General features: G+C 46.2%; 3 protein-coding genes, 1 long non-coding RNA gene and 1 pseudogene across 8 annotated transcripts in view; 2 read left to right on the top strand and 3 right to left on the bottom strand.

The window, feature by feature from the left end:
• Window positions 1-10229: 10229 nt before the first annotated feature.
• Window positions 10230-14404, bottom strand: HMGN2 (high mobility group nucleosomal binding domain 2). The gene is made up of 6 exons (XM_030942003.1): window positions 13579-14404; window positions 12671-12715; window positions 12471-12500; window positions 12064-12114; window positions 11533-11628; window positions 10230-11093 (listed from the first exon to the last, which is right to left on the bottom strand). The coding sequence occupies exons 1-6, from the start codon at window positions 13591-13593 to the stop codon at window positions 11058-11060; spliced, it is 273 nt and encodes a 90-aa protein (XP_030797863.1). The 5' UTR covers window positions 13594-14404; the 3' UTR covers window positions 10230-11057.
• A 495-nt stretch (window positions 14405-14899) lies between these two features.
• Window positions 14900-58060, bottom strand: DHDDS (dehydrodolichyl diphosphate synthase subunit). 5 transcript variants are annotated; one of them, XM_010380409.2, is made up of 9 exons: window positions 57849-58060; window positions 57358-57475; window positions 50801-50917; window positions 45577-45719; window positions 42015-42131; window positions 40798-40899; window positions 28545-28659; window positions 26299-26406; window positions 14900-17302 (listed from the first exon to the last, which is right to left on the bottom strand). In XM_010380409.2, exons 2-9 carry the CDS (start codon window positions 57418-57420, stop codon window positions 17063-17065), a joined length of 1005 nt encoding a protein of 334 aa, XP_010378711.1. In that variant the 5' UTR covers window positions 57421-57475; window positions 57849-58060; the 3' UTR covers window positions 14900-17062. The 5 variants fall into 5 exon arrangements, with proteins under 5 accessions (XP_010378711.1, XP_030797861.1, XP_030797862.1 ...); XM_030942001.1 differs by having other exon boundaries at window positions 57866-58060; XM_010380410.2 differs by having other exon boundaries at window positions 14909-17299; window positions 57849-58059.
• Window positions 18650-23656, top strand: LOC104675751. Its single transcript, XR_749824.1, has 3 exons — window positions 18650-19137; window positions 22981-23038; window positions 23541-23656. It is a non-coding gene; the product is annotated as an uncharacterized LOC104675751 (long non-coding RNA).
• On the top strand, window positions 31334-35686 carry LOC115892358 (annotated as a pseudogene).
• Window positions 58061-60795: 2735 nt separating the features above from the next.
• The window catches only part of LIN28A (lin-28 homolog A), a 19477-nt gene continuing 19324 nt past the window's right edge, over window positions 60796-60948 (bottom strand). The window contains exon 4 of the mRNA XM_010380413.2: window positions 60796-60948. This exon is cut by the window's right edge and continues 3273 nt beyond it. The gene's annotated coding sequence lies outside the window, so the exon portion shown is untranslated.

Raw genomic sequence — 60948 nt, 5'->3', positions numbered from 1 at the left:
ACTTATTAACTTCTTGCGGTTCTTGTTTATACCATTGTCCACATTAATTTCTTAATATTACGAAATACTCAAATTTTAAAATTTCTCTTTTTTTTTTTTTTGAGACGGAGTCTCGCTCTGTCGCCCAGGCTGGAGTGCAGTGGCTGGATCTCAGCTCACTGCAAGCTCCGCCTCCCGGGTTTACGCCATTCTCCCGTCTCAGCCTCCTGAGTAGCTGGGACTACAGGCGCCCGCCACCTCGCCCGGCTAGTTTTTTGTATTTTTTTTTTTTAGTAGAGACGGGGTTTCACCGGGTTAGCCAGGATGGTCTCGATCTCCTGACCTTGTGATCCGCCCGTCTCAGCCTCCCAAAGTGCTGGGATTACAGGCTTGAGCCACCGCACCCGGCCCAAATTTTAAAATTTCTAACTGTCCAAGTATCTTCTTTTGAAAATGCATTTGTTTGCCGGGCGCGGTGGCTCATGCCTATAATCCCAGCACTTTGGGAGGCCGAGGCAGGTGGATCACAAGGACAAGTTCAGGAGTTTGAGACCAGCCTGGCTAACATGGTGAAACCCCGTCTCTACTAAAAATACAAAAAAAAAATTAGCCGGGCGTGGTGGCCTGTAGTCCCAGCTACTCAGGAGGCTGAGGCAGGAGAATGGCATGAACCTGGGAGGCGGAGCTTGCAGTGAGCTGAGATCGTGCCACTGCACTCCAGCCTGGGTGACAGAGCGAGACTCTGTCTCAAAAAAATAATAATAAAATAAAATAAGAATGCACTTGTTTGAATTAGAATCCAATCCAGGTCCTTGGCTGGGCACAGTGGCTTACAGCTATAATCCCAGCACTTCTGGAGTTCAAGGTGGGAGGATCATTTGAGGTCAGGAGTTCGAGACCAGCCTGGCCAATATGGTGAAACCGTCTCTACTAAAACTACAAAAATGGTCTGGGCATGGTAGTGCCCGCCTGGAGTCCCAGCTACCTGGGAGACTGAGGCAGAGAATTGCTTGGACCCAGGAGGTGGAGGTTGCAGTGAGCCAGAATGCACCATTGCAATCCAGCCTGGGTGACAAAGAGAGTCTCCGTCTCAAAAAAGAAAAAACAAACAAGAAAGTCCAATCCGGGTCCATACGTTGCATTTGGTTGGCATATCTCCTACATCTCTTTGAGCCTGTAGATTCTGTCTCCATCCCTGTTTCTCCCACTCTGGGCTTTACTGATTATATCTCTATATGTAATTTCTAACCATTTTCTCTATTGTTTGTATATCCTGTTAATTAGGAATGGATCTGGAGGTGTGATTGGATTCAGATTTTGTGGCAAGAAAACCTCACAAAAAGTGTGTGTTGTCATGATGTCTGGTTGGCTTTCTTTTTGTATGTTACAGCCATTAAAAACATCTGCCTTCATTAATTCATCAAGGGTTGTAAAATGGTGATGTTCTAATTATTCCTTATTTATGATACCTGAAATACTTACAAAGATAAATGTTCACTCATCTGTTGTTTGGTTACCCAGAGTTACAGTTTGTATTGGAAAAAGAAAATAAATATCCAGATGTTCTCTTTCTGCCATTTCCAAAATAAGAGTTGGTTTACTAGTATCCTCCTTAGGTGACTAGTAAGTTGTCTAGTATTTTTAGTATCATGATCACTAAATTGAATATATTTCATGTGTTTCAGTTCACTGCAATTATTAAACTTACTGATGCTCAAATTGTCCTTATTTTTGGCCAGTGGGATCCGTGTAAGTTGGCTCCTGAGTCCTTTTGATACAACCTTAGTAGTATTTGACAACGTTCTTGCTATCTAATATGATAGAAGTTCCAGACTTATCTTGTATATTTCTTGCTCCAAACCTGGAATCAGCTATTTCTAGGAACAAACAAACCCTGGTTCCTTTTAGTGGTGATTGGCATTACAAGACCAAAATCTAACTTCTAGAATGCCTTGTTGCCACTGTGTTTTGGGGGACAGAGCATAAGGCACATGTTTTGTTTTTTTGTTTTGCTTTTTTGAGACCGAGTTTCACTCTTGTTGCCCAGGCTGGAGTGCCCAGGCGCGATCTCAGCTCACTGCAACCTCCGCCTCCCAGGTTTAAGCGATTCTCCTGCCTCAGCCTCCTGAGTGGCTGGGATTATAGGCATGCGCCACCATGCCTGGCTAATTTTGTATTTTTAGAAGAGACAGGGTTTCTTCACGTTGGTCAGGCTGGTCTCGAACTCCTGACCTCAGGTGATCTGCCTACCTCAGCTTCCCAAAGTGCTGGGATTACAGGCATGAGCTATCGTGCCCTGCCAAAGCCCCTTTTTTTTGAGATGGAGTCTTGCTCTGTCGCCCAGGCTGGAGTGCAGTGGCGTGATCTCAGCTCACTACCAGCTCTGCCTCCTGGGTTCATGCCATTCTCCTGCCTCAGTCTCCCAAGTAGCTGGGACTACAGGTGCCCACCACCGTGCCTGGGTAATTTTTTGTATTTTTAGTAGAGATGGGGTTTCACCATGGTCTCGATCTCCTGACCTCATGATCTGCCCGCCTCGGCCTCCCAAAGTGCTGGAATTATAGGCATGAGCCACCGTGCCCGGCCAAGGCAAGTTTTAAGATAAAATACATCTTTTCCTCTACAGATATTTCCAATTCAAATCAAGACCTAAGAATTTATCTCACATCTGTATACCTTTTTTCAACACTCTGAGAATCCGTTTTCAGTGATACCCTGAATTATAAAATTAAGAGTATCATAATTCCTCAGTTCTTTTATCCCATATTACACAAGAGTATTAGAATAACAAAAGGCAGGCTGGCACAGTGGCTCACACCTGTAATCCTAGCACTTTGGGAAGCTGAGGTGGGCAGATCACCTGAGGCTGGGAGTTCAAGACCAGCCTGACCAACCTGGAGAAACCCCATCTCTACTAAAAATACAAAATTAGCCGGGTGTAGTGGCACATGCCTGTAATTCCAGCTACTCAGGAGGCTGAGGCAGGAGAATTGCTTGAACCCGGGAGGCAGAGGTTGCAGTGAGCCAAGATTGCGCCACTGCACTCCAGCCTGGGTGACAGAGCAAGACTCCGTCTCAAAAAAAAAAGTTTTATTTGTTTACTTTTTTTTTTTTTTGAGAAGGAGTCTTGCTCTGTCGCCCAGGCTGGAGTGCAGTGGCGCGATCTCCGCTCACTGCAAGCTCTGCCTTCCGGGTTCACGCCATTGTCCTGGCTCAGCCTCCGGAGTAGCTGGGACTACAGGCGCCTGCCACCACGCCCGGCTAATTTTTTGTATTTTTTTTAGTAGAGATGGGGTTTCACTGTGTTAGCCAGGATGGTCTCGATCTCCTGACCTCATGATCTGCCCGTCTTGGCCTCCCAAAGTGCTGGGATTACAGACTTGAGCCACCGCACCCGGCCTGTTTACTTATTTTTTGAGACAAGGTCTCTCTCAGTCACCTAGTCTGAATTGCAGTGGCACAATCTTGGCTCACTTCAATCTCTGCCTCCCAGGCTCAAGCGATCCTCCCACCTCAGCCTCTCGAGTAGCTGGGACTACAGGCACACACCACCATGCCCAGCTAATTTTTTTTTTTTTTTTTTTTTTGAGATCGAGTCTTGCTCTATTGCCCAGGTTGGAGTGCAGTGGCACCATCTCAGCTCACTGCAAGCTCCGCCTCCTGGGTTCATGCCATTCTCCTGCCTCAGTCTCCCAAGTAGCTGCGACTACAGGCGCCCGCCACCACACCTGGCTAATTTTTTATATTTTTAGTAGAGATGGGGTTTCACCGTGTTAGCCAGGATGGTCTTGATCTCCTGACCTTGTGATCCGCCCGCCTTGGTCTCCTAAAGTGCTGGGATTACAGGCGTGAGCCACCATGCCCAGCCATGCCCTGCTAATTTTTAAAACAACTTTTGGTAGAGATGGGTTTTCGCCATGTTGTCCAAGCTGGTGTTGAACTCCTGGGCTCAGAAGATCCACTGGCCTTGGCCTCCCAAAGTGCTTGGATTACAAGCATGAGCCTTCGTGTTCAGCCCACTTAAAATATAGTTCTTTTCTTTTTTTAAAAAAATAGAGCCTGGGTGCGATGGCTCACGCCTGTAATCCCAGCACTTTGGGAGGCCGAGGCGGGCGGATCACAAGGTCAGGAGATCGAGACCACGGTAAAACCCCGTCTCTACTAAAAAAAAAAATACAGGCCGGGCGCGGTGGCTCAAGCCTGTAATCCCAGCACTTTGGGAGGCCGAGACGGGCGGATCACGAGGTCAGGAGATCGAGACCATCCTGGCTAACACGGTGAAACCCCGTCTCTACTAAAAAATACAAAAAACTAGCCGGGCGAGGTGGCGGGCGCCTGTAGTCCCAGCTACTCGGGAGGCTGAGGCAGGAGAATGGCGTAAACCTGGGAGGCGGAGTTTGCAGTGAGCTGAGATCCGGCCACTGCACTCCAGCCTGGGCGACAGAGCGAGACTCCGTCTCAAAAAAAAAAAAAAAAAAAAAAAAAAAAAAAAAAAAAAAAAAAAAAAAAAAAAAAAATACAAAAAATTAGCCGGGCGCGGTGGCCGGCGCCTGTAGTCCCAGCTACTGGGGAGGCTGAGGCAGGAGAGTGGCGGGAACTCGGGAGGCGGAGCTTGCAGTGAGCCGAGATCGCGCCACTGCACTCCAGCCTGGGCGACAGAGCGAGACTCCGTCTCAAAATAAATAAATAAATAAATAAATAGAGACAGGACCGGGTGTGGTGGCTCACAGGGCAGATCACATGAGGTCAGGAGTTCGAGACCAGCCTGGCCAAGGTGGCAAAACCTCCTCTCTACTGAAAATACAAAAATTCGCCAGGAGTGGTGCTGCGTGCCTGTAGTCCCAGCTACTCAGGAGTCTGAAGCAGGAGAATCACTTGAACCCAGGAGGCAGAGGTTGCAGTGAGCCGAGATCGTGCCACTGCACTCCAGCCTGGGTGACAGAGTGACATTCCGTCTCAAATAAATAAATAAGTAGAGACGGGGTCTCACTATCTTGCCCAGCCTGGTCTCTCACTTCTGTGCTTAATCAATTCTGCCTCAGTTTCCAAAGTGCTGGAATTATAAGTGTGAACCACCACGCCTGGCCTATAGTTCTTCGTATGTAGTCTTTTTCTTACTTTTTAAAAATTTTTTTTGTTATTTAGGAATGTTTATGTTTTTAGGAAAGTTTTTGTTATTTAGGAAAGTTTAATAAGATTATTAATATAAATATGTAATAATCTTAGTCTTTTCCAGCCTGAGACTTCTAATCCATTGACACATTTTTTTTTTTTTTTTAATAGAGACAGGGTCTCACTATGTTGGCCATACTGGTCTCGAACTCCTGGCTTCGGTGACCCTCTTGCCTTTGTTGATCCTCTTGCCTATGTTGGCCAGGCTGGTCTTGAACTCCTAGCCTCAGTCATCCTCTTGCCTTGGCCTCCTGAAGTCCAAGGATTACAGGCGTAAGCCACCACACCCAGCCCATTAACCTCTCACCTTTTCTCCACCAGTCACCTCCTGTCTTTACATACCTTGTCAGCTTAGATTCTATGGTACAGCAGGGAGTTAGACACTGAATTCCCTTCTCTATCACACTTAACCCAGTACTTAGCTGGCACCTGTACCCAAACAGCTGGATGTTGCATAAGAGTACTACAACATCGTGCGAACTAGACGCACCTCAGTTACAACCGCAGATTTCAAATGGGCCCTCAACACTGCAAAACTCTCTAATTACACTTCCCTAATATAGGCACCTTTCCTGTGGATAGACTATTTCACACCTTCACCTCATCTCCCATCTCCAACCTCCTGCTTTCTTCACCCTCATCAGCAATTTCCCTTCATACTTCATGGTGATAGAAGATGTGGTGAGAAAAGAGCTACCTCATCTTCCCACCATCTCCTCCACTACCTACCTGCAGCACAGTGCACACGCCCCTTGGGTCCCCTCCTATTATGGGGGAAATCTCTAAAGCCAAACTTTCAACTTGTGATCAGGACCTATCCCTCTGCTCCTGTAAGATTAAGCCCATACAGGTACCTCCTCACTTGCCTTATCCATTTCTTCTATTGGATCATTCTTGCATCTCCCAAATAAAGTATCAGCTTTTAAATTTATTAAATATATTTTTAGGGGGCATACATGAAGTTGCATTATGTGGATACTTTGGTTAGTGTTGAAGTCTGGTCTTTTAGTGCAACCATCACCTGAAGAGTGTGCATGTGTGCACTGTATCCATCAGGTAATTTTTTTTTCCCCCCTGAGATGGAGTTTTACTCCTGTTGCCCAGGCTAGAGTGCCCAGGCATAATCTCGGCTCCCTGCAACCTCTGCCTCGCAGGTTCAAGCGATTCTCCTGCCTCAGCCTCCTGAGTAGCTGGGATTAGAGGCATGCACCACCACACTCGGCTAATTTTTTAATTTTAGTAGAGATGGGATTTCTCCATGTTGGTCAGGCTGGTCTCAAACTGCTGACCTCAGGTGATGCACCCACCTTGGCCTCCCAAAGTGCTGGGATTACAGGCATGAGCCACCACGCCCAGCCTCCATCAGGTAATTTCTCATCCCTCACCACCCTCCCACCTTTCCAAGTCTAGTATTGGCATTTTAATCTTTTCCTCAGTCACCTCTTTCCCAACGGCCAAGGTTAACACCAGGATGAGACACAACCTAGTCCACGCCACCATTCTCTTGGGGACCAGTGCATCAGCATACCTGTGAACTTAGCGATGCAGTTTTTGGGCCCTGCTTCAGAACCAGAGTCAGAATCCCTGGAGATGCGGCCTAGGACCATGGCTTTAAAAACTGTTTAGGGCCAGGCACGGCGGCTCACGCCTGTAATCCTAGCACTTTGGAGGCTGAGGCAGGTGGATCACAAGGTCAGGAGTTTGAGCCCAACCAGTTCGAGACCAGCCTGGCCAACATGGTGAAACCCCATCTCTACTAAAAATACAAAAATTAGCTGGGCATGGTGGCACACGTCTGTAATCTCAGCTACTTGGGAGGCTGAGGCAGAAGAATTGCTTGAACCCAGGAGCAGAGGTTGCAGTGAGCCGAGATCGCACTACTCTACTCCAGCCTGGGCAACAGAGTGAGACTCCGTCTCAGAAAACAAAAAACAAACAAAAACTGTTTATGTGACTGGGCATGGTGGCTCATGCGTATAATCCCAGCTCTTTGGGAGGCGGAGGCAGGAGGATCACTTGAGCTCAGGAGTTTTAGACCAGCCTGGGCAACATAGTGGGACCTTGTCTCTACGAAATTTTTATTTTTATTTATTTTTTTGAGACGGAGTCTCCCACAATGGAATGTTATTTAGCAGTACAAGTTATCAAATGCATACAACATGGAAGAACCTCGAAAACATGCTAAGTGAAAGAAGTCAGTCGAGAAAAACCACAGACTGATTCCATTTAGATGAAATATCCAGAAAAAGTCTAGAGAGACAGAAATTTGTGATTGTCTAGGGATAGGGGGAGGAAGAAATGGGGAGTTAACTGCTAATGGGCATGGAGCTTTTTTAGGGTGATGAAAACATTCAGAGGCTGGGTAGGGTGGCTCATGCCTATAATCCCAGCACTTTGGGAGGCGAAGGCAGGCAGATTACTTGAGGTCAGGAGTTCAAAACTTGCCTGGGCAACACGGTGAAAGCCTGTCTCCACCAAAAACAGAAAAAATTAGCCAGGCATGGTTTGTGCCTGTGGTCCTAGCTATTTGGGAGGCTGAGGTAGGAGCTTGAGCCTGGGAGGCAGATGCTGCAGTGAGCAATGAGCTGAGATCATACCACTGCAATTCACCCTGGGTGACACAGTGAGACCTCATCTCAAAAAAAAAAAAAAAAAAATATATATATATGTATATATATAAAATATATGTACGTATATGTGTGTATATATACACGTGTATATATACACACACGTATATATTCCAGAATTAGTGGCAATAGTTATATACACACACACACACATATATATTCCAGAATTAGATAGTGGCAATAGTTGCACAATGTTGTGAATGTACTAAAACCACTGTAGTATATGCTTTAAAATGGCGAATTTTGGCTGGGTGTGGTGGCCAGCACTTTGGGAGGCCAGGGTGGGAGGACTGCTTTGTGCCCAGGAGTTGAATACCAGCCCGGGCAACACATCAAGACTCCATCTCTTGAAATAATAATAAAGTGGTGACTTTTAATGGTATATGATTATTTCTCAATTTCAAGAAGGGGAAGAGTAATTCTCAGCAGTGTTAAGTGTTGCAATCAATCAGGCCAGGCCTGAAGAGACCATGCAGCAGGCTGTTCACACAACAGCCATTTTCCTCTATCATGATCCCTCCTCTATTGAATTCCAACAATCCTGACTGGTCTAAGCAGATTCTGTGGTTTCACTCCTCTTGCTATGATTGGTTTAGGAGTGGAGAGGTAATCCAGATCTGCCCAATGAAACACAGGCTGCTGTGGTACTTGAAGGAAATATTTCATTATTCTTAAATACAGAGAAAAAAGCAGCAGTCCTCTAGCCTCTTGCCATTGGTATGGCAAGCTACGATGCCTGGAACAGCTGCCTTGAAGGCGAGGTGGCTGGAGAACATGTTGAGGGCAGCAGAGCAGAAAAATGGGAAGCCCACCTGGGTCCTCACAACTGCCTAACCTCGGGACTTGTATCAGGAGATGAATCCTCTTGTTTGTGCCACTTATTTTACCTTTTTTTTTTTTTATACTTAGAGCCCAAGCATCTGGTGACTTTTCCTGAGATCATAAGAATGGGCCTGGAGACAGGGCTGGCACTGAGCATGCTACTATGCCTATCTTAGTGAATGGTCCTTACCACGTTTTGATGTCTGGTTTGGTTTTAGGCCCAGCTACTTTCATGGTCCAGAGCCAGTCAAATCAGTATTTTCCAGGAAGGGAAAAAAAAAAAACTCCAAAAAGTTCAAGCTCACCTTACTCATCGTAATTATTTGGCAACAAGAAGAGGGCCAGAAAATAAGTAAAAACAGACTACCAAGTTTAACCTCAGCCAGTTGCTTCACATCTGAGCCTCACTCTCAACTACAAAATGGGGCTACACCTGTATCTCACAGGACTGACTCAAAGATTAAAGCCCATGAGGCAGAGATGCTAGCATAGCCCAGGGCTCAGCAGACTTGCTACCAACGAAGAACCCCAGCTATAGCTTTCTCAAATTCTGCAACCTCTGCTCAAATAGCAGCTTACTACCCCTGACCACTCTAAGACGTCTCTAAGTTTCCTATGGAAGAGGATACCACTTTTAGAAAGAAAATTACCTATCTACAACCTAGAATGACTTCAGCAACAATGAAAATAAACGGCTAGTAATTGGCTACATGGACAAATGGTATTTTAACCTGAATGTGTCAGAGATGACTTTTTCTAGTTGAGGGTCTGAATCCTGATTCTGCTGCTCATGAGATGTACACATAACCTTCAACAAGTTTCTTCATCTGTGCCTGCTTCCTCATCTATGAGTGTGGTACTTACATTACACAAACATCTCAACACTTGAGAGATGATACACAAAAAACCTCGTGAGCTTAACCGATACTTTTTTGACCAAGAGAGTGGACAAGGCAATTGTAGTCTCCAACTTTCTTTATTCCTGTCCAATACAGCCAGGAGGTCTGTGAAAGCAAATTTAAGGTGCAAACATCAATTTGTTACAAGTTCCATATTCTAACAAATAACTTTTTGCCATTTCACTTAGAGAAACATGGGGTTCTCTGCATCTCCACACTCAATCAGGCAAGACCCCATTCTGTCTTTGCCTGCAGGTCTACTTAGAGCAAAGTGTCATCTACCTTACAAATGAACAATTGTGTACACATTCACAGGGGCACAGGCCCTCTCTGACATGAGTCTATTAATTTACTAATTTTATAGAGGTTGCAAATGCAGACGGAAGTAGAGAGGCTCCTGTCAGCTACCAAGGCAAAACCTCAGATCTACCAAAAATCTGCATTTAGTACACTTCATGTATTCGGAGTCATGCAAAAAACAAACACTGCAGGGAATGCTGCATAACCAAGTACAGAAATCACTCCATACTCCCAGCCTTTCACCACTAGCTAAATCTACTTCTGGAATCCTTCCTAACTCCACCTAGCACTGTGTGTTTTGGAAACTGACACTGTATCAGTGAAAGATCATTAGACTGTACACGGAATACCTCAAAGCAGAATGCACCCTGTTCCAAGAGACTTGGATAAACCAGGTTACCCTACTTGTGGGAAAAGATCAGAGGCAGCATTCCAAGCCAAACTGTATCCAGCTTTATTAAAGATACTTTCCATAAACAATCATGGTATTTCAGGCAGGACATGGGCAGACAATCGTTAACAGTATACAACAACTTTCAAACTCCCTTCTTCAATGGACTACCAAAAATCAGAAAGCCACTATAAAACCCAATGAAGTCTTCATCTGATGCTCTGAACAGGGAAAGTTTAGAGTGAGGGTTGACATTTCACATTTAGCATGTTGTTTAACAACTTTTCACAAGCCGACCCTGACTTTCAGGAAGTGAAATGAAAATGGCAGAATTTATCTGAAGATCCACAATCTAGAAATGGAACCATGCTGTTTTGACAGGTGCCATCTCAGTGGCATCACTGGAAAGTCCAGATTGCCTGACACACTGGTAACCACTGACTAGGGGTCAGGTCCCAACAGATGTCTGGGCTTAAGGGAGTTAAGTCTATGCTGAAAGATGGAAAGGGAGAAGAGAACATAAAAACAAATTTGTTTTTCCATACCACAAGGCTTTTGTGCCAAGGTGGCCATGTGTGTCAAAGTAGGGAATCCCTCCTCCTGGGAACCAAGAGGAAGTCTCTCAAAACTAGAAGGGAAAGGTGTTTTCCCCACATCAATCCAGCTTTGGAGACATTCTATTAGTGACATATGCCCCTTCCCCCAAAAACAACAATGAAGTGTTCTGTGTGCTAACAACATAGCTTTAAAAAAAAAAAAAAAAAAAAAAGTAAAACAAAATTCTGCATTTTTATAAAACTTGATAAAAAATAGTATTTCAAACTGTACAGTCACCAGAAGTACACAGTTATCAAAAATGCACACACTTCACTTGGCATCTCCAGCACCTTCAGCTTTCTGTGCCTAAAAGAAAACAGACAAATTAATGAATGTGTAGATTTCAAAACTATCTTTGTTCACATTCCACCTACAGCATCATTTTGCTCCCAGGCCAAAGTTCAGGTTTCAGGTTATGAGACTCAGTATTTCTTCTGAGAATGACTTACTAGGTAACTGTGCTAAGTCACCTCTCCTCTGGGCCTTATATAACTGAAGTAGGAGGAACACCAGAATTAGAGACCTGAGGTTACTCCTAGCTTGAAAACTTTATGTAGTATAAAACACAATGCCCTTCAGCTGACAGGAGAGATTTCAAGAATCCAGGACTTAACAGGAAAGCCACAAGCAGATTCTGGACCAAATGGTACATTTGGAGTGATATAAAAAAAAGGGCAATTAAGTTTTTGAGATCAGCAACTAACCGAATGAGCAAACCCAACAAAGGGTGAAACAGCAGTTATACCTGGTCTGTTTTGGCATCTCCGTTTTCTGCAGGGTTATTCCCCTCCTTGCCAGCATCAGCTTTTCCCTTTTTCCCTTTGGGTACCTTCTCTCCCTTCTGAAAAAGGGGGGAAAAAAAAGTATTTCTCCCCATTTCATATTCCCAAGGTATGGTCTGCAAAGTTCTGCACAAGGTAGGATTGTTTACTGAAGATAAAACACAAACCCTTGATCAGTTAACAAGAACAACTGATCAAAACTAGGTTAAATTATATGTAATTTGCTATAATCTTTACTACTAAAAACTTCCTATCTAAGTAACAGAAGAATAAATCAGTTTAAACCCTGGAGTATTTAATATTTAAATACATATTTTCCTACAAACTAACAAAACAACTCTTGATCAAGAAACCAACGGTATGAATGACAGGGATGAGGCAAACTATCCAGTTTATAACCTCCATTAATGGAGGCACCATTATGCTAATTAAGCTAAGGCACTAAGAACAGTCCTCATTCTGTGAAAATGATCAGTTCCAATGTTAGCACTTACCTTTGCAGGGGCCTTTTTAGGCTTGGGCTCTGGCTTTGGAGGAGCAGGTTTCTTTTTTTGGCAGGAAGAGAGGAAAAATGGAACATCAGTACAATGGACTGAAGAAAACCACCCACGACCGACCAACCAACCAACCAAAAGTACCAAAGGCAGAGAAGTTTCTCCTCCTCCTCAGAAAAGTTTTTGTGGCTGGTTTTCTTCTAGAATGCTGGATCTCCAGAAGCCCACTCAAATGTCCCACTTTGGCTACAGGCATCAGAATTTCAGAACCAGCAAAACCCAAAGGGGCAAGAGTCCCAAGTGGAGGCAATCATTCAAAACCAGGCACTAACCATAACTCATGGGAAGCAAAGGGAATTGTTTTTTGGTTCAGGGACAAATACGAAAATTCAAAAGCATACACTTACAGCAGACAACCTCGCGGATCTTCTCTGTGGCTATTAAAGACAACGAGAAAGTTAGAAATAGGACAGGTAAGTCGCTTTAAAAAGTTTCTTATCAATTGGCTCTAGATTATAGGAGTGTAAATTCAGGACACAGGTTAATCACCGAGTCCGGTGGCCTCTGCTAGTCCAAAGCTTTGACCCTTGAAGAGAGAATGACTTACTTCGTCCTTCACCTTGGCTTTATCTCCTTTAGCATCCCCTTCAGCCTATAAGAAACAAGAACAAAAAACTGCAGCTTCTGAGGTAGTTCTTAGTTCTTTCCTAAACTTTAGAGTGCTAACAAAGAAAATTAAAGCAGTTGTCCACACAACTTTTTTAGGACATAAACAAATGAGTGAGCCCGACGTCCGTATAAGAACGAAGCGCGCGCAGGAGCCCCAACTCGCCGACCCAGAGAAGCCAGGGCTGAGCCGGAGCGCAGCCGGGGAGGGCAGCCGAGCCCGCACCACCGCGCCAGGCAGGAGCAACAGCTGCAGATGGCGCAAACAAACCCCCTCCGGAGGCGGAGCCCAGCGCCGTTACCATGGCAGCTGTCGAGGGCGGGAGAGGGAGGCGCGCGCAGCCCGGGGAACTCGTGGGCGGCGGCAGCGCGCGTCTCGTGCGCGGGGAACGTGGGCGAGGGGGCGGGGCCATACCACACAAGCCCCGCCCCCTCACGGCGGCGGTTTTTTGGCGGCAGCGCGTTCCCCCGCCCGCCAACCCCGAGCGCCGCCTTCCCGCCCTTTCGGGTTTGAATTGCCCGCCCGCAGGGAGGGGAGGGAAGGGGCCCTGGCGTTGGGGGAGGGGGCACGAGGCGGGGGCGGCGAGCCCGAGGAGAGCGGGATAAACAGCCGCCAACATGGCTCCTCCCGCCGCGGCCGCCGCTCCTCCAATATGGCCTCTGGCGCCCGCGGGCAGCCAAGCCACTCAGGGTTAGCCCCGAGACGCCCGAAACCGCCTCGAGCCCCCGCGCGGGGAGGCCACGCTAGCTCCTGCCCGGCGCCGATTCTCGCGCCCTGCACCAGGGAGGCGGCGGCGGCGGTGGTGGCGGCAGTGGCGGCCCAGCGCCTGCGGCCCTCGCGCCACGTACCTTTCTCTTGGGCATGGTGGCGACGGCGGCGGGACGTAGGTGCTGGACGCGGGATGCAGCGCGCGCGGGCTTTGGTCGGTCCGGGGGTCGTTCTCGCCTCTTCTTCTTCACACTGCTCGGGCTCCGGGGGGGTTTATAAAGTTTTTATAGCGCTGGGAGCCCCGGACCGGTTAGAACCGGATTTCACCTCCCGCCGCCGTTCATTGGCCCAGCTGGGGTCACGTGGGCGGGGTTTAAACTCACCTCCTCTGGAGGGAGTGAGGAGGGGGGTGTGGGGGGGGGGTAGTGCGCGCGAGACGGCGGCGCGCCGAGGGGGTGGGGGCGCAGTCGGGGAGGCGCGCGTCGAAGGCAGTAAATGAGGAGGGGTGCGCGAGTCGGCGGGCTCGGGGTTCCGGCTCCCGCCAAGAGCTGTCTTTTGCAAACTAGCAAGTTCCTTCCACCTTATGCAACCCAGCCACCCACTTCTCCAAGCCAAGCGACACTCAGGGCGCATCTCAGCCGCTTTCCTTCCTGCTCCCGCTGGGGGCCCCAGAAGAGGGGTTTGCGAGGCCTGGCTGCACTGCCCTGCTCCACTGGAGGCAGAAGGAAGCGCGCAGCTGGAGGCACAGGCTGCAGTTCCCAGGGCCCAGGCTGACGCCGAAGTGGGAAAAAGGCGGGGAAGTCAGCTTGGCGCAGCCGGACGTTCATCCTTCCGAGCTGCCACTTCGGGAAAGCCTTTCGTGCACCTCACCTGAAAGACGGTCCCACTCGAGGTGGGCTAGGGGTTTAAGGGGAGACTTTCCATGCAGAGGTGCCTTTTGGGTGCCGTGGGGCAGGTAGGAGCTGTCCTTTCAGCACCCGTTGCGCAGCCGCCTCCCCAAATACTATCGAAGCCCCCACCCCCAACGCCTGTCGGGTGGCTCCCTTAAGGCCGCTATATTCCCAAACCTCCAGACCCTGTCACAGTATGGTGGAGAGCGGCCGCCGAGGTCTACCAGCACTCCCCTCCCCCTACAACTCTACCCCCCTTGGAGACATCTAGCCCAGCTGCCCCCACCCGACGCGGCCACCAAGCCTGGGCACTGCAGCCGCAGCTGGCGAAATCCTTCCTTCCACACTGTCAAGCTGGCTGCCTTTCACTTGCGCGAGGAAAAGGAGGGTGGAGGAAAGCGCCCGGGAATTAGGAAACAAGTAGAGGAACAGGTGGTGTGATGGCAAAAGGGCTCTTCCAGTGCCTCCTAGTCCAAAGCCAGGGTCTTGGAGCTAGCTAAGTGCACCTGAGGGAGGGTAGGCAATTGCAGCAGCAAAACAAGGTGTTCTTCCGTTGCAGTTAGCAAACAAGTTTTACATCTAAGAATCTTTAAAAATTCTATTTGAAACCCAGAACACAATACGATAGATGTCCTCAAATGGGGGCTTGGCTTACAGGTGGAAGGACACTAAATTGGTCCCATCTGATTTCTTGAGGCAACGGTTGAACCTGGCTTGTACAAATCATATATGTCCAAAGCAACCAGGAGTTCAACTGTTTTGCAGCCCTTGCTGCTGGGCGACGACGACAACCTCTCTGCCTCTTCTTTCCAGCCCTACCACCGCCTCCTGGGGCGGCTTCTCCCTACTCCACCCTCTGTACCTTTCCCAGAATAGAGAACCTCAGGCCAAAGAGAGATGCCAGCCCCATTAATCACCTCTACTGTACCCCAATCATATTACGGAAAGTCAGACCCAGGAGACAGGATTCAACAGCCACGCTCATAGGGCAGATTCCGTTTGCTGCCTCCAGCTCCTCATTCCCGCCTTAATTGTAGGGCTCTGCATTATAGCCGCATAATTCATGCCTTCCTAATTATGGCTGTCAACAGCCCCATTGTAAAGCTGGAAAATGTACAGCACCTGCTCTCCAGGAACCCTGTGCCAGGGATTGGTAGAGGGGAGTGCCAGGTGTGGATGGGGGCTTGCCAAAGGGTGCATTGATTGACTTCTCAATCGCCTTGTCTGGCATTTATGCTTGATTCTGGGAGCAAGGACAATAGCCAAGAGGTCTCTTGCCGCCAGGTATTCGGGGACAGAAAGGGGAAGAGAGGGTTGGGGTATAGGAAAGTTAGAGGTTTCCTGTGTGCTCTTGCTACTGCTTGCAAGATCTCACCTCTCCCCTAGAGGGAGCTGCTAGGGAAACAGCTTGCAGAAAGTAAAATGGGAAGTCTGGCACAGTGGCTCATGCCTGTAATTCCAGCACTTTGGGAGGGTGAGGCCAGCGGATCACCTGAGGTCATGAGTTCGAGACCAGGCAGGATAGGGTGAGGCTCTGTCTCAAAAAAAAAAAAAAAGTAAAAGTAAAATGGACTTTACTAAAGAGAGTAGCATTTGGTTGGTGTTGCTGGCTGGTACTTGCCCGTGTGGGGCACCTGAAATGGAGTTGCTCAGGCAGACAGCTCTTCAAAGGCACTAATCCTCTCAGCAGCTCTGCAGCAAGTCCTGGCAGAGGGAGGTAAGGAAAAGGACACAGCTTTGACCCTCACAAGCAGAGGACCTAGAACAAGCTTTGCCATGCCAAGAATAAATTGGGAGCCAGATCAAAAAGCTGAGAGAAACCTCGAAGAGTGGAGTGGGAATCAGAGTTTGAGATGGTGAGGGCAGGGAGCAGAGTCAGTTGGCAGAAGTGTTTGGTTCTGCTCAGTCCTGTCGTCTTACAGGGGAGAAGGCCTGTGCTGGATTCGATTCACCAGGGCCTACAGGCCCTTCTGTTACCCTATACCATGGAAGGGGCCAGTCTCACTTGGGAGTGGAGCCTGGCCCCATGCCCTGCAAGAGGAGGAGAAAAGCTTGTGTGGGCTGAGTCCACAATAGGTAATTGGATTGTAATCGCCCGCCTGGCTTCCGCACACCATTGGGGGTGCTGAGTCTTTCAGTGAGCAATCAGTACTGCATGGTGGGAGGGGGGTAGAGATTCAATAGCAAATCCCAGGTGGAGAGCCAAGGGGGAGGAGCAGCAGATGGGCAAATTTTCTTTCTGTCTCTCCCGCCCCCTTTTTCCTTACCCAAATAACTGGCTGCCTATTAGTTATTTACTAGCAGATCCAAGGTAGAGCCAAATCTTTTGTGGAAGCTGGGTGGAAGGCTAAAATGGATGGGTAAAGAGCTAGGGTTTTGGGGAGAACTCTTCCCTGAAATTCTGTGTTGAAGGATGTGCTGGTGGAAAAAGAAAGTGCGTCTAAGAGACAGGCAGCTGATGAGTTGGGGTCCTTTGTCTCCAAACCCTATTGGTGACCAGACCTGGGTTTAGTGTACTCATGGGAGACTTTCACCCTCAATCCTCCCCAGGAGCCTGTCCCAGGCATCCCAAAGGTATCTATGGCCAGCAGACCTGGCCTAGGGGGCGCTCCCCAGCCAAGCAAAGGGAACACAATTCATTATCAGGAAAGGAGATGCCTTTCACCAAGAAAAGGAAGGGCAGTGGGGCCCTGGAGGCAGAGGGCAGGGCAAAGTGGCAGGTGACCAGCCCCACTCAGGCTGATGCAGTGCCCAGACGGGCCAGCCAGTCAGCTCGCTTGAGTTCCAAGGCCTGCAGGAAGCCTTGGACTCGCTCTTCCCGTCTGGCCGAGAGTTTGTGCAAGCGTGTCCTTCGGAGCTGGGCGTCCCCACTGGCTTGGAGCCCCTCTCGCAGCAGCTGCTCTGTCACTGTAGCCTGGTCCCTCTCCAGCTGCTGCCTCTTCCGCTCCTCTGCATACATGTCTCGGGCCTTCTGCTAGAGAAAAGTGGGGATTGGGGTGGGGAGATCATTTTTAGGAGTGGGTGAAACTGGGATGGAGGAGGTAGGGGGTGGGGCATAGGGTGGGCCAAGTGAAGTGGAACAGTAGAAAGTAGGTACCAGATTTGAAAAGGCTTGGGAGTAGGTATGCAGTGGGTGGTGCTCATGTTGTATAGGCAGGGCAGTGGTAGTTCTGAGTCCATCTTGGTTTGTTTTGTATGGAAGCATCTGTACTTCTTGAAGTTTTTTTCATGCACTTGGAAGGGAACCAAGCAAATGTGGGTCTGACTTCTGATTCCCCCATCAACTGGCTTGGTGGCTTTGGGCAAATCCTGTCCTAACCTCATTTCTTCATCTGTAAAGTGGGGGTTGTGCCTACCTTGAAGAGTGGTTTTAAGGATTAGAGATAATATATGCAAAATCCTCTCTAGGATATTAGCAGGCTCTTAGAAACAGCGTTTTTACAAGTTGTTATTGCCTATTCTCTGCTGCAAGAAAGGTCCTATTCTTGTTGGGGACATGTCCATTGGGTCACTTCCTTTGATCTCCCCAGGTTTTCCTCTGAGGGCACCATCCTCCCAACTCCCTAGGCTATTTTTCAGAGCTCCACACTTGCCTCCTGTATGAAGACCAGCCTGATCCTTCCAGCAAATTACCCTCCTATGAACATTCTGAGAAGCAGGTTCAACTCTCTTAAGCCACTTATTGCATTCTGCATAGTAGAATAAGTGTTAGTGTTCATAGTCTACTCTTTCTCTTAGAAAATAAGCCCTTGGAGGTTTGAGAGCCTCCAGGCCTCTTGGAACCAGCTCTGACACCAGGTGATGATCATAATCCCTGGCAGTAGTTATCATCCCAAGTACTAGAGGGCAGAGACTGGGCTTCTTCCTCTCCAGCACTTGGGGTGCCCTGTACATGTGAAACACTCAACTAACCACGTGATCCCAGGAGAGCAGTGAGGATGCTCCTGATACAGGAGAGCGGAAAATCCCTTTGGAGCAGAACCAAGGCTTTCCTGTGCCTCACTGATCTTCTCTGTTCCTGCCAGTCTAACTGACCTGCAAAGCCTTTGCACCAGAGCTCCTCCTGCCAAACATATTCCATGTGTGAGAAACTCTTATTTTCCTATGGTATCCTATACCCTGATGACCCTTCCCACATTCTACCTTGTATTACGGTAAACTTGTATACATGTTTTTGTCCTAATCAGCCTGTAAGCACCTTGACTGCTCTGTCTTCATAAAGAATATCTTACATGTGCACAACCACTTCATCTGTTGCCTCACTTGACCCTCACAATGGAGCTGTGAGGGAGGTACTTTCTGCTGGAGACAGACATGGAGCAGGGAACTGATTTGCTGTCTCTCAGCAATAAAGGTTTACTGCATGGATAAGGATGACAAATGAGAATTCTGGACTATCCCCCTCGGCTCCTGAATAATTCCAGGCATTCAAGGGTACTTCTCTTCTGCTATTATAATGAATTACATGTGAAGCTATGAAGACTTCGGGCTTGAACAGCTGCCGCTAGAGCTCTCCATCTTGCTGGAAGGGCTTCTTGCAGGCCTGGGTCAGGAGGCTCCCTGGGTGCTACATACAGGATTTTTTTTGAGGATATGGAGATGCGCAGGACACAATCCCAGCAATCCAGGTGCTTACAGGCTGATTATACACCCATGCACACAGAGTGCCATAATACAAAATAGGATGTGGTAAGGTTCATGCAAGTTCAGAGGAGAAAGCAAGTGTGGCTGATGAACATCAAGGAGCAGTGACCTTCATGGACAGAATTTGAGCTGGCCCTTTAACCAATGAGGAGGATTCAAACAGAGGTGAGGTGTATGGGGGTCAGGGAGAATATTCCGGCAGTGGGAGTAATGAGCAAAGATGCATGGAACTGAAGAGCCTGTTCAGGCCAGAGTAAGTCCACCTGGAGCAGTGGGGTTTGAGAATTTCCTGTCTAAGGCCTCCCTTACCTCTCTAAGGCTATTTCTTATTCTGCAAAACTGGGATAAGAGTACCCACCTCACTGGGTTGTTTGAGGAAAAATGAGATAATGAATTTCCAGCCTATTGCTTGGCTATTAACTGTTAGCTGTTCTATCACCACCACTTGTGCACTGGGTTAAGTAGTCTAAGTTCTGGCAGAACAGAAAGGATGGGGGGCACTCAGCAACAGAGGGAGGAAATACAGAGCTAGCTAAAGCCACTTCATGAGGCGCAAGCTTCTTCCAGATGGCGTCAGAGTGTGTGCCAGCAATGGGGGCTGTAGCCCAGGGGGCTGTAGCTAATTCCTGTCTGAGAGGAATTAGCAGTTCATTGTTCAGATAGCAGAGTTGGGAGGGTGCCTGCTCGTCATTTTACAGAAAATGACAGCAAGGCTGAGATGGCTGAAGTTCCCTTGGCTTCTCCACTAAGGTAACTTCTTGAGAGTACAGTGTGAAGTCTATCTTGTGCCTGTGTATAAGCTTTACTTTCTAGGGGTGGAAAAGCTGGTGACCTGTATCTGGATACCTGTCTATCCAGCTTCCACATGGTCTGGATCTACCCTTTCAATCTCAGAGATGTTTCCGGTTCTTCTCAAGTACTTACCCTTGGGAAATCCAAGCTAACAGAAGTCCTAGAGGTCAATTTTTCTCTCCTTGACCATTTGTCTACTCTCTTTGTATAATGACCAATCGGGGTAAGTGAGGGCATTAACTCTTTCCTTAGAGACTTTTTGTACAGACCTTATCCAGTCTTGGTGCAAGGGCTCCAAGAAGCTCACTTTGAGAAATATGATTCTAACCTATGAATCTAAATTCCTCCTGGGCATTATCCCTCTCTGCTCTTATTCTCTCCTTGGTAGAATCAGAGAACAAGACGTAATAGTCCCTCCAGTACTTAAATCTAAAAGTCCTCCACCACTCTGCGGGCACCTGGAGAGAGGCTGCAGGTCCTTGGCTTCAAAACATTAGCCAGTGAAAAGTCCTTCCCCAAGCTGCAACCAGCTAGCCCAGGTCAGCAGCATGAGGAATGCATTTCTGAGGGCTGCCCTCAGGCAGAGAAGGACACCTCCTACCAGAAACATGATGTTCTGAAGCACCCTCAGAGTCTCCTTGCCTGGGGAGTTGTACTGGGGACAGGATGCGCAGGGTGCTTTTTCAGAGACAGGAGTCTGAGGAAAGGCCCAGAGACACACATGTGGGGAACAATATTGGCCACTATTCTTGGAAAATGAACTCTGTTCCAGGCACTGCACTCAGCACTTGATATGTGTTAGCTTACTGAATCCCTATCATAAACCTCCAAGGTATGTATTACTGTAAACACTACTTCTCTCATTTTACAGGTGAGGAAAATGATGCACTGAGGGGTTAAGTAACTGTACAGTCACATAGCTATGTAGGCAGTGCCAATATTCAAAGTCATGAACGTCTGAGACATCAACTCAAGCTTTTAGGCCAAGGCAGGAGGCCGCTTGAGCCCAGGTGCTCAAGACCAGCCTGGGCAACATGGTGAGACCCCATTTCCACATACATGCATATATACATACATACATAACTCAGGCTTTTATCATGAGAAGACAGTGACAACCTGAAGAGCACAAGAACTATAATGTTCAGTCCAGCCGGTTTAAATTGTGACAAATGTACTACAGGAAGCTTCATGGGAACATGTGTCTTTTCCCTCTCTAATATCATCCTTGGGGATGAGGTGAACAAACACTTTTTACTCCTCTCCATCAATGACCTCTCAAGGACCTACCATCCATGCAACTTGTGATTGAGGATCAGCTGCTCTGCACTGCCACACACCCCCTCCCTGGCCTGATTCCCTATTTGTCCCTGCCTCCTTGCTGACAAGTCCTACTGCATCATAGTGAAGATCTCCCTTTGCCAGCCTTTAAGACTGGTTAGGTGGCCGGGCGTGGTGGCTCACACCTGTAATCCCAGCACTTTGGGAGGCTGAGGCAGGCAGATCACCTGAAGTCAGGAGTTCGAGACCAGACTGGCCAACATGGCAAAACCCCGTCTCTACTAAAAATATAAAAATTAGCCGGGAGTGGTGGCATGTGCCTGTAATCCCAGCTACTTGGGAGGCTGAGGCAGAAGAATTGCTTGAACCTGGGAGGTGGAGGTTGCAGTGAGCTGAGATCATGCTACTGCACTCCAGCCCCATTTCAAAAAAGAAAAAGAAAAAAAAAAAGAAAAAAAAGACTGGCTAGGTGACCACCTGGAGACTGTCATGGTCCATTCAGATACCAAGGTCTGGCTCCCAACAACTTGTAGCCAAGTCCCTGCTTCCCTTAGGATGCCTTCCTCCTACTAAGCTACTCCAGGTCCAGAGCCTAGCCCCTTGCCCTAGCTTCCTGCAGAGAATAGGGACACATTGGGCAGGGCCTAGAGACAGAGCAGCTCAGATTTTGACAATGGGAATTTGGGTGATAGGGCAAGAGCACAGACGTACAGGTAGGAAACTGGAGGGCATGGAACAAGTAACTGGGAAGAGTCCAGTTTGGTCACAATACAGAGTCTGTAAAAGGGAGACATGCGAAAAGCCTGGAAAGACCTTTCTGGTCTGAAAACAAACTGGTGAGGATGCCATTAGTCTGGATTCTCCCTTAGTATGTCTGCCGAGGTGATACAATTTCTAGAAACAGAGCTTTGAAGCCTCTGGGGTAGAGAAAGCCTAGCCAGGACATCCAAGGGCTCCTGCTGGAGAAGGCTTCAAGATAATCAATATCTCTATTATAACTTTGGTTTCCTTGCTCTAAAAACAGGGAATAATCATAGTATCTGCCTTAAAGCAGTTCATAGAATTTACTGAAAGGATGCCTGACATGTGGTTAAGAGTTCAATAAAAGTTTGCAAATATAGGACAGGCGCAGTGGCTCATGCCTGTAATCCTAGTACTTTCGGAGGCCAAGGCGGGTGGATCACCTGAGGTCAGGATTTTGAGACCAGCCTGGCCAACATGGTGAAACCCTGTTTCTACTAAAAGTACAAAAATTAGCTGAGCGTGGCAGCATGTGCCTGTAGTCCCAGCTACATGGGAGGCAGAGGTTGCAGTGAGCCAAGATTGTGCCACTGTGCTCCAGTGACAGAGTGAGATTCCGTCTCAAAAAAAAAAAGTTTGCAAATATGATCCATAGGTAAAAATGGAACACTTAATAGTTGACCTCAAACACCTCCCACCCCATCCCAGGAAACAGCGGAACTATACAACCAATTGCTATGGCCACAACCTATGTGTCTTGGTTCCTAATAACATTATTATTTGTACTTATTTGTTTTAGCCTACAAGAAACAAGAGTTTCAGGCTGGGTGCGGTGGTTCACGCCTGTAATCCCAGCACTTTGGGAGGTCGAGGCTGGCGGATCACCTGAGGTCGGGGGTTTGAGACCAGCCTGACCAACATGGAGAAACCCCATCTCTACTAAAAATATAAAATTAGCCAGGTGTGGTGGCGCATGCCTGTAATCCCAGCCACTCGGGAGGCTGAGGCAGGAGAATCGCTTGAACCCGGGAGGCGGAGGTTGCAGTGAGCCGAGATCGCGCCATTGCATTCCAGCCTGGGCAACAAGAGCGAAACTCCGTTTCTAAAATAAAGAAAGAAACAAAAGTTTCATAATTACATTATCAACATTGCCACTAACAATAAACCTCTTAAGTAATGTTTAAGTTTGTGTTGCAGTTTGTATTATCCTGAGAAGAAATTCCACTAAAGATGAATAGCAGAGAACTGTGTTCAGGTAAGCTGAATTAATTCCTTTCTCTGGGGAGTTATGTTGTCACCTTGATATAGTTTCACTTGTTTCTATTTCAACGTTTGTTTTTAATCCCATCTTCACTCCTCCCCCTCCTTACTGCTACCACCCTACCTCGAGGCACATCCTCTCTCACCTGGACTAATGCAGGAGTTCTGTCTCTTGGCTTTAACTCCAGCCCCTTGAAAATTCTGAATGATTTTTACAAAATGCAACTCAGATGCTGTCATCCCCTGATTAAAGTCCTTCAGCTTTGTTACCATGACCTACAAGGCTCTGTATTAGCCAAGGTCTGACTCTAGCCTCATTTCATGCCCTTCTCCCTTGGCACACTGACCTCCTTTTTGTTCTTCCAAGACCCGAACTTTAACCTCAGTCTCTTTGCATTCTCTTCATTACTTTCTAGCACATCTCTCTGTATTCTTCACTGCCTTATTACAATCGGAACTTATATATTTGTTTACTTGTTTATTTCTGTCTCCTCAAGAATACAAGTTCCACAAAGGTAGAGATCTTGTCCGTCTGGCTAACTATTGACTCTCCTTGTGCCTAACACAGTGCCTGATTCATACTACTCAATAAATACTTATGGAATGAATGAAACTTGAGTTAACTCCTCTGACAACCATGTGCAAAGTATCTGAGAAATGTGAAATTACTATAAAAGACATCTGAGCAGATCAAGTAGAGATAAAAACACAAAAACTCATGCACCAAGCTCCTCTGGGCTTCATGCAGAGCCAATTCACTCTCATTTTATATACAAAATTCCAACAAGCTTGACTAACTGGTTTCCTTGTCTATAGCCAATTTAAAACAGTAAATACTACAGAAGAGGAGAGATACTGTCAAAATTAACTGTTGACAGCAGTAGGAAATTAAAGAGGGAGGACACAGAAAAATATACGTGAAATCTCAAACCCAGGTATTCTGGGACCATCTAACTTAGAGCAAACAGCCCTACCCCTCAAGGGTATTGTTGTACAGTGAAGTATTTAAAGATAATTATTATTATCATAATCATTAGAATATGACAGCCAGGCATGGTGGCTCATGTCTATAATCCTAGCACTTGGGGAGGCCGAAGCAAGAGGATCACTTGAGCTTAAGTGTTCATGACCAGCCTGGGCAACATAGTGAGAACTTATCTCTACAAAAAATACAAAAATTAGCCAGGCATGGTGGTGTGTGCCCATAGTCCTAGCTACTCGGGAGGCTGCAGTAAACAAAAGTTGCACAACTGCACTCCAGCCTGGGCAACAGAGTGAGACCCTGTTTCTTAAAAAAAAATAAAAAATAGAATGTGATTATCCTAATCATCATCATTATTAGCAAGTGCCTGGTATATAGATGTCAATGAATTATGTACAAGATACATTTTAGAAATTTTTCCATCAAAAAAGGAGAAAGTTTTAGTTTTTAGAGGGATCTTTGGTCATATGAAAAATCTGATATTCATTCCCCACTGGCAGTAGATAATTGTGCTTTTGCTGTTTTTCTTTTCACTAATTCTAAACTTCTTTCAATTTCCTCATATTCTGAGACTAAGTAATGAAATACATGATCAAGTCTTTGTGATTTGATTGACTTATACTAGGAGTTATGGACTTGGGATTCAGGGGCAGATTTCAGCAGTTGTGTGAACCCCTTTGTATTCTATGTGTGGCCAGGCATGGCGGCTCATGCCTGTAATCCCATCACTTTGGGAAGCTAAGGTAGGCAGAGCACCTGAGGTAAGGAGTTTGAGACCAGCCTGACTAACATGGAGAAACCCCATCTCTACTAAAAATACATCTCTACTAAAAATACGGGAGTGGTGGCACATGCCTGTAATCCCAGCTACTCGGGAAGCTGAGGCAGGATAATCACTTGAACCTGGAAGGTGGAGGTTGCGTTGAGCCAAGACTGCACCACTGCACTCTAGCCTTGGCCACAAGAGTGAAACTCCATCTCAAAAAAAAAAAAAAAAAAAAAAAAAAAAGAAAAAGTATTCTATGTGTTTCCATGGTAAGTTTACAATTCTATACAAATTTCCACATTTGAGTGATCTGCAGTTTTTCTAAGGAGATGGTCTGTGGCTTTCATTAGACTCTCCAAAGGGACCCCAATCCCAAGGAGATTAAGAATCCCTGACTCACATCATTATTTCCTCCCAGCATTATCTCTCCAGACTCAAGAAGCAGCATCAGCTTTGATTTTAAAATTCAGTTCCTTAGAATGGATGTGGTGGCTCACGCCTGTAATCCCAGCACTTTGGGAGGCCGAGGTGGGCAGATCACCTTGAAGTCAGGAGTTTGAGACCAGCCTGGCCAACATGGTGAAACACTGTCTCTACTGAAAATACAAAAATTAGCCAGGCATGGTGACACGCGCCTGTAATACCAGCTAGTTGGGAGGCTGAGACAGGAGAATCGTTCGAGCCTGGGAGGGGGAGGTTGCAGTGAGCCCAGATCACGCCACTATACTCCGGCCTGGGCAACAAGAGCAAAACTCCATCTCAAAATAAATAAATAAGATAAAATAAAATTCAGATTCCTTGGGACAGTTACTTAAGTCTCTCTGTCCCTCTGGTTCCATATATGAAAAATGAGGACACCAAACCTGCTGGGTTGTTAGGTTAAATAAGAAAACTTACACCTAAGTGCCCTTGTAGATCCTCAATATGTTAGCTACCACTACTATTATTATAAAGAGACCTAAGCATAGACAGGTGACTCTACCTGCTAATAAAACCTGTTTCAAGATTTGGTGATGAAAACTGAAAGTCAAACTTCAAGTCTTGACGCAACATAGTTTTACACAATGGAAAGACAATGCTATTTAGTTCTTAATCCCTACTGCTACAATCTTTTATTAGGGTAATACTTTAAAGGAATAATGGCCAATTTCTCTGAGAAGCCTTTTCCTCCTAAGTCTTTAAAAGATAAAAGACCTGTAGCTTAAATCCTATTCCAACCTCTTACTGATTATGTGTCCCTAACTAAATCATTTCTATTTGCTTACTTATATAAGGGAGGGGCTAATAAGACTTCTCTCATTGGGTTCTTGGGAACATTAAATGAGACGCAGCATGTAAAATGTTCACAGTGCCTGACAAGTAGTAGATACTAAGTAGGTGGTAGCTACTACCATCATTATCATCTTATTAGGAAGTGCCTGGTATATAGTAAGGTGGTTGTCAATCAGTGCTAACTAATCTTTTCTTCCATCCCATCCCATCTGGCCAGCCCTGAACTCTTCCTTACCTGAAGCACGCTATGGTTCATCTGGAACTGCAGGATGGCCTCGAAGAGGTTCCAAAATGTATACTCTGGCCACAGAACAGGTTGGAACACCAGGCAGGAGTGAGAGGTCTGGGAAAGGAAGGGAGGAGAGTATGATTTAGTAACATGTTGCTGGGCCGCACCCCTGGTCAGTCCTCCAAGGAAAAAGCAGGCTAAGCAGGACCCAGAAGCCCTGAGATGAGAATGGTACAGGCATCCTGAGCTGTAGCTGCAGCTGCTGCTGGCCCTGATTCACTCACTAGTAGGGGAAGGAGTCACTTGAGGCAGCCAGATCACCTGCCTGTGGCAAAGCAGAACTAAAACGAGACTAGATCAACATTTCCACCAGGATTTTTCTAAGAGCCAATTTTAGGACTATGAAATAACATCTGGATTATGTTATTGGCTCTTGGCCCTTAGAGGGCATCTGGAAGACATACTGTCTGATAAAGGTCAGCAAGGAACAAATGGTAGCTGCCACTGTTATTTTTAAGTAGCAGCAGCAGGGCACAGTGGTTGAGAGCATAGGCTCTGGAGCCAGACTGCCTGGCTTTGAATTTTGGCTCCAACCATTTACCATTTATTCGAGCAGGGGTAATTTCACCTGGGCCTGAGATTCCTCAAATGTAAAACTGGATAATAGAAATACCTAATTTTTGGGTACTGTTTAGATTAAATGAGATAACATATGTATAGCAAAGAGCCAGGTGTACTTTAATAATAATCACTGATGAAGAATCCCTTTTGGAACACTCTTGACAGCCACTGCCTGATATCTCTAGTGGTGAGGAATTCAGTACATCATGGGGGATTACTAGTTGTCAGATAGCCTGTTTGGCTTTTTATGCTAAACCAATGTCACCTTCCCTACAACTTCTACCAAGGTCCCAGGTATTTTTTCTGGAACAGGTTTGTTTCTTCTTCAAAGTGACATTCTTTCAAATATTTCAAGGCTAGATTAGAGCTGCCTGTTATCAGTTCCCAAGGTTGTAATGATTTGTTCAGAGTTTGTCTTTGCTAGCAAACGGTAAGTTTCAAGACAGTAGGGATCATTTCTGACTCGGTCACTGCTATATTTCCAGCATATAGAAGGAACTCAACATTTTTTTCCAAGGGAATACATTGTCACTTACTTCCCTTTTCCAGACCACTATCCTTTCCTCATTTTTTATAAGACATGAGATTCCTTGCTTTCCAGTTTGGCCTCTTCCAGTAAGTCCTCAAGTTTTTCAGTGTAACTAATCTGTACACTGAGTAACTGACTCTGTAGTCTCTTAAAATTCAGCCTATCTGTAAACTTCCCAAACGTGATCTGAGCAGCACAGTGGGCCATAGAACCAACAGGTGCACACTGCACATTTTTTTTCAGACAGAGTCTCACTGTGTTGCCCAGGCTGGAGTGCAGTGGCACGATCTCGCCTCACTGCAACCTCTGCCTCCTGGATTCAAGTGATTCTCCCACCTCAGTCACCTAAGTAGCTGGGACTACAGGCACCTACCACCATGCCAGGCTAATTTTTGTATTTTTAGTAGAGACGGGTGTTCACCATGTTGGCTGGACTGGTGTCAAACTCCTGACCTCAAGTGATCCGCCTGCCTCAGCCTCCCAAAGTGCTGGGATTACAGGCGTGAGCCACCATGCCCCGCGTTAGCTCATTTTAAGATTGTGGTCCATCAAAATTTCTGGAGCTTTATCATGTGAGCTGCTTCCAAATGGAGTCTCTCCCTCCAACCTCTCCTAGAACAAGGACTTCCCCTAGTTATGTGCTATCCAGGGACCAAGTTAACAGGGGATGGAAACTTGAGTGTTTGCATATTGTTTATATCCCTCATGGACCATGTTTTGTTTGCATAGCTATGGCCCTTTATCCTGAAGAGGAGGGACTAGTAACTGCAAGGCAAGCTTCTAACCCAGAGGGGCTAGGGTCCCTGGCAGGTTACCAAGGCAAGAGCTTATGCTCAGGGATGCAAGACAGAAGTCCCATTCCTTGAATAGGGGCACAATGAAGTTTTCACTACAGTTGGATTCGCAAAGCCAGCGACAGATGAGGAATGGACATCAAATATTATCAGACACAGCCTAGAGATGCTTCTCCAGATTTTAGCTTTCCCCTGAAGTACTCGGGCCCCAGCCTGTCTGGGAGTGGGGATGGACCACTCTAATCCATTCTGTGGATACAGCTGGTTTCCCCATGACACAAACATAATAGTACTTGGAAATGACCAACCTGCCATAGCAAGAAGTCACTCAGCCGCACTTCTCCAGAAGTCCGTATCAAGATGTCAGGGTGAGGAGAGCGGTTGGTATAGAGGCACTTATCAAGCAGAGACTCAGAGACATCACTAAGGTAAGCAAGAGGAGACAAAGAGAAGCACACATCCTGTAGTATTCTCTTTCTGTAGTATTCTCATGGTGAACTTCCATACATAGGCTTCCCAGTTAATACAATACCACCAAATACACTAGCCAATACTATGTGATACACTGAAGGCCCTCAACAAATGTTTGCTAAATTAATGAATGAATTTAAATCTTTACAACTACATAAGGTATTTCATTTTTTTAAGAGAATACAATGTCAAATTCTTTCTTTTCTCTCTTTTTTTATTTTCTGCCTTTTTCCACCTGTTCTGATACATAAGGTATTTCTTTTTTTTTTTTGAGACAGAATCTCACACTGTTCCCCAGACTGAAGTGCAGTGGCACGATCTTGGCTCACTGCAAGCTCTGCCTCCTGGGTTCATGCCATTATCCTGCCTCAGCCTCCCGAGTAGCTGGGACTATAGGCACCCAGTTAATTTTTTTTTTTTTTTTTTTTTTGTATTTTTAGTAGAGACAAGGTTTCACCGTGTTAGCCAGGATGGTCTCGATCTCCTGACCTAGTGATCCGCCTGCCTCGGCCTCCAAAAGTGCTGGGATTATAGGCGTGAGCCACCATGCTCAGCAGATACATAAGGTATTTCTATCCTCATTTTATAGATAAGGAAACTGAGGCTCAAAGATGAATAATTTGCTGAAAGTCATTTAGCCTCAGGCCCAAAACCAGATGCACCCACAAGAATATCTGTTGTCTTTTGCTTAAAACATCTTGTTTTTTAAAATACATATATCCTATGACCCAGTATGTGATGAAATACTATGCAACTGCATTCTAAAAATAAAGATAATCGAAATGTACTGATTTGGAAAGATGTCCAAAATCTAATGTTAAATGTAAAAGGCAAGTTTCAGAAAATATATAGTATAAAACACACATACACACACATTCAAACATTCACACATGCATATAAGTACACATAAACAACGAACAAAGTCTAAAAAGACACATCATACTATTAACAGTGGATTGGATAAGGAAGAAAAGACTCTCTTTTTACTTTATGCACTTCTGTTATTGTTTGAATTTGTGTAAATACCTTTTTTGGCCAGGCGTGGTGACTCATGCCTGTAATCCCGGTACTTTGGGAGGCTGAGGCAGGCAGATCACCTACAATCAGGAGTTCAAGACCAGCCTGGCCAACAAGGTGAAACCCCATCTCTACCAAAAGTATAAAAATTAGCCAGGTGTGGTGGCATATGCCTGTAGTCCCAGCTACTCGGGAGGCTGAAGCAGGAGAATCACTGGAACCCCGGAGGTGGAGGTTGCAGTGAGCCCAGATTACGCCACTGAACTCCAGTCTGAGTGACAGAGCAAGGCTCTGTCTCAAAACACAAAAACACAAAACATTTTTTTTTCCAGACAGGGTCTCCCTCTGTTGCCCAGACTGGAGTGCAGTGGTGTGATCTCAGCTCACTGCTACCTCCACCTTCCATGCTCAAGCAATCCTCCCACCTCAGCTTCCCAGGTAGCTGGGACCACAGGTGTGCAACACCATGCTCAGCAAATTTATTTTTAAAACCTTAGTTAAGTCATATGGACCCCGAAACATTGCAAAAATTCCACATTACTTAGGATTTTAAATAAATAGCAATATGATCAGTTCTCCTGTGTTTGATAAGAGCTACTTTCCCAAGCACACAGATGGTCAGAAAGGAGACAGAATTGAAGAAAACTGGTGACTGGAAGCATTTATCTGAAGTAAAACTATCCCGTCCACAGAAAGAGGGCATGGCTGGTGTCTGCTGGCTCCACGAATGCTGTTTACCTGTCCTACCAACTACCCAGAAGCAGAATTCAGAATGTCCAGGTAGTTAAGAGTTGCATCTTGGAAAGGGTCCAGAAGACAAAATTTCTTGGTGGGAACATGCTTCTGGATGCATGGTCAGGAAAGCAGAAAGATCTGGGCTAAGTGTTCAAAACCAGACTCTACGCTTACTAGTTGTGTGTCTTTAGGCAAGTTATTCATCTCTTTTTTTTTTTGGAGATAGAGTCTTGCTCTGTCACCCAGGCTAGAGTGCAGTGGCACAATCTCGGTTCACTGCAACCTCCACCTCTCGGGTTCAAGCAATTCTCTTGCCTCAGCCTCCCAAGTAGCTGGGACTACAGGCAGCCACCACCATGTCCAGCTAATTTTTGTACTTTTAGTAAAGACAGGGTTTCACCATATTGGCCAGGCTGGTCTTGAACTCCTGACCTCAAGTGATCTGCCTGCTTCGGCCTCCCAAAGTGCTGGGATTACAGGTGTGAGCCACTGCACCCGGCCAAGTTACTCGTCTCTCTCAGTCCTCTTAAGGCAAACCACAGAGAGAGCTTTATTTTCCTTATCATCATCACAGAGGAAACAGTATTCATTTATAATTGAACAGTAAGAAGGGCTCTGGTTCAGATTTCTCTGGTAATCTGAGAGTCTAGTCTTGTCTTGGCAGCATGGTCTTAATTCTCCAAGTTACGTGAGACCGTGTACAATCCATATAATTTCTCATTCTCTTATCTTTAAAATGGGCCCATTTGCTCTTTCCCTAAGCGGCCTGAGGTAATCTGTGAAAATGGTTCACTTAACCCGGAGAAACCCACGATATCATGCAAATCAAGAGGTTCCAATCTTCGTGTTCATTTTAAGAACACTTGTGAAACTGCAGGCCATCAAGGGTATGCATATATGAAAAGCCACGAAGTATCTCAAATATGTCACTTTACAAAAACAGTGTGTACTATTCCGACGTTACAATGGTGGAGTTGGCAGGTGTGCCCAGGCCAAGCAGTGGGGCTGGACACAAGGTCGGTGGCCCAAAAAGAGTGCTGACTTTTTGCTGCACATGCTTAAAAATGCAGAGAGTAATGCTGAACTTAAGGGTTTAGATGTAGATTCTCTGGTCACTGAGCATATCCAAGTGAACAAAGCACCTAAGATGTGCCGCTGGACCTACAGAGCTCATGGTTGGATTAACCCATACATGACCTCTCGTTGCCACATTGAGATGATCCTTACTGAAAAGGAACAGATTGTTCCTAAACCAGAAGAGGTTGCCCAGAAGAAAAAGATATCCCAGAAGAAACTGAAGAAACAAAACTTATGGCAGGGGAGTAAATTCAGCATTAAAATAAATGTAATTAAAAGGAAAAAAAAAAAGGGCCCATTTGTCCTATCCACCTTATAGGTTATCATGAGGGTCAAATCAAATGAAATAATAGATTTGAGCGCACTTTGGGAACTATAAAGTGCTATACAAATAATAATAATAAAAAATTATTTTCAGTCCCACCAACTTGCAGTGTGACTTCAGAGATTCAGTATCTCTGAGTTTACAATTTATCTGCAAAGAGTTTCTTCTACCTACTTTAGGCAGTGGGCAGAATTCTCATGGAAAAAGCTGAGATTGTGCCAGTGCATTCCAGCCTGGGTGATATAGTAGACTCTGTCTCCAAAAAAAAAAAAGGGGAAGCTCTAAGGTGGATGGAAAGATGAAACTGACAAAATCAAAATGGAACATCTGTAGACTTTGGCCAACAAAAATCCATCACTAAATGGAATGGCGAGTTAAAGTTGTCTACGTGAAGGCTTTTCAGAAATGATCTACATTAAATAATGGTAAAATATCCATTTTTATCTATGAGAATAGGTTTTTTTGTTCGTTTTGTTTTTTGAGACAGGATCTGGCTGTTAGCCAGGCTGGAATGCAGTGATATGATCTTGGCTTACTGCAACCTCAGCCTCCTGGGCTCAAGCCATCCTTCCACCTCAGCCTCCCAAGTAGCTGTGACTACAGGTGCATACCACCACACCCAGCTAATTTTTGTACTTTTAGAGACGGGGGTTTCACCATTTTGCCCAGGCTGGTCTCGAACTCATGAGCTCAAGCGATCCAACCCGCCTCAGCCACCCAAAGTGCTGGATTACAGGTGTGAGCCACTGCACCTGATCAAAACAGTTTACATTTAAAAAATCTTGGCAAGAATAAGGTGAAATGAGCACTTTCAAACTCAGATCCTGAGGAAACAATAAAAAATGTAGACAAGTTCAGTCAAATATTTAATTGTGGCATTATTTGTAATAATGAAATATTAGAAACTGCCTATATACCCAACAAATAGAAGACTGATTAAATAAATTAATGCAAGATATAATTTACAGCCATTATAAATAATGATATGAAGAATTACTAAAAACATGGGTCAGGCCGGGTGCGGAGGCTCATGCCTGTAATCCCAGCACTTTGGGAGGCTGAGGTGGGCGGATCACGAGGTCAGGAGATCGAGACCATCCTGGCTAACACGGTGAAACCCCGTCTCCACTAAAAATACAAAAAATTAACCAGGCGTGGTGGTGCGTGCCTGTAGTCCCAGCTACTCGGAGGCTGAGGCAGGAGAATGGCGTGAACCCAGGAGGTGGAGCTTGCAGTGAGCCAAGATGGTGCCACTGCACTCCAGCCTGGACGACAAAGCAAGACTCCATCTCAAAAAAAAAAACCAAAAACATGGGTCATGGAAAAGTACTCATAACACTGAATGAAAAAAGCATGAGTCAAAGTGTAAACTATTCATTATGTGACATCATGTGTTGTAAATACTTATGTCAAAAGTGAGTGTGTGTGTGTGTGAGACAGGGTTTCACTCTGTTGTTCAGGCTAGAGAGCAATGGCGCAACCACAGCTCATTGCAACCTCGACCTGCTGGGCTCAAGTAATCCTCCTCACTCGGCCTCCCGAGTAGCTACAGGCGTGTGCCAGCACAGCCAGCTGTTTTATTTTTGTAGAGACAGGGTCTTGCCGTGTTGCCAGGGCTGGTCTCAAACTCCAGGGCTCAAGCGATCTTCCTGCCTCAGCCTTCCAAAGTCCTGGGATAATAGGCATAAGCCACCATGCCCATCTAATTTTTTCTTTTTTACTGCCTTATTATTCATTTCAACTTTCCTGTGAGGAAGTCAATATACCACAGTGAATGAGAACACAGGCTCTGAAGCCAGGTTGAAGTCTTGGCCCCAAGGTTTGCCAACTATATGAACTTGCACAAGTTACTTTTCCTCTCCATGTCTCAGTATTCTCATCTTTAAAATGGGCATAAAAACAGTATATACTTTATAGGGTCTAAGGATAAATGTATGTGGAATACTTAATGCTTGGAACAGTAAATGCTCAGTAAGTGTTAGCAATTACTATTAACACTATTGTTTTAGAAGAAAGACAGAGGCCTACAGGGAGTCAAGTAGCCCATTCAAGGTAACACGGTGGAATAGAATTTATTAACTATCCTTCGGTCTCAATCTAGTTCCTTCTTCTATAATTTTCAGACTCACAAAACAATCTATTAATTTAACTGCTAAAAATATACATATATACCTGGGTCAGGTGCAGTGGTTCAAACCTGTAATCCCAGCACTTTGGGAAGCCAAAGCAGGAGGATCACTTGAGCCCAGGAGTTTGAGACCAGCCTGGACAACATGGCAAGATCCTGTCTCTACAAAGAAGTCAAAAAATTAGCCAGATGTGGTAGGAGGCATCTGTGGTCCCAAATACTCAGGAAGCTGAGGTGGAGGATCTCTTGAGCCCAGGAGGTCTAGGCTGCAGTGAGCCATGTTCATACCACTGCACTTCAGCCTCAGCAACAGAGTGAAACCCTGTCTCAAAAACAAAACAAAACAAAACAGGCCAGGTGCTATGGCTCACACCTGTAATCCCAGGACTTTTGGAGGCCAAGGTGGGCAGATCATTTGAGGTCAGGAGTTCGAGATCAGCCTGGTCAACATGGTGAAACCCCATCTCTACTAAATATAAAAAAAATAGCTGGGTGTGATCCCAGTACTTTGGGAGGCCGAGGAGGGCAGATCGCGAGGTCAGGAGATCGAGACCATCCTGGCTAACATGGTGAAACCCCATTTCTACTAAAAATACAAAAAAATTAGCCAAGCGTGGTGGCAGACCCCTGTAGTCCCAGCTACTTAGGAGGCTGAGGCAGGAAAATGGTGTGAACCCAAGAGGCAGAGGTTGCAGTAAGCCAAGATCACGCCACTGCACTCCAGCCTGAGTGACAGAGCGAAACTCCATCTCAAAAAAAAAAAAAAAAAAAAAAAAAAAAAAAAAATCCAGGTGTGGTGGTGTGTGCCTGTAATCCTAGCTACTCAGGAGGCTGAGGCACGAGAATCACTTGAACCTGTAAGGTGGAGGTTGCAGTGAGCCGAGAGCACGCCACTGCATTTCACCCTGGGCAACAGAGCAAGACTCTATCTCAAAGAAACAAAAAAAACAAAAATATATACACACACACACACACACACACACACACACACACACACACCCTGGAAGAAATAAGAATGAGGAGTTGGATGGTGATAGTGAGAAATCAGGAAAATTCCAGCTATTCGAAGCATAGAACCTAATTGTAATTTTTTTTTTTTTTTTTTTTTTTTTTTTTGAGACGGAGTCTCGCTCTGTGGCCTGGGCTGGAGTGCAGTGGCCGGATCTCAGCTCACTGCAAGCTCCGCCTCCCGGGTTTACGCCATTCTCCTGCCTCAGCCTCCCGAGTAGCTGGGACTACAGGCGCCCGCCACCTCGCCCGGCTAGTTTTTTGTATTTTTTAGTAGAGACAGGGTTTCACCGTGTTAGCCAGGATGGTCTCGATCTTCTGACCTCGTGATCCGCCCGCCTCGGCCTCCCAAAGTGCTGGGATTACAGGCTTGAGCCACCGCGCCCGGCCTCCTAATTGTAATTAATGCACTGACTTTGTTATAAATGTAGGTTTGTCTAAATTTGAATAATATAAAGTATACCGCCTCAGGCCCTGATTAGCCCAGTCTGAGCACACCAAGTTTCAGGAGTTGGTGGGTTGAGATATTGGCCTCCTGACCCTGGTGATACTGCCCAGCCCACACCCTGTCTGCATAACTAACCCCATAGAGGCAAGTTACTAAGCCATGCAGGACAGAGAAAGATATGGAAAAACTTGCTGGACAAGAAGCAGGAGATAAGATCAGTGGTTACTGCAATGTGGTATGAGGGTAGAGCATGCTGGACTAGGAGTCAAGATCAGAGTCCTAGGCATAATGCATATTAGATCTGCTTGTCAAATGGCTTTTTTTCACTCGAGTCAACACTTGTCCCTTAATATTTATTTCATACACACAAGAACATTTGAAACATATTCATTATAAAGCACAAAAATATAATGAACTATGAAACTACCTCCAAACTAAGAATTTTAAAATTATCAAAAACATGCTTCTATTTCTATACCCCTTTTCTGTCTCATCCTCCTGCCTGCTCCCCGTCAACTCCACCAGTCTCTTGTTTTACCAACAGCTAACTTTCACTCTACATCTTAATTGACCTCTCTCCAGCATTTGACACCATTGTTTCCATGGGTGCCCTACCCCTTCCCAACCTACACCAACACACTCCCTCTTTTCTTGGCTTATGTAATGTTGGCTGCCCTGGTTTGCTTCCTGCTTTTCTGTGTGTGTGTTTTGTTTTGTTTTTTTGCTTATAAAGTTTATTCTCCTCTACCCAGCCAGTAAAGGGCAGAGTTCCTCAAAAACACCATCCTAGGCTCTCTCTTCTTCTCATTCACTCCTTTGCAGGCAGGGCAGAGTGGCTCACGCCTGTAATCTCAGCATTTTGGGAGGCCAGGGCAGGAAGACCACTTGAGGCCAGGAGTTCAAGACCATCCTGGGCAACAAAGTCAGACCCTGTTTTTACAAAAAATAAATATAAAAAGTTAGCTGGGCACGGTGGTGCACACCTGTAGTAGTAGGTACTTGAGAGGCTCCTTTGAGACCAGGAGTTCCAGGCTGCAGTGAGCTTTGATTGCCCCACTGCACTTCAGCCTGGGAGAGAGCATGAGACCACCTCTAAATAGATAGACAGATAGACAGACTCTCCTTAGCTTTGTCATACCCTCTTTGCTCAGGTTGCCTTACACACAGATGGCTTCCATACTGGTGACAGAGATAAACCCTGTCTGAACTGTTGACCTGACTATACCAACCCCTCTCTGAACTGCTGAACTGACATCTCTGTTCAACATGTACGGGATATCCAAAACCAAACTCCTGGATTTTCTTTCAGGGTTACCTAGCACGGTGAAGGGCACCACTGTTCATTGTAATATAAGTCTAAAACCCTGGAGACACCCTTAACACTTCTTTCCCCAGAGTCAGTCAATTAAATCCTATTGATTTTAGCTACTTCCTAACTTTTTTTTTTTTTGAGACAGAGTCTCACTTTGTCATCCAGGCTGGAATGCAGTGGTGCGATCTTGGCTGTCTGCAACCTCTGCCTCCTGGGTTCAAGCAATTCTCCTGCCTCAGCCTCCCGAGTAGCTGAGACTACAGGTGCATGCCACCACACTGTTTTTTGTATTTTTAGTAGAGACAGAGGTTCACCATGTTGGCCAGGTTGGTCTTGAACTCCTGACCTCAGGTGATCCACCCACCTCGGCCTCCCAAAGTGCTGGGATTACCACCACGCCAGGCCCCTACTTCGTAACTCTTCACATAGTCTATTACGTCAGCACCACCACCACCATAATCCAAGCTGCCTTCCAGGTATTCTCTACTTAAATTGTTCCAATAACTTTTCAGCAATCAAGGAACTCCTCATTCTCCTGCCTCTTACCCTGGTTATTGCTTATTCTTCCTCCTTAGATCACTTATCATTTTCTCAGGGAGCCTTCCCTACTGGGTCCATTCTTTTTATTATAAATTCTTGTTTAGCTTGCAAGTCGGGTAAAAAAGCTAAAAAAAAAAAGGGGGGTCAGGCGAGATGGCTCACGCCTGTAATCCCAGCATTATGGGAGACCAAGGTCGGTGGATCATTTGAGGTCAGGAATTTGAGACCAGCCTGGCCAAGATGGTGAAACCTCATCTCAACTAAAAAATACAAAAATTAGCCGGGCATGGGGGTGGCTGCCTGTAATCCCAGCTATTTGGGAGGCTGAAGTAGGAGAATCACTTGAACCTGGGAGATGGAGGTTACAGTGAGCCAAGATCATGCCACTGCACCCTAGTCTGGGCGACAGAGAGAGGCACTGTCTCAAAACAAAAAAACAAAAACAAAACAAAAAAAGAAAATTCAGAAAAATTCTTGTACCATGCACCACTGCCTTTATACCTGTTGTCACCATTATAATTTTATGCTAACTTGTATAATCTTCATTAATTTTTTTTTTTTCCTTTACCAGAGCTCCATGAGGCAGGAAATATGTATTTTTATCCCCTATGTACAGCAATGTGCCTACCTATAGTGCACACTTAAAAAATATTTGAATTAAGAGGTCAGGCGCAGTGGCTCACGCCTGTAATCCCAGAACTTTGGGAGGCTGAGGCAGGTGGATCACTTGAAGTCAGGAGCTCAAGACTAGCCTGGCCAACATGGTGAAACCTCATCTCTACTAAACATACAAAAATTAACTTGGCAAGGTGGCGCATGCCTGTAATCCCAGCTACTCAGGAGGCTGAGGCACAAGAATCACTTGAATCTGGGAGGCGGGTGTTGCAGTGTGCTTAGATCACCCCATTGCACTCCAGCCTGGGTAACAAAGCCAGTCTCAAAAAAAAAAAAAATTGAATTAAAAAATTAGCCAAGTAGGGGCCGAGCGCGGTGGCTCACGCCTGTCATCCCAGCACTTTGGGAGGCCGAGGCGGGTGGATCACGAGGTCAGGAGATCGAAACCATCCTGGCTAACACGGTGAAACCCCGTCTCTACTAAAAATACAAAAAATTAGCCAGGCGTGGTGGTGGGCGCCTGTAGTCCCAGCTACTCAGGAGGCTGAGGCAGGAGAATGGCGTGAACCTGGGAGGCAGAGCTTGCAGTGAGCCAAGATCACACCACTGCACCCTAGCCTGGGCGACAGAGCAAGACTCTGTCTCAAAGAAAAAAAAAAAAAAATTAGCCGACTGGCCAGGTATGGTGGTTCGTGCCTGTAGTCCCAGTACTTTGGGAGGCTGAGGTGGGTGGATTACCTGAGGTCGGGAGTTCGAGACCAGCCTGGTCAACATAGTGAAACCCCGTCTCTACTAAAATACAAAAATTAGCCGGACATGGTGACATGGCACTGTAATCCCAGCTACTCGGAAGGCTGAAGCAGAAGAATCGCTTGAGCCCAGGATGTGAAGGTTGCAGTGAGCCAAGATTGCACCACTGCACTCCAGCCTGGGCAAGAGACTCTGTCTCCAAAAAAAGAATTAGCTGAGCATGGTGGCACACACCTGTAGTCTCAGCTACTTGGAAGGTTGAAGTGGGAGGGTTGCTTGAGCCTGGGAGGCACAGATTACAGTGGGCTGAGATCACACCACTGCACTCCAACCTGGGTGATAGAGCGAGTCCCTGTCTCAAAATAAAAATAAAAATAGGCCAGGAGTGATGGCTCACACCTGGAATCCCAGCACTTTGGGAGGCTGAGGCAGACAGATCACTTGAGGTCGGGAGTTTGAGACCAGCCTGGCCAAAATGGTGAAACCCCATCTCTACTAAAAAGTACAAAAAATTAGCTGGGCGTGGTGGTGTGCGCCTATAATCCCAGCTACTTGGGAAGCTGAGGTGGAGGAACTGCTGGAACCCAGGAGGCCGAGGCTGCAGTGAGCCAAGATCATGCCATTGTACTCTAGCCTAGAGACAGAGCGAGACTCCGTCTCAAAATAAATAAATAAATAAATAAATATATAAATAAATAAATATAAAATATTTGTTGAATGAATGAACTATGTGACAGAGAAATGTCACCCAGCTGTTAGGAAGGAGAGGCATTCATAAAATAGCCTCAAAAACTGTCTCCTTTCCTTTTTATCTAATTCTATTCTCACCAAGTAAACTTTTTGATTTTTAATCTAGTTTCCTAGGTCAATCAAATTGGGAAGGGAACCAGAAAACGTCCTGGTTCCCAAGATCCCACATAATAGAGGTAAAGGATAAGAATCCTAAAATCGAACAGCTTTAGATATGAGTCCCAGCTCTGGCACTTACTAGTAGCGTAACACTGGGCAAGTCACTTCAATGCTGAACTCAGTTTTCTCATCTACAACATGGATAACAGCCTTGAATCTGTCACACATAAGGTTAATGACTTAACGAAATACAGAACACAACACATCTCCTGGGTTATTTTTTGCTACTGTTATTATATTATTGCTATTAGTTTACAAATATTGAAAGTTATATGAATAATAACATGAGAGGGACCAAATATTTAAATGGCTTCAAAAGTCCCTCCAGCTCTAATAATTAGGATTCCACTATGTTGACAACAATTAATTGAAAAATACCTGAATTGGCCGGGCGTGGTGGCTCCCCCTGTAATCTCAACACTTTGGGAGGTTGAGGCGGACGGATCATGAGGTCAGGAGTTCCAGACCAGCCTGGCCAATATGGTGAGACCCGTCTCGACTAAAAATACAAAAATCAGCCGTGCATGGTGGCGCACGCCTGTAGCCCCAGCTACTTGGGAGGCTGAGGTAGAAGAATTGCTTGAACCTGGGAGGTGGAGGTTGCAGTGACCCGAGATCACATCACTGGACTCCAGCCTGGGCGACAAAGTGAGACTTTGTCTCACCAAAAAAAAAAAAAAAAAAAAAGAAAAGAAAAGAAAAACACCTAAATCTTGTGTGAAACTAGAACATGAGAGACCTAAAGAACTCTAGCCCCAACAAACTGCATTCACGAAAAGTCATTCTTGGAAGAACACTACCAAAGGGCCAGGAGGGTGTAATTTGTAAAGGAATAATAACATGGCTTTGTCATCTGCTTTGCTCTTTCTCTGGGGTTTCTTGGTGTGTGGTGAACTCTAGTTCTGAAGCAGGTTGTAATAAGCCAATCCTAATCTCTAAATTTGGGAGATCCCCTTAAATCTTTCCACATACTCCCCTAATTAGACCTCTGGCTAAGTACATGGCACAGAGGGGTTTTATGATTTGGTACAGGCCTGGTTTTTTTGTTGTTGTTGTTTAAGAGATGGAGTTTTGCCATGTTGGCCAGGCTGGTCTTGAACTCCTGGCCTGCCTCAAGTGAACTGCCCACCTAGGCCTCCTAATGTGCTGGGATTACAGGCATGAGCTGCCATGCTAGCCCAGGCTTGTTTTCCTTTGCAATAACCATGCAAAACAACTCGGGATACCTGGGATCCAACAGGCCTTGCTCCACCCCCCACGCCATCTCTCTCACAGCATTGCTGATCTCATGACGGGATGTGTATGCAAAACAGACATTCAGGAAACACCTGAGGAGGGAAGAAGAGAATAATTTACCAAAGGGGGACAGGGACTGATGACTGAAGTCACTGATTACAGAGCAGCCCTTCCAGCCTTTCCCTAGAAAAACAAATACACACCAAATGTTAACCGTGGATACCTCTGAAAGGTGAAATTATGAATTTTTTGTGGTTTCCAAGTTTTCTTGGAATAAACATGTAACTAGTTTTATAATAAGACAAATACTAAATGGCTCCTTTTTTTTTTTGAGACAGAGTTTTGCTCTTGTTGCCCAGGCTGGAGTGCAGTGGCGTGATCTCAACTCACTGCAACCTCTGCCTCCTGGGTTCAAGCAATTCTTCTGCCTCAGCCTCCCGAGTAGCTGGGATTACAGGCACGCACACTATGCCCAGCTAATTTTTGTATTTTTAGTAGTGACAGGGTTTCACCATGTTGGCCAGGCTAGTCTTGAACTCCTGACCTCAGGTGATCCACCCACCTAGGATTACAGGTGTGAGACCCTGTGCGCAGCCACTAAATAGCTCCTATTGCCCTCCTAACCCTCTCCCCTTCTACTGTACACCAGCTTTCAGAGGAAGACCCTACTGTGACATTGGCCCAAACAAAGGAAAATAGGAAGGAGGTTTGATGTAAAACAAGTCCACTGCCAAAATACATGTTATGTTTCAAACATCACGGAGTTTGGATTATTGAATTCTATTCCCCTGTAGGTCTCTATGACCTCCCAAGGTCCATAGGTTAAAGGAGTGAACAGAAAAAGAATTTCTTGAAGGATCTGTCTTCAAAGACAGGGATAAGAACTGCTGTATTCTGACCTCATCGCCTGTCAAGTAAAAACATATATACATATATACACATACACATTTACTTGGTGGGGGGTATGCACAGAAAGGAGGAAAGAGAAACTATGCGTATGTGCCAGTATACACACATATAACATGTTATTGCAGAATCATGTCTGGTGTGCCCTGCAGTCAGAAGGAGAAAGTCTCTAAGCTGCTCAGCCTACTCTCTCATTGCCTGTTGCACCAATCTAGACCAAGAAAAGCCCAGGACATCTTCCTAAAGCCAGCAGGGAATCAAATATTAAAACAGCTCCCTACAGGGAAATCTGAGAACTTACTTGTTGTAGTTCTTTGTGGCCTGTACAGCTTGTGCAATCAGCTCCTGGAGATCCAAGGGTAACAAGTGCAGATCGCCCAGGACCCGGATACACACCCCATGCTTCTGCAGTTTCTCCCTGATCAGGGAAAAGAGGCAGCATTGGGATAGGGCCCCTGCTGAGCTGGAGAGAGCAAGGTGCTCAGGTAATAACTGACAACCAGTTTTTTGAGGGCTTTCCAGTGTGTCAGACACTGTTCTACATGCTTGCATCCCCTCAACAACTCTGAAAGCTTACTTCAGTGCCGAAGCTCAGACAGGACAGTCAGATGGGGACTGCCCAAGGTCATATAGCCATCAAGTGCTCTGTTAGGATTGAAACTCTGTCTGTCTGACTTGAGAACCGAAATTATTTTTCTTGAGACGGAGTCTTGCTCTGTCACCCAGGCTGGAGTGCAGTGGTGTGATCTCGGCTCACTGCAACCTCCGCCTTCCAGGTTCAAGCGATCCTCCCACCTCAGCCTCCCAAGTAGCTGGGATTACAGGCACCCGCCACCATGCCTGGCTAATTTTTGTATTTTTAGTAGAGACAGGGTTTCACCATGTTGGCCAGGCTGGTCTCGAACTCTTGACCTCAAGTGATCTGCCTGCCTCAGTCTCCCAAAGAGCTGAGATTACATGCATGAGCCACAGCGCTCAGTCCCAAACTCTTTTTTGTTTGTTTGTTTGTTTGCTTTTTTGCAGTCAGGGTCTTACCCTCACCCAGGCTGGAGTGCAGCGGTATACTCATGGTTCAATGTAACTTCCAAATCCTGGGCTCAAGCGATCCTCCTGCCTCAGCTTCCCAAGTAGCTGGGACTAAAGGTGTACACCACCATGCCCGGCTAATTTTTGTATTTTTTGTAAAGATGAGGTCTCACTATGTTGCCCAAGGTGGTCTCAAACTCCTGACCTCAAGTGATCCTCCTGCCTGAGCCTCCCACAGTGCTAGGATTACAGGCATGAGCCACCATGTCCAGCAAGAACCCAAACTCTTTACTATATATTACACAACCTCATGTGTCCTTTTTGGGAAGTTGCATTTTATGTATCTGTGAAGTCCCATTTGAGAAGTGAGTAAACTCCTCAAGGGAAGGAGCTGTATTATTGGTTACTTTTGTTACATTCTAGTGAAATATGATGATAATGATGACAGCTAACATTCTATGTTTACTAAATGCCAGATACTGGTCTAAGTGCTTTACATGTACCAACACATTCCATTCTTACACCAACCTCTGAGTTATATACCATTATTATTCCCCTTTTACAGATGAGGAAACTGAGGCACAGGGACATTAGGTAATTTGTTCAGACAGTTGATGAATGGAGAACCAGGATTTGCACATAGGGAGTCAGCCTCCAGAGCTTGTCTTCTTAATTATGACATTATATTGCTTCCATACAATAACTCCCAAACTCTGCATAAAGTGAGAATGAATTCAACCAGTTTCTCTCATCTGGAAATGCTATGAAGAAAACAAATGCTTCACGTTTGGAAAATGCGAGCTTAATAGAAGGAAGTATACTAGAAGACCTCGATTCAGCTCTTCCTGCTAGCTTGTGGTATAGTTCTGCCACTAGCTTGATGTGTGACCATGCATAAGCCCTCGTCTAATGTTTTTTAAAATTTTAATTTACTTATTTTTATTTTAATTAATTAATTTTTTGAGACAGCGTCTCACTCTGTTGCCCAGGATGGAAGATAGTGGTTCAATCACAGCTCATTGAAGCCTCAACCTCCCCAGACTCAAGTGAGCCTCCCTCTTCAGCCTCCCGTGTAGCTGGGATTACAGGCATGTGCCACCCTCCTCAGTTAATTTTTTTGTATTTTTTTGTAGAGATGGGGTTTTGCCATGTTGGCTAGGCTGGACTCAAGCAAATTCCTGGACTAAAGCAATCCGCCCTCCTTGGCCTCCCAAAGCGCTGGGATTACAGGTGCAAGCCACCCTGCTCAACTTCTTCTCTTTACTAGGGTTTCGTTTCCCAACTGATGAAATAGAATCAGGCCAGTGGTTTTCCCACTTTCTTTCAGCCAAAGAACCCTTTCTTCAAATCAAATTCTACACAGAAGCCTAATACATTAAATAGGTAAATGCAACTCAGCACCCTCTACCCCACTCCCACTGGGTTCTTTCTACACCTCCTCAGACCTTGGGGTTCTGTGGCACATTAATGGTAAAGCACCTCTGAGGTTTCTTCTTGCTTTTGCCAGGACTTCATGATAAACGAAGACCATTTTCTCTACTATTAACTGATCAGAGCAATGTCATTAGCATCTCTTCTGCCGTGCATTTTGATCTTGCAGGAATTGTAAGACGGCCTGTCTCTCAGAGCACAGTGTAGATGATAGCTTAGCTCTGGAGTCAGAAAGACCCAGGTGTGCACCTTGGCTCTGCCTGATAGCTGTGTGACCTAGGATATATGCCTTAACTTCTTTGGTTTCTACTTTCCTTCTCTCTAAAAATGGGCTAATAATATCTTTGTCATGGTATAATGTGATTACAGGATGAGTAAGAATATATTTGAGGCTCAAAGCCTGGCATATAGTAAGCACTTTAAAAAGGTAAGATTAGTGGGATGTGCCCCCCGTGCCTCCATCCCTGGCTCCTTAGGTGTAAACTCTGAGCCACACAGGCTCTGCTGGGGACCAGGGAGCAATGTCTGTAGCCCAGAATCTCACCATCCTAATATAGACAGAAGAAAGCCTGGCTACTCTCCCTACCACCCATTGTTCTAGGCTTACCTTCACTGGAGTTCTAGGCTCACTGTTCTCTCATCTTCCTGGTATAGGTAGGAGCTGGGCACACAACAGTTGTAACTAAGATTTTTGGGCAATTCTGGCTGGTAAGGGCTCCATACTTTGAAGCAAGCAGTCTCCACTGAACTTCGTCTTTTCCCCTCTCTGGCTTTATTCCCTAAGTTAAGCCTAAACTTACTGACAGCTAAGAATGGTACTGACGCTTCCCCATAAATGTCTCTTATGCATCATCCCATCCCTCCAAAAAGACTATGCAGGGGGAGTACAGTAACTTTTTAGGGTTCACTGTGCAGCAGAAAATGACTTCCTTAATGTTTTCTTTAACTCTACTTCCTTGGCCATAGTTTATTGGCTCTGGGGTAGAAATCTGATAGAATTTAGGGATCCCAATTAAGGGATTTTATTGATTCTGGGTTGCTCTTTTGAAGCAGAGAAAACTGGTCTGCAGAGAGAGGTGGAAATAAATGAATACAGAGGTTCTACCTAGTGGGTTTAATTCCTGGTTTCAGTTTTGCTTGAGGTTGGCTGTACTTGTTCTTAAATCATGTGACACACCTCAATATCCTCAAATAAATGCCCCCTTTTTAATTAAAAAAAAAAAAAACGGAAGAAATAAAGAATGAAAGACTATCTTGTATTTCTGATATTTGCCACCCAAGATGTCTAACTAACATTAAAAAGAGTTAGGAGTCCCTTAAGTAAGCCTCAGATAACAGAATTTCAAGGGTTAGGATAAGGCTGGGGGTGGTGGAAGAACATACTCTCCCCTCTGATAGCATCTTACTGTTCTTCCATCAAGCGGCTGAACTTCTGCCGGGCCAGATCCATAAGCCCGTCTACCTCACTCTTGGAGCGTTTGAAGTTCTCAATGCTGAATGCGTAGACCGTCACCTCTAGGATGCCCAGGTTCAAACACCACCGCAGAGTCTGAGAGGGGAGAAGGCAAGGAGCTAGGATACAAGGAAGAGTGGGAAGGGAAACAAGAGGTACTTTTTGGTCCTGACTCAGAGTTGGAGATGGGAGGCAGACTTTTCTCCTCCCAAAGCTGGGTGAAGCTAGGATAACATCAGTGTTTATGTCAGAATTAATGAATAAAACAAGGAGAAAACCACCATTGAAGAAACTGAAAAATGTGATCTTAGTGAATGCTGATGGCATTGTGCATTACAAGAAAGAACTCTGCACTGAGAGTGTAAAGACCTAGGTTCTAGTCCCTGACTCCATCATGCACTTACGTGACTAGAATCAAATCACTTAATCTCTCTAGGTTTAAGTCTCCTTACCTGTAATAGGAATCACAATCCATCCCTTACAAGGTGGTTAACGAACAATATAAAAACAGAAGATGTTATTACTCACAGCATAACTTCATTATTCTGGTAGGTTGAGAGGCTGATGAGTCAAAAGAAAAAAGCAATAACTGGACAGCTGTGTAACATTTAACAGCCTGCAAAGAGTTTTCACATAATTTCATTCGATTCTTTGAACAACCACTTTAAAATGACACTGCTGTTTTCATGCCTACTTTACAGATGATAAAACAGGCTCAGAGTTGAAGAATATGTCAAAAATCCTCAACTCAACTGTCTGATTCCATTATATAGAGTTCTAGAACACGAAAAACAAATTTATAGTTACAGAAATCAGAACAGTAGTTGCCTAGAGAAGAAAAGGAGGAGGTGGAACAGAAGTTGATTGAGAAGGGGCACCAGGGAACTGTTTGGAGAGATAGAAATGTCTACATCTTTTTTTTTTTTTTCCTGGAATCTCATTCTGTCACCCAGGCTGGAGTGCAGTGCTACAATCTTGGCTCACTACAACCTCCACCTCCTACATTCAAGTGATTCTCCTGCCTCAGCCTCCCGAGTAGGTGGCCTACAGGCATGTGCCACCACACCCGGCTTTTTGTATTTTTAGTAGAGACAGGTTTCGCCATGCTGGCCAGGCTGGTCTCAAACTCCTAACCTCAGGTGATCTGCCTGCCTCGGCCTCCCAAAGTGCTAGGATTACAGGCATGAGCCACTGCGCCCAGCAGGAAATGTCCTATATCTCAACAGGGGTATGGGTTAAATGAATGCATTGTCAAAACCTAAAATCTGTGCATTTCACCATATGAAATTATAATTCAAAAAGAAATGAAACTGGCTGGGTGCGGTGGGTCACACCTGTAACCCTAGCACTTTGGGAGGCCAAGGTGAGCGGATTACCTGAGGTTGGGAGTTCAAGACCAGCCTGGCCAACATGGTAAAACCCCATCTCTACTAAAAATACAAAAACTTAGCCAGGTGCAGTGGCACATGCCTGCAATCCCAGCTACTTGGGAGGTTGAGGCAGGAGAATTGCTTGAACCTGGGAGGCAGAGGCTGTGATGAGTGGAGATCTCACCACTGCACTCCAGCCTGGACTACAGAGTAAGACTTTGACTCAAAAAAAAACAGGCCAGGCATGGTGGCTCATGCCTATAATCCCAGCACTTTGGGAGGCCGAGGTGGGCGGATCATGAGGTCAGGAGTTCGAGACCAGCCTGACCAACATGGTGAAACCCCATCTCTACTAAAAATGCAAAAATTAGCTGGGTGTGGTGACGCAGGCCTGTAATCCCAGCTAGTCAGGAGGCTGAAGCAGGAGAATCCCTCGAACCTGGGAGGCAGAGGTTGCAGTGAGCCAAGATCACGCCACTGCACTCCAACCTGGGCGACAGAGAGAGCGAGACTCTGTCTCAAAAAAAAGAAGAAATGAAACTCACACTTAAACTTAGTCCTGGCTGGGCGCGGTGGCTCACACCTGTAATCCCAGCACTTAGGCCACGGGGGTGCAGATCATGAGGTCAGGAGTTCGAGACCAGCCTGGCTAACATGGTGAAACCCGTCTCTATTAAAAACACAAAAATTAGCCGGGAGTGGTGGCACGCACCTGTAATCCCAGCTACTCGGCAGGCTAAGGCAGGAGAATCGCTTGAACCCGGGAGGCAGAGGTTGTAGTGAGCTGAGATCGTGCCACTGCACCCCAGCCTGGGTGACAGAGCAAGACTCCGTCTCAAGAAAAAAAAAAAAAAAGAAAAAAAACTTAGTCCTTTGGGGCTGCTCTAATCCTGTACCACTAAAGGTGGAGAACAATGCTGAGAGGTGAGGAACAATGTTGAGAGATGGAGAGCTGGAGAAATGTTGAGAGATGGAGAACAGAAGAAACAAAGCTAAAGAGCTACCTCTCTAACTCCTTAACAAACACACAAGCCAACAAATCTATTGTCATCTTAGGAAAATTACCAGTGAGAATCTGACACTTGAACAGCCTCAGGCTCTAAACACCTTGCAAGGCAGCCACTGTGGATGGCACATCTGGGTTGGAACCCACCACTGACATCAGTCAATATAGTTGCGAATAACAAGTTTGATTTTTGAGCACTTCCTTTATGTCAGGGCCTGTGCTACATGCTTTTCATTGTGCCATCTTATTTATCTTCAAATAATCTACTGAGAGAGATTGCTAACCCTGTTTTATAGATGAAGAAACTGAGGCAAAGGGAAGCTACATAACTCACTGCAGGTCGCAAAGCCAGACAGTGACAGAGCAGGTGTGCCAATGAGTTCTGAGTGACTCCAGAGCTTAAGCTCCTAAGCATTAGGCAAAACTGCCTCTCAGTTACAAAACAGAAGCCAGAGTCAACAAACTCTATAAAGTAAAGACTTCTACAAGGTGTTAGTGAGAACCCCACTGCCACTCATTCAAGAAAAAAACATCACAGCCCTGGCATCACGCTGTGCCCCTGTGCCAGGATACTGGGACCTGTGAACTACAGACCATATTTCCATTCTTTTTTTTTTTTTTGAGACGGAGTCTCGCTCTGTTGCCCAGGCTGGAGTGCAGTGGTATAATCTCAGCTCACTGCAAGCTCCGCCTCTTGGGTTCACGCCATTCTCCTGCCTCAGCCTCCTGAGTAGCTGGGATTACAGGCGCCTGCCACCATGCCTGGCTAATTTTTTGTAATTTTAGTAGAGACAGGGTTTCACCGTGTTAGCCAGGATGGTCTTGATCTTCTGACCTCATGATCTGCGTGCCTCGGCCTCCCAAAGTGCTGGGATTACAGGCATGAGCCACCGCTCCCGGCCCTCCATTCTTCTTAAAAGTTTCACCAAGATTGTCATATTCCATTCTTTTGTTAAACTTAATGTTTTCCAATTTATAACATGCATTATACCACAAAATGTTCATGACCTCTGTGTAGAGTGATGTCCTGGTTTGCCGGGGACTTTCACCAGTTTTAGCACTGAAAGACCTGCGTCCTGAGAAACCTGTCAGCCTTGCCAAAGCAGAATGAATAGTCACCCAATATTTGTCCAGAAATGTCACTTCTAAGAATTTATCCAAAAAGAGTACTTTCTTTTTCAGACAAGGTCTTGCTCTGTCACCAGGCTGGAGTGTGGTGACATGAACATAGCTCACTGCAGCCTCAACCTCCAGGGTTCAAGTGATCCTTCCACCTCAGTCCCGTAAGTAGCTGGGACCACAGGCATGTACCACCGTGCTTGGCTAATTTTTTTTTTTTTGGTAGAGACAGGATCTCACCATGTTGCCCAGGGTGAAACAGTACTATTTATAATGTTTATTGTAATGTCAAGTAATAGTGGAGCAGTTAAATTGTATCAGATCCTCTTGATAAAATATTCTACAGTCATTGAAACATACAGTTAGAAAGCTTATATATACACCTTAAAAAATGCTTCCCCAAATGTTGGCCGGGCACAGTGGCTCATGACTGTAACCCCAGCACTTTGGGAGGCTGATGGGGGTGGATCACTTGAGGTCAGGAGTTCGAGAACAGCCTGGCCAACATGATGAAACCCCATCTCTACTCAAAATACAAAAGAATTAGTTGGATGTGGTGACAGGTGTTCAATCTCAACTACTCAGGAGGCTGAGGAAGAAAATCACTTGAACCTGGGAGGTGGAGGTTGCAGTGAGCAGTGATCATGCCACTGCACTCCAGCCTGGGCAACAGAGCGAGACTCTGTCTCAAACAAACAAAACCAAAATGTTAAAAAATAAGGTTACTGAAGCTACAGATGCAATTTTATTAATTTTATTTTATTAATTTTTATTTTTTTATTTTTTTTTGAGACAGAGTCTCGCTCAGTCGCCCAGGCTGGAGTGCAGTGGCGCGATCTCTGCTCACTGCAAGCTCCACCTCCCGGGTTCACGCCCTTCTCCTGCCTCAGCCTCCCAAGTAGCTGGGACTACAAGCGCTCGCCGCCACGCCCGGCTAATTTTTTTGCATTTTTAGTAGAGATGGGGTTTCACCGTGTTAGCCAGGATGGTCTCGATCTCCTGACCTCGTGATCCGCCCGTCTCGGCCTCCCAAAGTGCTGGGATTACAGGCTTGAGTCACTGCGCCCGGCCAATTTTATTAATTTTAAGTCATGTAGAGCATACAATAAGGATTGGATGAGGCATAGAATATAAACTGTTGATTTATTAAAATAAGAAGAGGCAATTTTGTTCCTATTTCTAATATTTTATGGTCATTCACTGGATGATTACTTCTTTGTTAATGTCATTTTTTTTTTTTCTTGAGATGGTGTCACTCTGTCACCCAGGCTAGAGTACAGTGGCACAATCTCTGTTCACTGCAGCCTCAAGCTTCCTGGGCTCAGATAGTCCTCCCACCTTAGCCTCCTGAGTAGCTGGAGGCACAGATGTGCACCACCAAGTCTGGCTAATTTTTAAATTTTTTTGTAGAGACAGGGTTCGATTATGTTGCCCGGGCTGGTCCTGAAACCCTGGGCTCAAGCAATCCTCCTGCCTCGGCCTCCCAAAGTATGGGATTACAGGCATAAGCAACCACATCTGGCCAATGTCAAGATGAGACCTATAGCTAGCAAGCAAACAGTAAAACACAGAGACAGATACACAAAACACTCTCCAACCACAGCAAACTCAGAGCCTGGTTTTCTAGCTATAATCCACCTCTCCACAGACTGTTCACTTTGGGCTCTGCCATACACACCCACCTCAGCTAGCTTGTTGAAGCCCTGTGAGTGGCCTTCCTGCCGCTCCACCTGGCACTTCTTGGCATAGCGACGGTTCCCGTCCATTATGAATGCAATGTGTTTCGGCATTGGGCCTGCCTGTGGAATAGGAAGACAAATCATGAACAGGTTTCATATTCCTCAGGGATAAAGGAAGACACTACACCCAAAGGTGATAAGTTTGGGCTATGTGATGAAAACCCCAACAAAGGGAATTGGGTACTTTGTGCTTTTAACTCAGTAAAAAGACATTAAAGTTTACTTACTTAGTTACTTAATTTTGAGGCAGGATCTCACTCAGTCACCCAGACTGGAATGCAATGGTATGATCACAGCTGACTGCAGCCTTGGCCTCCTGGGCTCAAGTGATCCTCCCACCTCTGCCTCCCACTGAGTAGCCAGGGCTACCAGCACATGCCATCACACCTACCTAGCCTTTTTTCTTTTCTTTTTTTTTTTAAGAGATGGAGTTGGCCAGGCATGGTGGCTTACGCCTATAATCCCAGCACTTTGGGAGGCTGAGGTGGGTGGATCACTTGAGGTCAGGCGTTCGAGACCAGCCTGGCCAATATGGTGAAACTTGGTCGCTACTAAAAATACAAAAATTAGCCAGGCATGGTGGCACGTGCCTGTAGTCTCAGCTACTCTACTCTGGAGGCTGAGGCAGGAGAATCGCTTGAACCCAGGAGGTGGAGGTTGCAGTGAGTCGAGATCACGCCACTGTACTCCAGCCTGGGCGACACAGTGAGACTGTCTCAAAAAAAAAAAAAAAAAAAGAAAGAAAAAAAGAGACGGGTGGGGTGTTTCCGCATGTTGCCCAGGTCTCAAACTCCTGGGCTCAAGTAATCCTCCTTATTCAGCCTCCCAAACTGCTGGGATTAAAAAAGGTATGAGCCACCATAGCTGGCCTACTTTTTTTTTGAGACGGAGTCTTGCTCTGTTGCCCAGGCTGGAGTGCAGTGGTATAATCTCAGCTCACTGCAAGCTCCGCCTCTTGGGTTCACGCCATTCTCCTGCCTCAGCCTCCTGAGTAGCTGGGATTACAGGCGCCTGCCACCACGCCCGGCTGATTTTTTTGTGTGTTTTTAGTAGAGACGGGGTTTCACCGTGTTAGCCAGGATGGTCTCGATCTCCTGACCTCGTGATCTGCCCGCCTTGGCCTCCCAAAGTGCTGGGATTACAGGCGTGAACCACTGCGCCCGGCCTACTTATTTTTATTTACATATTTACTGAGCACTTACTCCATGGCAAATACTATGCTAAGCTTCTTATACTTCATCTTATCATGCAAGTCTATAAAGTAAATAGTATTATCTTCATTTTACAGGTGGAAAAACAAGCTCAGAGACTTCTAGTGACTTGCATAATTCACACAGTTAAGAAGAGACAAATGGGGATTCAAACTGATGTCCCTCTGCTTCCAGAGTTAATGTTTCTTTATTTTTTTTTTTTGAGACAGAGTCTCGCTCTGTCGCCCAGTCTGGAGTGCAGTGGCCGGATCTCAGCTCACTGCAAGCTCCGGCTCCCGGGTTCACGCCATTCTCCTGCCTCAGCCTCCAGAGTAGCTGGGACTACAGGTGCCCGCCACCTCACCCGGCTAGTTTTTTGTATTTTTTTTTAGTAGAGACGGGGTTTCACCGTGTTAGCCAGGATGGTCTCGATCTCCTGACCTCGTGATCCGCCCATCTCGGCCTCCCAAAGTGCTGGGATTACAGGCTTGAGCCACCGCGCCCAGCCCAGAGTTAATCTTTCAACCATATGCTCTTAAGTACAGGCTTGGTTTAGTTGGTCTCCAACTAGAGAGCAAAGGGAAAAAAAATTTTTTTTTCCTTGAAAAAGGGTCTTACTCAGGCCAGGCGAGGTGGCTCACACCTGTAATCCCACCAGCACTTTGGGAGGCCGAGGCGGGCGGATCATGAGGTCAGGAGATCAAGACCATCCTGGCTAACACGGTGAAACCCCATCTCTACTAAAAATACAAAAAGTTAGCCGGGCATGGTGGTGGGCGCCTGTAGTCCCAGCTACTCGGGAGGCTGAGGCAGGAGAATGGCGTGAACCTGGGAGGTGGACCTTGCAATGAGCTGAGATGGTGCCACTGCACTCCAGCCTGGCCAGAGTGAGACTCCATCTCAAAAAAAAAAAAAGAAAAAAAAGAAACAGGGTCTTACCCTGTTACCCAAGCTGTATAGAGTATGGTGGTGTCATCTTAGCTCATTTGCAACCTCCACCTTTTGGGAGGAGAAAGGTTTTCCCACTTCAATTTCCCAAGTAGCTGGGACTACAGCAATACACTACCACACCCAGCTAATTTTTTTATTTTTTGTAGAGATGGGGGTCTCACCATAATGGCCAGGCTGCTATCGAACTCCTGGGATCAAGAGATCCACTCGACTTGGCCTCCCAAAGTACTGGGATTACAGGTTTGAGCCATTGTGCCTGGCTAGGAAAAATTTTGATGGGTATAGTCAAACGAAGATGGTACCTTCTACAGAAAAAAGGAACTCATACGGCCAGGTGCAGTAGCTCACGCCTGTAATTCCAGCACTTGGGGAGGCCAAAATGGGTGGATGACTTGAGGTCAGGAGTTAAAGACCAGTTTGGCCAACATGTTGAAACCCCATCTCTACTAAAAATGCGAAAATTAGGGCTGGGTGCAGTGGCTCACGCCTGTAATCTCAGTACTTTGGGAGGCAAAGGAGGGCAGATCACGAGGTCAGAAGTTCAAGACCAGGCTGGCCAATATGGTGAAATCCCGTCTCTACTAAAAATACAAAAATTACCCAGGCGTGGTGGCAGATGCCTGTAATCCTACCTACTTGGGAGGCTGAGGCAGGAGAACTGCTTGAACCTGGGAGGCGGAGGTTGCAGTGAGCCAAGATCATGCCACTGTACTCCAGCCTGGGCAACAGAACAAGACTCCACCTCGGGAAAAAAAAAACAAAAAATGCAAAAAATTAGCCAAGTATGGTGGTGGGAGCCTGTAATCCCAGCTACTCAGGAGGCTGAAGCGGGAGAATGGCTTGAACCTGGGAGGCAGAGGTTGCAGTGAGCCGAGATGGCGCCACTGCACTCCAGCCTGGGTGACAGAGTTAGACTCTGTCTCAAAAAAAAAAAAAAAAAAAGGGCACTAATTCCTGACCTCTAGCCAACTGCTGACACACAGGAACTGGGGTGCAGTATTGCTGGATCTGTTGATCTTGCAAGAAAACCAAACATCAGGACTTTTATAAAAATTTTGCTTTTCGGCCGGGCGCAGTGGCTCACGCCTATAATCCCAGAACTTTGGGCAGCCGAGGCAGGTGGATCACAAGGTCAGGAGTTTAAGACCAGCGTGGCAGGCCGGGCGCGGTGGCTCAAGCCTGTAATCCCAGCACTTTGGGAGGCTGAGACGGGCGGATCACGAGGTCAGGAGATCGAGACCATCCTGGCTAACACGGTGAAACCCCGTGTCTACTAAAAATACAAAAAAAAAACTAGCCGGGCGAGGTGGCGGGCGCCTGTAGTCCCAGCTACTCCGGAGGCTGAGGCAGGAGAATGGCGTAAACCTGGGAGGCGGAGCTTGCAGTGAGCTGAGATCTGGCCACTGCACTCCAGACTGGGCGACAGAGCAAGACTCCGTCTCAAAGAAAAAAAAAAGACCAGCCTGGCCAACATGGTGAAACCGTCTCTACTAAAAATAAAGAAAAATTAGCTGGGTGTGGTGGCGGGCACCTGTAATCCCAGCTACTCGGGAGGCTGAGGCAGGAGAATTGCTTGAACCCAGGAGGCAGAGGGTGCAGTGAGCCGAGATCATGCCACCGCACTCCAGCCTGGGTGACAGAGTGAGACTCTGTCTCAAAAAAAAAAAAAAAAAATTGTTTTTCAAAGCAAACCAAAAAGACTTTTTTTGAGCCAAACAAAACTTACTTGGAGCCGGAAACGGTGGCTGAAGCCTGTAATCCCAGCACTTTAGGACGCTGAGGTGCAATCCCAGCACTTTAGGACGCAGATCACTTGAGGCCAGGAGTTCAAGACCAGCCTGGCCAACATGGTGAAACCTCAACTCTACTAAAAATACAAAAAAAAAAAAAAAAAAAAAAATTAACCAGGCATGGTGGCGGGTGCCTATAATCCCAGCTACTTCAGGAGGCTGAGGTGGGAGAATCGCTTGAACCCAGGAGGCAGAGGTTGCAGTGAGCCAAGATTGCACCAGTGCACTCCAGCCTGGGCAACAGAATAAGACTCCATCTCAAAAAAGAAAAATCACGGCCGGGCGCGGTGGCTCAAGCCTGTAATCCCAGCACTTTGGGAGGCCGAGACGGGCGGATCACGAGGTCAGGAGATCGAGACCATCCTGGCTAACATGGTGAAACCCCATCTCTACTAAAAATACAAAAAACTAGCCGGGCGACCTGGCGGGCGCCTGTAGTCCCAGCTACTCGGGAGGCTGAGGCAGGAGAATGGCGTGAACCCGGGAGGCGGAGCTTGCAGTGAGCTGAGATCCGGCCACTGCACTCCAGCCTGGGCGGCAGAGCGAGACTCCGTCTCAAAAAAAAAAAAAAAAAAAAAAAAAAAAAAGAAATCACAAAAAACAAAACCCTTATCTGGCTTGGAGCAGCTTTGAGTTGTCTCCCATAACACAAATGGACTCCTTAGCCTATTTTTCCTCACCTGGGAGGGCTCTTCCCTGACTGCTTCCTCATCAACACTTCTCCTTTTTCTACTTCTGTCTCCCACATACAGCCTTTCCATCCCCCAAAATCCATTCAAGTTATGCAGCTTGTTCTTCCAAACATACCACTGCAGTGGTTCCCCAAGGAGATACTTCCCATTTCCTGGACTGCTTGAGATCACTCGGCATTTGTTTGTGAGCATGTGTGGGGCTTGTATAAAGGTTACTGACTCATGAATTCATTACTGCCTGCTGCTTGACCGCCTGTGGCTGAAAAACAAAACCAAGCTGACTGGCCCCAATCTCAAACCTGTCTTAGGCAGATATAATATTGCTGTGATTCCTAGAGAAAAAGTTGAGGGAAGATTTGGGGAAGATGGGAGACAATAGTCTTCAAATGGCTGAAAGACAACCCTAATAATAATTAAGAACTTGGCCGGGCGCGGTGGCTCAGGCCGGGCGCGGTGGCTCAAGCCTGTAATCCCAGCACTTTGGGAGGCCGAGGCGGGCGGATCACAAGGTCAGGAGATCGAGACCATCCTGGCTAACACGGTGAAACCCCGTCTCTACTAAAAAATACATAAAACTAGCCAGGCGAGGTGGTGGGTGCCTGTAGTCCCAGCTACTCGGGAGGCTGAGGCAGGAGAATGGCATGAACCCGGGTGGCGGAGCTTGCAGTGAGCTGAGATCCGGCCACTGCACTCCAGCTTGGGTGACAGAGCGAGACTCCGTCTCAAAAAAAAAAAAAGAACTGCTAGACATTATGCTAACTGCTTTATATTAATGTCTCATTTAATTCTCATAACAATTCTACAGTTGTTAAAGTCACATAATTACTAAATGATAGAACAGGACTTTCAGACCAGGTGCGGTGGCTCAGGCCTATAATCCCAGCACTTTGAGAGGCTGAGGTAGGTGGATCACCTGAGGTCAAGAGTTCGAGACCAGCCTGGCCAATATGGTAAAATCCCATCTCTACTAAAAATATAAAAATTAGTCATGTGTGGTAGCACATGCCTGTAACCCCAGCTACTTGGGAGGCTAAGGCAAGAGAATTGCTTGAACTTGGGAGACGAAGGCTGCAGTAAGCCAAGACTGCACCATTGCACTCCAGCCTGGGTGACAGAGCGAGACTCCAGTCTCAAAATAAAAAAAAAGAACAGGAATTTCAGCCATGTTTGTCTGCCTCTAGAGCCCAAACTCTTTTTGTTTTTTTTGAGACAGAGTCTCGTTCTGAACTTTTTTTTTTTTTTTTTTTTGAGACAGTCTCATTCTGTCACCCAGGCTGGAGTGCAGTGGTGCAATCATGACTCACTGCAGCTTTGACCGGGCTCAAGAAATTCTCCCACTTCAGCCTTCTGAGTAGCTGGGACTACAGGTGAACACCACCAAGCCTGGCTAATTTTTGCATTTTTTTGTAGAATCAGGGTTTTGCCATGTTGCCCAGCCTGGTCTCAACTCCTGAGCTCAAACAGTCTGCCCACCTTGGCCTCCCAAATTGCTGGGATTACAGGCCTGAGGGACCAGGCCCAGCCCCCAAGCTCTACTGCCAGATCAAAGAATATATCAAAGATTAATCTATTTAAATCCAGAGGACAGTACAAGGAACAGTGATCAACATTCCAGGGAAACAAATTTCAGTTCTCTATAAGGAATACTTAGCAGTCTAGGTGGCCCAATGATATTGAGAGGCCTCGGCTTCCTGAAAATGTCAGTTAGGACAAAAGTCTACCAGAAATGTAGACCTGGAAGTTACCACTCTAAGACTCTTTGGTTTCCTTGCTAAATTCCACTTAACATCATGAATTGCTCAACTTTAATAACAGGTTTTGATATAAGATTATCCAACTGACTAGAAGGCCAACTGGTGCTCTGGGCCATTGCTCACCTTTATGATGTTGGCACAGAACCGCTCCCAAAGTGACAGCTCTCCTTCCTTGATCCATGACATAGTTCTTTTCCAGTTAGAAGATCACCCCAGAACAACCAAACACCAGCCAGGTAATCTTGGATAAACAAGAAAGAAAATAAGAAGTCACCAAGGTTTGCAAAGAGCTATAACTGACTTCTGGGGAATCAGATGGACTGTGGAGAGCAGCCAGCATTAGAATCCAAAGACACTGGTCTAAGCCTATAATCTTTTACCACCCAGAGTTTTATAAGGCAATGAGACCTCTGGAGGGCAAAAGCCTTTCCTCGGTTTTCGTGGCTTTGCAGACTTGTTTCCATTCCCATTTCCTCAGTATCTGCACTGACTTCTTCTGAACATCTAAGTCAGCTTCCTGCCACATCATGGTGCCCACATCTTGATCATTCCCCGTTTCTTCCTTCTCCATCTTCCCCCAAGCTGTTTCCCACTCTGCGCTCCCAGTTACTAACCCCTTCAGTTATCGCACCCCCGGTACTTCACGCCTCAGTGGTCTCCTGATTATCCCCTCAGTCGTCCTTTTGCTTCTCCCGCAGCTGCTCCCCGCCCAGTCACCCTCTTCTTCTCCAGTTCACCCCTTCAGTTCAGTGGCATCTGATTCGCTCCGCTGGGCGCGTCCCCACAGCTTCAGTGGGCCGCCACTTCCTCACGACGTGGCGCTAGAAGAACACGTCATCTTTGGGCGCTGCGACACGCCCCCTCCGTCACCCAAGTTGGGGGGCCCTGCCCTGCGCCTGCGCCTGCAGGCTAGGGGGAGGGCAGTTCTCAGTCCCTTGGGGTGTGGAAGCGGGCCAGGGTGAGAGCCAGGCTCACGTGACCCAGCGGCGCGGGAGGCTGGGCTCCCACGTGCTGGGGGACCAGCTGGGGAAGACGGGGTTGAGCCCAGCGTGGGGAGCGGAATGGTCGGTAGACTCACAGATTGGGAGGCCTCTGGAAAACGCGCCAGTGAAATGAGCCAGGGGCAAGAATCGAGGCGCTTCTCGGCCTTCAAAGGCAGCTTAGGACTGCTGAGAAATGGGGTAAGGCAGCGTCCTAACCTGGGAATGCCGCAGAACCGGGCTTCATTAGAGCACTGGTACATACTCTTAAAAATTATCTCGTTACGTTTCGTGTTTTATTTAGTGGATTTAATCGTCTGGGAAGAAGTTTCTAGCCGCAGCCAATCTTACAGACGCGCAGAATATTAATCTATTTTGTGCCTATTTAAGGCACACATATTTTAGGATTTGTGGATTCCCAAGACCTGTCCCAGCGAACTCAGGAGAAGCGGTAAGGCCAGAAAGATCTCTGCCATAAGAATGACTTCTAGGCCAGAGGCGGTGACCCACGCCTGTAATCCCAGCACTTTGGGAAGCGGAGGCGAACGGATCACCTGAGGTTAGGAGTTCGAGACCAGCCTGGCCAACATCGTGAAACCCCGTCGCTACTAAAAATACAAAAAATGAGCCAGGCGTGGTGGCGGGCGCCTGCAGTCCCAGTTACTCGGGAGGCTGAGGCAGGAGAACCGCTTGAATCCTGGAGGCGGTGGTTGCGGTGAGCCAAGATCACGTCACTGCACTCCAGCCTGGGCGACAGAGCGATACTCCGTCTCAAAAAAAAAAAAATCGTAGTTCAATTCTCTCAAAATTGAAAAAGGAGGAAAAAAATTCTTTACAGATTCTTATACAACCAGTATTATTTTTATTTATTTATGTATTTTGAGACGCAGTCTGGCTCTGTCACCGAGGCTGGAGTACAATGGCGGGATCGGGACTCACTGCAACCTCCGCCTCCCGGGTTCAATGGATTCTCCTGCCTCATCCTCCCGAGTAGCTGGGACTACAGGCGCGTGCCACCACGCCTGGCTAATTTTTGTACTTTTAGTAGAGACAGGGTTTCACCATTTTGGCCAGGATGGTTTCGATCTCTTGACCTCATGATCTGCCTGCCTAGGCCTCTCAAAGTGTTGGAATTACAGGCATGACCCACCTGGCCCAGCCACAACCAGTATTTCTTGCAAAGCATAATACAATTCTATGATGTATTATGTTTTGAGTGGAATAAAAATTCACAATTGTCAAAGAACCTTTGTCGCATTTCACTTTACAATATTATTATTATTATTTTTTTTTGAGGAGTCGTCTCGCTCTGTCGCCCAGGCTGGAGTGCAGTGGCGTGATCTCGGCTCACTGCAAGCTTCGCCTCCCGGGTTCCCGCCATTCTCCTGCCTCAGCCTCCGAGTAGCTGGGACTACAGGAGCCCGCCACCTCGCCCGGCTAGTTTTTTGTATTTTTAGTAGAGACGGGGTTTCACCGTGTTAGCCAGGAGGGTCTCGATCTCCTGACCTCGTGATCCACCCGCCTCGGCCTCCCAAAGTGCTGGGATTACAGGCATGAGCCACCGCGCCCGGCCGACAATATTATTAAAGAAATGAGGCAAGCAAGAGATTTTTTATTGGCAATTTCTAATTGATTATGTCTTCCACTCTTTCTAATGAAAGGGGTTATTTTAACACAGCAACATTATCCGAGAAAGCCCTAGAGATGAGTAGAAATGAATAGTATTGAACTTTTCCATCCTTCCTGCTTTGCAACCTGGGGAGTAAATTTCAGTCCAACTTACTTCATTTTGCAGCAAGACAATTTAACTAAGTCCACTAGGAGTTTGCTGCTTTGTTGCTCTACTGTCAGCTTTGACTTTTGGTACAATTAAGGAGCCACAAAGTCCCTGGAGTAGATGTATGAAACTTCTTTCCCTTGCTCTGATAATGTCAGGCTTGAGGATTTAAACTGGTTTCCCTGTTTCCTTGCACGTTATGTTAATATACTTGGTTTGCCTCCAATCAAGTTTTTTTTCCTTTTTAAAATCCTTCCCTTAGTGGGAATAGATGTTTAAAATTCAGTGTTCTTGCTTGATGACTTGTGATATATAAAAAAAATTCAATGCTCATAAAAAGCAAACTTTGGCTCAAAGAAAATGTTACATTTATAGTTAGTCAGTGAATCTCCTCTGGCCTCAATTTCCCCAGTTCCACAACACATTTCTCTCCTTGGGGTGCTGCAAGGGGTTAATTAAGATTTGTAAAGGACTTTGAGGAGTAGGGGACAAAGTATTATTAGGGTCTCATGCCCCAAGCCATGGCCCCATCCTTTCATCCCAGCCAGTGGCACAGGCAACCCCATTCTTATGCATGCCAAGCCCCTAATCCCCTCTTGAATGTGGAAGCTTCCAAGGAAAGGACAAGAGGCCTTAACTAGAAACAAAAATCCACTGTAATGAGGTGCTAAGAGGACTGAACTTTCAAGATTCATTCCTAACAAAGTGGCTGAACAGAAAAATGTAATGGTTCTTCTGTGACTTGTGAGTCCCAATTCAAGAAAGTGGGAGTTATGGGAAGGGCAAAAACATCTGACAAGGGGATGACAGTTTGAGTACCAATAAGTCTTTATTTATTCATTGTATTTTCCCAGGGAAAGGAGAAGGGAAGAGTCAGCATGTGTTAAAAAATGATTACAAAATGGGAAAGGAAGTACCCAGTACAGCAAAATCAACCATCAAATAAACACACCCCAG

This window comes from Rhinopithecus roxellana, chromosome 12 (assembly GCF_007565055.1).
Source record: "Rhinopithecus roxellana isolate Shanxi Qingling chromosome 12, ASM756505v1, whole genome shotgun sequence".
In the NCBI taxonomy this organism is placed as follows: domain Eukaryota; kingdom Metazoa; phylum Chordata; class Mammalia; order Primates; family Cercopithecidae; genus Rhinopithecus; species Rhinopithecus roxellana.
The sequence above is the reverse complement of the archived record's forward strand: the minus strand, read 5'-3'. Positions and strand labels throughout refer to the sequence as shown.

Bases quoted from the DNA above. Each gene is read 5' to 3' on its own strand.
- DHDDS (XM_010380409.2), bottom strand. From the start codon at position 57,420: ATGTCATGGATCAAGGAAGGAGAGCTGTCACTTTGGGAGCGGTTCTGT. The intron at 28,660-40,797 runs GTATCCCGAGTT...TGCTTACCTTAG, and splicing joins CAAGGCCTGTTGGATCCCAG to TGATGTCTCTGAGTCTCTGC. The intron at 17,303-26,298 runs GTAAGGAAGAGT...ACTTTTCTCTAG, and splicing joins TGAACCATAGCGTGCTTCAG to CAGAAGGCCCGAGACATGTA.
- HMGN2 (XM_030942003.1), bottom strand. The intron at 12,501-12,670 runs GTAAGTCATTCT...TGTCTTTAATAG, and splicing joins AAGCCAAGGTGAAGGACGAA to CCACAGAGAAGATCCGCGAG. The intron at 11,094-11,532 runs GTATAACTGCTG...GTTTTCTTTTAG, and splicing joins GAGATGCCAAAACAGACCAG to GCACAGAAAGCTGAAGGTGC.